The 72,089-nt window shown below is 35.9% G+C and overlaps 3 protein-coding genes and 2 long non-coding RNA genes across 6 annotated transcripts; 2 read left to right on the plus strand and 3 right to left on the minus strand.

Moving 5' to 3' along the window:
• Positions 1 to 12,649: 12,649 nt before the first annotated feature.
• On the plus strand, positions 12,650 to 16,555 carry LOC146929771 (uncharacterized). The gene has a single exon (XM_085708255.1). It carries the CDS (start codon positions 12,879 to 12,881, stop codon positions 13,488 to 13,490), a length of 612 nt encoding a protein of 203 aa, XP_085564381.1. The 5' UTR covers positions 12,650 to 12,878; the 3' UTR covers positions 13,491 to 16,555.
• A 3,767-nt stretch (positions 16,556 to 20,322) lies between these two features.
• Positions 20,323 to 22,208, minus strand: LOC146929772 (membrane metalloprotease ARASP, chloroplastic-like). Its single transcript, XM_085701523.1, has one exon. The coding sequence runs from the start codon at positions 22,001 to 22,003 to the stop codon at positions 20,657 to 20,659; it is 1,347 nt and encodes a 448-aa protein (XP_085557649.1). The 5' UTR covers positions 22,004 to 22,208; the 3' UTR covers positions 20,323 to 20,656.
• An 11,807-nt stretch (positions 22,209 to 34,015) lies between these two features.
• LOC146929773 (uncharacterized) lies at positions 34,016 to 36,594 on the minus strand. Its single transcript, XR_015006146.1, has 2 exons — positions 35,399 to 36,594; positions 34,016 to 35,123 (listed from the first exon to the last, which is right to left on the minus strand). It is a non-coding gene; the product is annotated as an uncharacterized LOC146929773 (long non-coding RNA).
• Positions 36,595 to 54,957: 18,363 nt separating this feature from the next.
• On the minus strand, positions 54,958 to 55,816 carry LOC146929774 (uncharacterized). Of its 2 annotated transcripts, none has more exons than XR_015006148.1 (2): positions 55,726 to 55,816; positions 54,958 to 55,518 (listed from the first exon to the last, which is right to left on the minus strand). It is a non-coding gene; the product is annotated as an uncharacterized LOC146929774 (long non-coding RNA). The 2 variants fall into 2 exon arrangements; XR_015006147.1 differs by having other exon boundaries at positions 54,958 to 55,548.
• Positions 55,817 to 63,339: 7,523 nt separating this feature from the next.
• On the plus strand, positions 63,340 to 64,307 carry LOC146929775 (uncharacterized). Its single transcript, XM_085701525.1, has 2 exons — positions 63,340 to 64,171; positions 64,279 to 64,307. The coding sequence occupies exons 1-2, from the start codon at positions 63,340 to 63,342 to the stop codon at positions 64,305 to 64,307; spliced, it is 861 nt and encodes a 286-aa protein (XP_085557651.1).
• Positions 64,308 to 72,089: the final 7,782 nt, after the last annotated feature.

Genomic DNA, 72,089 nt, shown 5'->3' on the forward strand with positions numbered 1-72,089 from the left:
TATACGATATTGGGCCTAAGTTAATGGGCCAAAGCTCTTTTGGGTCGGTCCAGAACAGTAGCCCCCAAGTCGTTGCTCTTGACTAAGAGTGGTGACTTAAGTGCGGGCATTTGATCATTGACGATCGACTGCTTGGAGGATATATTTTTTTTTGCCGAGCATCTTTCCCGTTGAAGGGTAAAGAGAGTCTTGCTCGCCAGACTTGGAGACTTTTTTGATTTAGAGTGTAGTTTGCGCGGGTGGTCCAGAGCGTTAGTAGGGTTAGACGAGCGGACTCGTTTTTCCCTAGCCCTGTTCGCCCCGTGTTTGAATGAGTTCGCCAGTTTTGATGAGTCGTGCTCGACATCCTGATGTTCGGAACGGAGGATCGGACAGAAAGATTCCCTCGCTAGAGAGTTTGGTTGAATGTCATTCCGCAATTAATGCTCCCGTTTTGAGGGAAAAATTGAAGAGACATGACTTTTGGCTTCTGTATGACACGTGTAAAGGCTATTGTAGTACTTGAGTACCTATAGTCTGTAGACTGTTCTCGGCTTGTGTTTCCGAGGTGTCATCATAACCGTTGATTCAATCCTGACGTTCCATGAACAGCTACCAACAATAAAGGCCCTTGGATGAATGGTTTGACCAGATCTGGACCGTAGGAATGCTACAGGGAAGTAGAGTTGTATGTGAAGGGTTGTATTGGATAGAAAGTCGCAACTTTTGAGTGGTTTATGAAACAAGTATAAATAGCCCAAACGTTGTTTGGAATGTTACTTCGTTTCATTTTCTCAGAGAGTTAGAAGTTTTCTCCGGAGTTTCTCAAAGGCAAAATCTTTCCAGTCTTTCAACTTTCTGCTTCAAGTCCAAACCATCCATCGTAACAGGTAACATTCCGATGTCTTCACCTCTTTGCTTTTGTGTTTGTAATTTCTTTAGTTTCTGTTCTTTCTTAGAACCCGTAGGAATGTGTGTTCTTATGGCAAAAAGTGTTTCCGACTCGGTGGTTACCGTCATCGTTTACGGTGGTTTCCAGCGTGCATCAGAAAGACTTCGAAAATATTTGCTGTCTGTTTTCTATTAGTGTTTAGAAGAACATTGGCGACAGGCTTAGGCTTCATCCACAAGCTTCGAGTTTGTTCACCGAGAGTTGGTCTCCCTGATGTGTGAGTCGAGCCTATAGTTCCTCTTGTTTTCTAGTGGTAGCATTTTGATCCCTTCCTTGTCGTGGCTGACCTGATGGGTGAAGGAAGGGTGGATCTGAGTGTTGGATTCACTTTTTCCCTTGCTTTTTCAGGTCTATCATGGCAAGTGAGGGAGTTGTCGCGTTTGCTGTCTTGCGGCCCGGAGAGGAGCCCTTAGAAACGGAGTCTGTTTTTGCTACTGATGGCGTGGGGGAAGCCCCCTTTGGTACCATCGGAGAAGTGGGAGATTGGGAGCTGGTTCTGCCGAGCACGTCTGACAGGGTGTGTTCGGAGTATGAAAACTATGTCTTTCCCATGTATGAAGTGGTTTTCAAAGACATGGGTTTCCGACTCCCTTTCTCTAACTTCCAGCGAGACGTGCTTCGTTGGACCACACTATCTGCCACCCAGATCCATCCCAACTTCTACGCCTTTATGAGGAACTTTGAGTTGTTATGCGATTATCTTCGCATCCCTGCCTCCAAAAATGTCTTCTTCTCCTTCTTCACCGTGCAACGGGGCGCGGATTGGGTTTCTTTCCATCAGACCCAGAAGATGTTTGTGATCTTTGCCGGAAAGGTTCGTAGTTTCAAAGAACGCTTCTTTCTGGTTCGACCAAAAAGTGTGACTGCTCTGGATAACCTTTTGGAGATTGCAGAGGATGGCGTTCACGAGCGTCGTCCTTTCTTTCATTTATGCTGGTCTCAGGACCATTTTGTCTACGAACTGGGGGATTTCGGTCGTACTGTTGCCAATTTGACTGATGAAGAGAAGAGCATGCGTCAACAACTCTGGGCTTTTATTGAGTCTCTTTCGCAGAGGGTTAAGACTGATAGATGGGGGACCCCTTTGATGAGTGCGGATGGAACCCCAGTAACAGAGCCCCGCCTCATCAACACCCATGAGTTGTTGACTTCTGAGGATTTCGAAGTCTGTCTTGGTAGTTTACTTTCTTTCTGTCTTTCTGCTGACTGCCTTTTTGCCAAACTCTTGTCTTGTTCTGCCAAACTGACAACATTCTCTTTTCTTTGTGTTGCAGGAAAAATGAAGGATCTGGGAGCCCTCGTGAATGCGGCGAGCAAGAAGATCTTGACAAAGAAGAAACGGAAAAATGTTCAATCTCTGGAGCATCTTATTGCTGGTTCTGCTCCTGGCTCGTCCTCTGGCCCTGTGGTGGACTTGGAAGGTGAGGAGCCTTCTGAGGAGTTGGTGTAGGATTCTGCAAAGAGGCAGAGGGTGAGGGTGCCCTCCGAGGATCCGCTCACGCCGATCAAGGTCGTCCCTGTCCTCTCTAAAAGAGGGTACTTCCTCCAGCTTCCAAAAGTATGGTCCGAGCCGGAGTTGTGCGGTCCTCAGTCGACTCTTTTCTTGGATGACTCCGAGCTGAAGATCATTCAGGACCTGGGTCCAGCTGGCCGGAGTAAGGCGATAACCGATGGGGTTATTGCTACTATGAAGGCTTTGGAGGTCATTGCCGCCCTGAACAACGCTTCGCTGGAGAGTGAAGTCCGGGTTGATGCTTTGCTGCGGGAGAGGGATGCTTTGACCGCCAAGGTTGCTGCTCTCTAGGAGGATCAAAGGAGCAAGAGGTCTGTCGCGGAAGAGCGTGACCGTCAACTGGCTTCTTTGAAGGAGCAGTTATCTGGGGCTCAAGCTGCTCTTGAGCAAGCAACCGATTCCTCCCGGAAGCTGGCTGAGGAGAAGGCGTCTTTGGAGGAAGCTCTAAAGAAGGCGGACCTCCCTGGGGAGGATGAGGCGGATGACCTTGCTGTCCTGCGGCGTGCTGGCCTTGTGGACAGGATTGGTGAGCTGGAAGGAAGCTTGGTGGACGCCGTCAAGCTTGGTTTTGATCGGGCGGTGGCTCAGCTGAAGGTGGTGAACCCGGGTATCAAGCTGAACGTCGAAGGAATTCATCCCCTCGGTGAAGTGGAAGATGGGGTGATCACGCCTCCCCCCGATCCCGAGGAAGATAATGGGCATGTTGATGAAGCCCAGGCCCGATGAGGCCTTGTAATTAATTTCTTCAACAATTATGCTTGTAATGACATTGTGCGCCCTTCGTGGTTTTAGCACTTTTATAATATAATTGCCTCGTTCTCAATTACACTTGTCTGAAACGTATATTTTACATTCAAGTATAATGTTTTGAATTTGATTGCTCGTTGTGTGAGGCTTTTTAATACCGTTTGAAGTATTTGTTGAGAGCGAACCATCTGTCTTGTGTGTTTCACATACTGCAATAATCCGTATGCTCTTTAACTGTTCCACTTATATTGTTGTTCGCTCTTGAAGTGTGAAGCTTTTTAAGTCGAAGTGTGTTTTGCTGCGGTGGGATGGACTAACCCCCGCAGTCATTATATCGACGAAGTGATTTAATGACTGGAGAGTTTAGCATGCCCGCCAGGCTTTTTGTTACTTTGACTTGATGAAATCAAAGTTTTGCCCTTTTCTTCCCAGGTAACTTTGTTTGTAAAGTTTTTACCTTTGCGTTGTTTTGCAAGGAAGAGTTTGGGCAGGAGGTTTCCAACTGTTTACGCGGAGTATTAGTTAGAATTATTGCACATCCAAGAGATCGTTTATCTGAATGTGTGTCCAAAGCTGTGGACGTGTAACAGCGGGTGAACGAAGAAACCTTTCTAAGTTCAACGCACTGAGGCGTGAATCACCCATCGCGAGCTGGGGTTCTACCTAACATGCCGAGCAGTGATGTCGCAGCAGTAAGCGTACATACTGAGGAGTAAGAGGATTTGTTGTGTAAATTTCTCTCATCCTTCTTCTTTTTGGATTTGGAGCGGCACGACTTTCCTCCTCCGTTTATTTGCTCGTTTGAGAGCGACGAGTTCGTTGTATAGAACTGAGAATGTACACTAGAGTAAATTGGCGTTGTTTGCCATCTAAGTGTAATACCTTTTGAGTTTTTTTGCATTCCAAGTCCTTGGAATTGCGTTTTGGTGGAGATCTTCGAGTTCGTAAACCCCCGTCCCGGTCTTCATCCAGATCCTGTAAGGGCCGTCCCAGTTGGCGGGGAGTTTCCCTTCTTCGGAATCCTTCTGGTTTCGTCGGAGGACGAGGTTGCCCACTTCGAATTCTCTTTTTATGACCTTCTTGCTGTGGTGAGCGCCTATCTTTTATTTCAGCGCTGCCTCACACAAGGTCGCTCCGATCCTGACTTCATCAACAAATTCGAGCTCCTCACGTAGATTTGCCGTGTTGGCAGGGAAGTCAGCGTTGGCGTCGGTACGCCATGTGAGTTCGGTTAGCTCAATGGGTAAGACTGCCTTTGTCCCGTACGTGAGTCGAAAAGGTGACTCGCCAGTCGTGGAATGGTGAGTAGTTTTGTAGGCCCAAAGGACCGCGTGTAACTATTCAGCCCACTGAGTTTTGGCCATGTCTAGCCTTCTTCGTATCCCCCGTAAAATGACCATGTTTGCAGCCTCGGCGAGACCGTTGGCTTGAGGGTGTTCGACGGAGGTGAAGCTTTGTTTGATGCCGATATTCCTTAGGTAGTCCTGGAACCTTTGGTCCATGAACTGTGTACCATTGTCGGATATGACTAGAGCAGGTACTCAAAACCTTGCTAGGATGTTTCTCTTGAAGAAACGGAGTACGTTTTTAGCTGTGATTTTAGCCAGTGGTTCGGCTTCGATCCACTTTGTTGAGTAGTCGATGGCGACTACGAGGTATTTCAGCTGTCCAGCGGCTTTAGGGAACGGTCCCAGAAGGTCGATGCCCCACCATGCAGGAGAAACCAAAGATGTTAGCTCAGCGGGGGGTGCTAGATGCATGTCCCCATGTTGCTGGCATTTATCGCAGAGGTTTACATAATCTTGGGCGTCTTTTAACATGGTGGGCCAATAGTACCCTGCTCGTAGGACCTTTTTTATGAGAGCTTTGGCACCAAGGTGTTGTCCGCATATGCCGTCATGAACGTCAGCAAGGACTTCTTGGGTCTCGTTGGGTCCTAAACACTTGATTAGGGGAATGATGAAGCCTCTTTTGTATAGAGTTCCGTCCACCAAAGTGAATGAACAGGCCCTTCGCTTCAACCTTGTCCTTTCTTGCGGGTCAGAAGGGAGTTCCCCGTTCTCTATGTATCGAGAGATGGTTCCCCTCCAGTCTTCCATTCCGATGATCGTATTGATCTCTTGAGGGAGAGTTCCTCTATCCTGGATGCTTGGTTCGCTGAGAACCTCTTGTATGACTGTTTTGTTTCTGTTCGCAGTTCGTGTACTTGCGAGTTTTGAAAGAATGTCCGCCCGAGTATTCTGTTCGCGAGGAACGTGGGTTACTTCGACGGTTTCAAACTCTTTCATTTTCTCTAGTACCAACTGGACGTACTTTTGGAGGTGGTCCTCTTTTACCTGGAGCTCTCCGGTGACTTGGGAAGCTACGAGTTGTGAGTCGGTAAAGATTTTCACCTTTCGGGCTCCCATGTCTTTGGCGGTTCGCAAGCCAGCTAAGAAGGCCTCATACTCTGCAGTGTTATTGGTAACAGGAAAAGACAAAGCGAGGGAAATTTCGACAATGATACCTTTGTTATCTTCTACGATTATCCCGGCTTCGCTTCCCTTGGAGTTGGATGATCCGTCTACGAAGACGGTCCAATCCTCAGGGCTATCCTCTGCTGGGAAAGTCATCTCGACGAGGAAGTCCGCTAACACTTGTGCCTTCAGTGCCTTTCTGGATTCGTAATGTATGTCGAACTCGGATAATTCGAGTGACCATTTCATCATCTGACCGGCTACGTCTGGGCGGCCCAAGATTTGTCTGATGGGTTGGTCCGTCTGGACCACCACAGTTTGAGCTAAGAATTACTGCCTTAGCCTTCAGGCCGATGTGAGGAGTGCGAGAGCTACCTTTTTGATCCTCTGGTACCTCGTCTCTGGACCCAGTAGGGCTTTGCTGGTGAAGTAGACTGGCTTTTATCCTTCCGTCGTTTCTCTGATGAGCACGGCGCTTACCGCGTCAGAAGAGACGGATAGGTACAAGTACAGTGTTTCACCCTGGTCGGGTCAACAGAGTACGGGCGGCGCTGATAGGATGTCCTTGAGGTGCCTCAGAGCATTCTCACATTCCTCTGTCCAATCGAACTTCGTTTCCTTCCTCAAGAGTTTGAAGAAGGGGAATGCGTGTTGTGCGGACTTAGCCACGAATCTGGAGAGGGCAGTCAGCATTCCGTTGAGTGTTTGGATGCACTTCTTGGAATGGGGTGTTGGAAGCTCAGTAAATGTGCGGCATTTTTCTGGATTCGCCTCGATTCCTCTTTATGTCAGATAGAAACCAAGGAATTTACCCCCTTGGACTCCAAAGGTGCATTTTTCTGGGTTGAGTCGCATGTTGTTTTTCCGAGTTTGCTTGAACACTCTTTTGAGATGGTGGCATGATCTACCTCTTGTTGGGATTTTACGATCATGTCATCCATGTAAAGCTCGAGAATGTCGCCCAGAAGTGTCTTGTCATAAACTTTGTTCCTCATACGTTGATAAGTAGCCCCCGCGTTTCGTAGACCGAAGGGCATTACGTTGTAGTAGTAGTTCCCTGATTCGGTCATGAAAGCTATTTTCATTTTATCTTCTTCAGCCATGGGTATCTAGTTGTACCCAGAATAGGCGTCCATGAAGGATAAGAGTTTGTAGCCGGAGGAATTATCCACGAGTTTATCAATGTTAGGAAGGGGATATGCGTCTTTAGGGCAGGCCCTGTTAAGATCGGTATAGTCAACGCACATAAGCCATTTTCCATTAGATTTCTCGACAAGTACAACATTGGAGAGCCATGTAGTGTATTTAACCTCAGAAATAAAGTTTGCCTCTAGGAGGTCTTTTACAGCTTTTTCAGCAGCGTCTGATTTTTCAGGAGACTGTTTCCTACGTCGCTGGGCTACAGCGCTAACTCCGAGATCTACTGTCAACTGGTGACAGGCGACGCTAGGGTCGATTTCGGGCATGTCAGCAGCGCTCCATGTGAATTGATCGGCGTTCTCCCTGAGGCAGTCGATCAGCTGGTTCTTGACAAGTTCGGGGAGATCCTTGCCGATTTTGAAATTTTTCAAAGGATCGCTTCCGAAAGGGACCAGCTCGAACTCACCATCAGGAATAGGTCTAAGAAGTTTCGCGTTGAGCATATCCTTCTTCTTCAGGTTTTGTTCCTTCAGGTCCTCCTTGGTGAACCTGGGGTCAAGTTCGACCAAGTTGGCATCCAGAGTGCTCGCGACAGCTTTCCCTTTGTCATCAGCAGGTTTACTGGATTGGGAAACCGAGTTCTGGGATTTGTTGGCTTGGAGGAAACATCTCCTTGCAGCTTCGATGTCTCCGTTGAGAGAGGCGATGATGCCCTCCTTTGCATGGTACTTCAACTTCAGGTGAGCGGTTGAACATGCAGCCCCTAGCTGGGCAAGCCCGGTTCTCCCTATAATGCAATTGTAGAGAGACGGGCAGTCGATCACCAAGAATGGGACTTTATTGTTTTCTTGGCCTCCTTTTCGCCGAAGGTGACCAATAGTTCCACGTATCCCCAGGGATGAGTGGATGAGCCGTTGAAGCTATAGAGTTTGTCCCCAACGTAGGGAGAAAGGTTTTTCTCCGTTAGTTGAAGAGTTTTGAACAGGCTGGTGTACATGATGTCGCACGAGGCCCCTGTGTCGATCAGGACTCGTCGAACGTCTGCGTTGGCCATTGATGCTTGTACGAGCAAATGATTGGTGGAATTTGAAGCCCCACCAGGTAGTTCAGAATCATAGAACGCCAAAGGTGGCCTTCCCCGCGATAGGAGGGAGCCATGGTATTGACGCTCATGAGCTCCTCGAATTTCCTCTTCATGCTTCCCATTGAAATGTTCAACGCCCCTCTAGTAATGACGTTGGCGGTGGGAAACTATTCCCATGTGCATGAATAGGGGGTGATTTCCACGTTGTTAGGGAAATCTCCGAGGTGTTCCACGGACATGGCGATGGTTTTACCCGATTCAGATCCGTCACCGTTGAGTTTGACGGTCCTTCTTTCTGCCTCCGGGTTCTTGATGAACTATTTGAGCCTGCCTCTCTGACTGAGTAGCTCAATGGCATCCTTCAGATGGATGCATTCATCGGTGGTGTGGCCGTGGCACTTGTGGAATCGACAGTACTTTGTTTTGTCGATCCCCTTCCTCTCCTGAGATGGAGCCTTTGGTGGCTTGATGCTAACTTCTGTCAGATCGGCTATTGTGATCTCAGCGAGGATTTTCTCCCTTGACATGGCCAACGGAGTGTACTCGGTGAAGTGACCGTTGGGTCTTTTGCTTTCCCGAGAAGCTTTGCCTTCCTTCTTTTTCTCGGGGAAGGGCTTTTTGGAGGATTCAGCAGCAGGCTCCTCCTTCCTGTATTTATTGAGGCGGTCCGCGTACAGCTCATCTTCATAAGCAATGTAGATCTTGGCGATCGCTAGGAACTCGTTGAGAGTCCTTGGGCGATCCAAGCGACAGCCTTCTTGACGTCGGTGTCTTCGCGCAGACCTTTGGCGATGAGGTACATTTTCATTGTTTCATTGGCACCTCGTACCTGGACTGCTTCATTGTAGAACCTCTCGATGTAGTCTTGGAGGGGTTCGCTCCTTTCTTGAACAATGGCTTCGAGGGATGCGACCGTTTTTGGTTGCGTCCTTGAAGCTGTGAAGTGGGTCGTGAACTCGTTGCAGAGGTCGCTCCATGAGTCGATGGAGTTTCTCCTTAAGTTCTTGAACCAGGTGACCGCTCCTCGTCTCAGAGTAGTGACGAAGAGCTTACATTTGACGGCGCCTCGCACCGACCTGTAAGTGAGAACTGCCTCGATGTTCTCGATGTGCTCGTCTGGATCAGTCGTCCCATCGTACGAGTCCATTTACGGAGGTTTCTCCAGCCCGCGAGGGATAGGAGCTTCTCGGATGCATCGTGTGAATGGGCCGTAAGCGTTACGGTCGTAACGAGCATCGCGAGTGTCCTCAGACCGGGAGGGAGACCAAGAGCGTCCGCTTCGTCTAGGCAGGGATCTTCTTGGAGGAGATCGTCTTGGTGACCTCCTTGATGACCTCCTGGTGTAGCTCAGAGATCTGATGCTTACGGAACGCTGAGGGGATCTAGAACGGGGCCTGTGAGGGCTCGTTCCCCTTCTGCTACGTGTTGGGGAAGGAGTTCGCCTAGTTGAGACGACGAGACCCGCTTGCTCTAGATCCATCAAGCGTCGGTTATGTTCCTCGATTAACGACGTCTTCCGTTGAACCGTGCGGATCGGGTTACTGACAAGGACACTGGTTGGTGTGGCATCCTCGGGTGTCTCCGTAGGTCGTGGGGAACCTTGTAAAGGTCTTTGTTGGAGAGGAACAATGTGAGTTGGTTCTTCCCTGTTTGTTTCCACAGGTGAAGGCGTAGATGTCATGCCATCCTGTTGGAGGACGTGCACCTCACTTCGTAACTGGGAATGGGCACCATTGGTAGTCATGGTAGTTTTTTGGAAAGCTTTGGTTTTTAGGAGTATAAAAATGGGGGAGCTTATATATTTCCCACAGATGGCGCCACTGTTCGTACCTGATTAGAAGGTGACTACCGGTGCTTTGAATGCGGTGGTTGCTACGGTGGTAGAATGTGTTGGGATGCTTCCTGGAGCGGATGGGGGGTGTGTACCTGCAGGCACTCCGACGCTCAAGTCAGTAGAGATTCAGAGAGTGAGGGTTTTAGAGGAGGAAAGAGTTCTACCTTGGGGACTGCATTGAGTCCCCTATTTATAGAGGTGGAGGGGTGCAGAGCCGTTGTGGTGGCACACCTGGCCCTGGCGGTTACGAAATCGTGGGAAGTATAACCGCCAGGTAGTTTATTGCGAGAACGTGCAAAATGTGCAAGGAGACGTTGGAGTTCTTTTGTACCGGTCTAGTTTGCTTCGTGCACCCCCTCGTGGGGAGGAGGTATGTTGCGAGCAATGTTACCAAACATGGAGTTTGGGCTTTAGACTATATTGGGCCTAAGTTAATGGGCCAAAGATCTTTTGGGTCGGTTCAGAACAAATATGAAGAATGAATATGAATGGTTCTTATAGGGTTTCAAGACTGCATTCTAAAAACTGCAAGTTTGGGGTTATCAGAAGAACATGTGAAGTGGATGGGGTCATATGCCAAAAACTAAAGGAACATATATCCTCAAGAATAGCCGAAGTATTACCATAATCCCTGGGAAAACCATGCATATGACAACTTCATCAAGGCTACAACTCCATCACAGACGATTAGGCCATGAAAGCACAGATTCACTTAATCCCTCCACCACAGACCATTAGGTTGTAGTAGTACAGAGACTGGAAAACCATGAGTCAAAGCAGATGGTAACCCCCATCCTCAATCAAGTCTGAGGCATCCCGGATAGGGAACACGAAAAGGGTGACTGAGTGTATCCTCAAAGGATTAAGGCCAGATCAAGTCTGAGAGAAAGATAAGCTTACAAGTCACGTAGAAAGTGAGAGAGAGCAGCACTACCAAAATAAGACAAGACAAGGCACCAACAGCATGGCCCAATAAACGTAAAGAAAGGCAAAGTCATTTCACACATTACATCAAAAAGAGCCGGATAAAAACATCACAACCCAAACAAAATACATGCAGTCCAAGTTCCTAAAAAGGAGCAACAAGGAATTTTAGATTCCCTCAACACGGCCTAGACCAACCTTCCTTCTGTTGTCAAAGACAAGGGCCCCAAAGGTCGTATACACAACGAGCCTAAACTCCAAAGGCTTGGCCATACTACAACCCATTAGTCAACTCCTCCAAATTTTGAAAATATAGTGAAGACGGTCTCAAAGACCATAAAGGTGCATCATACCCTTGGTCCGGCGACTAGGATCCTACACTGCCCATCTCCTTCATCTATCAACAGAAAACTTGGGAGAACAATTACAAATCATACACTCTAAGCGCCTCAAAGTCCTTTGCCTGGAACAATGATCGTTGGACCATCACATCATAGGGACAAGTTCGACATATCAATGCCCGAGCATATAAAAATAGGGGGTAGCACACAAAATGGAAGTACAAATTAGTTATCTCCTTTATATATTGACAGTTTCAGTTTCAGTTAACCCTACAAGCCGATTCTCCATTGACGATTGTGCTCAAAGTCAACTCCTTCTCTCCTCTTAGCCATCAACTTGGTGATGAGGGCATAATTGTCTATGACGCAAGTGCTTCAATTCAAGGGCAAGTGCTTCAGTTGTACTTGGTGATGAGTGGCAAAAGTCTTGGAGTTCAAACCTACACTAGGAAGCATGGAGGGTAAAATTGTCATGTGCATCAAACCATTAGAGGAGGGCTGGGGCGCATCTCTTGCTGCCCATTTTATTTAGTTGTTTTTGTTATGTTGTAATAAAAAGTGTAAGGGACCAATTTTGGCCCAAAAACACTAAGTATGGTTATTTTGTGTGTTTAATCCATTTTAAAGCTTCCAAAGCATTAAATGTAATGTTTTGTGTGTTTATTTCGTGCAAAGGAGTGTTGAAGACAAAAGAAAAACAAAGCATTAAAGAGCATTTAATCTGACGGAGGAAAGAAGGCAGAATTAGACAAGATTTCAATAAGACAATGAAGGCACTTCATTTTAGCATGTGAAACCACCACCATCATCAAAATCACGTCCTAACATCACCATCATCATGATCATCAAGACCAGCCACCATCATTCATTGATTTGTCTTGTAACCATTTCTTGTATTCATGTTAATTTACTTCAGCCATAAGAAATAATGATAGATTAATTTGGCTGAAGGAATCTTAAGAGTTATTTGCCTTTTCCTTTGTAATTCAGCAAGTGTCCATCCTACCTATATATAGGACACGAAAATTGAATAAAAAGACAAGTTGAATTTTGTTAAAAAAAGTGAGTAATTGCTTTTTAGGTTTTGGATTGGACCTTGTATTGATCATATCAAGAATCCTTTCTTGTGGTGATCTTCACTTTCATAGACTTATCATTTTCTAGGATTAGAAAGTGTGGCGTCCCTAAACTCTCCATTCCATTTCTTGTTTGAAACCATAATTCAGCCTAAACACCAATTCAAAGCCAAATTCTCGTTTTCAACTCAAATCACTGTCAAAATCAATCCCAATACATAATTTTTGTTTCCTATTGGCACATCATTTCATTAACAATATTTTCATTCTATTTCTTGTGTTTTGTGCCTATAATTAATCTTTCAGCAAGCAATTTTTATCAATTCATAATCAAAAGTCAAATATGAACATTTTCCACCAAATATTGTTCATCAAGTGGTAATCAGAGCAAGGTTCCTTTTAAAAGGGCCAAACGTTCAAAGGTATCAAATTCTTCTTGTTCATCATTCTGATTTTCATCTTACAAAAAAAAAATCGAAAAAAAATATATATATTAAAAAAAAAATCAGAATTGTTGCTTGTGTTCATCAATTTCATTTTTGTGTTTTAATTGCCACACTTTCCTTGTTTTCCATTTATCTTGTCATTTCAGAATTTGAATTAGTTTCCTTGATCACATCATTTCCAAACCTTTGTTTTTTTTTCATTCCTTGAATTGTGTTAAGTTTGTGTTTTGATTTTCACCATTTTGAAAGTTTTCTTACCTTGATTTACTTGGTTTCTCTAAAGAACTCAAAAGAGCAATTGAGTGGAAAAAGGAAAGAGTGATACATTAAAAAAAAAGCCAATTTGAGTGAGTGTAAACACTTGTGAGGATTAGTTTTAGGGAATCATGACTGAGGAAGGTCCAAATAAGTTACTAATAGATGCACTCACAGCAAGGTTTCAAGCCATGTTGCAGGTGCAAGCTGAACAATTTCAAGAACAAATTGATGATTTAAAAGCTAGTTTAACTAATGATGGAAGTGGTGGGGAGGATGATGGAAGTAGGCCTAGAAGGAGGGATGAGAGGCCAAGGGAGGATAGGCTGAGGAGTATTAAGATCAAAGTTCCATCCTTTGTGGGAGCGAATGATCCGGAGGCATATCTAGAGTGGGAGACCAAAATGGAACAAATTTTTAATTGTCATGATTATTCTGATGTTGAAAAAATGCAGGTGGCAACCATTGAATTTAAGGAGTATGCTCTAATATGGTGGGATCAAATGGTCAAAGAGAAGGTGAGGTATAATGAACCACCCATTGCAACTTGGGAGGAGATGAAGAGAATCATGAGGAGGAGATTTGTGCCATCCTATTACCATAGGGATTTGCACAACAAATTACAAAGACTCACTCAAGGTTCTAAAAGTGTTGAAGAATATTCCAAGGAGATGGAGGTGGCGAAGATTAGAGCCAATGTGGTGGAAGATCATGAAGCAACCATGGCTAGGTTCATTTATTGACTTAACCGTGACATTAGTGACATTGTGGAGCTGCATCATTACATGTCTTTCGAGGAATTAGTCCATCAAGCCATCAAGGTTGAACAACAACTCAAAAGGAAGGGTCAATTGAGAAGAAGCTCAAATTATTCTTTCAATTCTTCAAGTTGGAAGGACAAGCAAAAGAAGGAGGGTACCTCTTCACCTAAGGAGGCCATGAGTGATCCTAAAGGTAAAAACATTACTTCATCCCAAAATGTTTCTACTAACAAAATTGTTAAGTGTTTCAAGTGCCAAGGTCAAGGACACATAGCCTCTCAATGTCCAACAAAGAGAACTATGTGAATTGAAGAAAATGATGACCTTGTGGAGGAGGAGGGTGTCGTGAATGATGAAGGAGGAGAAGAAGAGGAGGATGGTGAAAATGGTGAATTTCTCATGATTAGGAGGATGTTGGGAAACCAAGCCAAGGAGGAAGAATCAAATCAGAGGGAAAACCTTTTCCATACAAGATGCTTAGTGCAAGGAAAGGTATGTTCTCTAATTATTGATGGAGGAAAGAAGTTTCCATGGTTTAGCAAGTTTCTATAGGAGGTTTGTGAAAGATTTTAGCACCATTGTTGCACCTCTTAATGAGATTGTTAAGAAAAATGTTGTTTTTAAATGGGGTGAGAAACAAGAGCAAGCTTTTGCTGCACTTAAAGAAAAACTCACCAAAGCACCAATTTTAGCATTGCCGAATTTTTCCAAATCTTTTGAAATTGAATGTGATGCTTCTAATGTTGGAATTGGGGCTGTTTTGATGCAAGAAGGACATCCAATTGCTTATTTTAGTGAGAAGATAAAGGGTGCTTCCCTTAATTACTCTACTTATGATAAGGAATTGTATGCTTTGTTTAGAGCATTACAAACTTGGCAACATTACCTACTGCCTAAAGAATTTGTCATTCATAGTGACCATGAATCTTTGAAACATTTAAAAGGGCAAGGTAAGTTGAACAAGAGACATGCCAAATGGGTTGAATTTCTTGAACAATTTCCATATGTGATTAAACACAAAAAAGGTAAAGCTAATGTGGTTGCAGATGCACTTTCAAGAAGGTATGCCTTACTCTCCACTCTTGAAACTAAAGTTTTTGGATTTGAGCATATTAAGAGTTTATATGAGAGTGATACTGATTTTTCATCAAAGTTTTTTGCTTGTGAACATGCTGCCATTAATGGATATTTTAGGCACATTGGTTATTAGTTTAAAGAAAAAAGATTGTGTGTGCCAAAATGTTCCATAAGAACTTTGCTTTTAAAAGAGGCGCATGAGGGGGGATTAATGGGACACTTTGGGGTTATTAAAACTTTAGAGTTGCTGCAAGAACATTTTTATTGGCCCTATATGAAAATTGATGTCCAAAAGTTGTGTGAAAGATTCATAATGTGTAAAAAGGCCAAATCAAAAGTTTTGCCTCATGGTCTTTATACACCGTTACCAGCTCCTGAAATTCCTTGGGTTGACATTTCCATGGATTTTGTTTTGGGTTTACCTAGAACAAAGAATGGGAAAGATTCTATTTTTGTTGTTGTTGACAGGTTTTCCAAGATGGCACATTTCATTGCATGCAAAAAGGTAGATGATGCAAGCCACGCGGCTGATTTGTTTTTCAAGGAGTTTGTGCGCATTCATGGAGTTCCAAGAAGCATAGTTTCAGATCGTGACACAAAATTTTTAAGTCACTTTTGGAGGACCTTGTGGGGTAAGATTGGAACAAAGTTACTTTTCTCAACAACTTGTCACCCTCAAACAGATGGTCAAACTGAGGTAGTAAATAGAACTCTCTCTACTCTTCTTAGAAGTGTTCTTACAAGAAATTTGAGAATGTGGGAAGAATGTTTACCCCACGTGGAATTTGTTTACAATCGTGTGGTGCATAGTACTACAAAAATGTCACCTTTTGAAGTTGTTTATGGTTTTAACCCACTAACTCCACTTGATTTGTTACCTATGCCTAACAATTCTCTTTTGAAGCATAAAGATGGAAAGGAGAAAGTTAAGTTTGTGAAGAAAATGCATGAGCAAGTGAAGTTGCAAATTGAAAAGAAAAATGAAGGGTATGCTAAACATGCAAACTAAGGAAGGAAGAGGGTGATTTTTGAACCCGGTGATTGGGTTTGGGTGCATATGAGGAAAGAAAGGTTTCCCAACCAAAGGAAGTCAAAACTTCAACCAAGGGGTGATGGACCATTTCAAGTACTAGAAAGGATCAATGACAATGCTTACAAGCTTGAGTTACCCGGTGAGTACGATATAAGTGCTACTTTTAATGTTGTTGACTTAGCTCCTTTTGATGTAGGTGATCGTGATTTCAATTCGTGGACGAATTCTTTTCAAGAGGGAGGGGATGAGGGCATAATTGTCCATGATGCAAGTGCTTCAATTCAAGGGCTAGGAGGACCAATGACAAGGGCAAGGGCCAAGAAAGCTAAGGAGGCGCTAACTCAATTGGTGGCAAAAGTCTTGGAGTTCAAACCTACACTAGGAAGCATGGAGGGTAAAATGGTCATGTGCATCAAACCATTGGAGGAGGGCTGGGACGCATCTCTTGCTGCCCATTTTATTTAGTTATTTTTGTTATGTTGTAATAAAAAGTGTAAGGGACCAATTTTGGCCCAAAAAAACTAAGTATGGTTATTTTGTGTGTTTAATCCATTTTAAAGCTTCCAAAGCTTTAAATGGAATGTTTTGTGTGTTTATTTCGTGCAAAGGAGTGCTATAGACAAAATAAAAACAAAGCATTAAAGAGCATTTAATCTGATGGAGGAAAGAAGGCAGAATCAGACAAGATTTCAATGAGACAATGAAGGCACTTCATTTCAGCATATGAAACCACCACCATCATCAAAATCACGTCCTAGCATCACCATCATCATGATCATCAAGACCAGCCACCATCATTCATTGATTTGTCTTGTAACCATTTCTTGTATTCATGTTAATTTACTTCAGCCATAAGAAATAATGATAGATTAATTTGGCTGAAGGAATCTTAAGAGTTATTTGCCTTTTCCTTTGTAATTCAGCAAGTGTCCCTCCTACCTATAGATAGGACACGAAAATTGAATAAAAAGACAAGTTGAATTTTGTTAAAAAAATGAGTAATTGCTCTTTAGGTTTTGGATTGGACCTTGTATTGATCATATGAAGAATCCTTTCTTGTGGTGATCTTCACTTTCATAGACTTATCATTTTCTAGGATTAGAAAGTGTGGCGTCCCTAAACTCTCCATTCCATTTCTTGTTTGAAACCATAATTCAGCCTAAACACCAATTCAAAGCCAAATTCTCGTTTTCAACTCAAATCACTGTCAAAATCAATCCCAATACATAATTTTTGTTTCCTATTGGCACATCATTTCATTAACAATATTTTCATTCTATTTCTTGTGTTTTGTGCCTATAATTAATCTTTCAGCAAGCAATTTTTATCAATTCATAATCAAAAGTCAAATATGAACATTTTCCACCAAATAGTGTTCATCAAGTGGTAATCAGAGCAAGGTTCCTTTTAAAAGGGCCAAAAGTTCAAAGGTATCAAATTCTTCTTGTTCATCATTCTGATTTTCATCTTACAAAAAAAAATCGAAAAAAAATATATATATTAAAAAAAATCAGAATTGTTGCTTGTGTTCATCAATTTCGTTTTTGTGTTTTAATTGCCACACTTTCCTTGTTTTCCATTTATCTTGTCATTTCAAAATTTGAATTAGTTTCCTTGATCACATCATTTCCAAACCTTTGTTTTTTTTTCATTCCTTGAATTGTGTTAAGTTTGTGTTTTGATTTTCACCATTTTGAAAGTTTTCTTACCTTGATTTACTTGGTTTCTCTAAAGAACTCAAAAGAGCAATTGAGTGGAAAAAGGAAAGAGTGATACATTAAAAAAAAAAGCCAATTTGAGTGAGTGTAAACACTTGTGAGGATTAATTTTAGGGAATCATGACTGAGGAAGGTCCAAATAAGTTACTAATAGATGCACTCACAGCAAGGTTTCAAGCCATGTTGCAGGTGCAAGCTGAACAATTTCAAGAACAAATTGATGATTTAAAAGCTAGTTTAACTAATGATGGAAGTGGTGGGGAGGATGATGGAAGTAGGCCTAGAAGGAGGGATGATAGGCCAAGGGAGGATAGGCTGAGGAGTATTAAGATCAAAGTTCCATCCTTTGTGGGAGCGAATGATCCGGAGGCATATCTAGAGTGGGAGACCAAAATGGAACAAATTTTTAATTGTCATGCTTATTCTGATGTTGAAAAAGTGCAGGTGGCAGCCATTGAATTTAAGGAGTATGCTCTAATATGGTGGGATCAAATGGTCAAGGAGAAGGTGAGGTATAATGAACCACCCATTGCAACTTGGGAGGAGATGAAGAGAATCATGAGGAGGAGATTTGTGCCATCCTATTACCATAGGGATTTGCACAACAAATTACAAAGACTCACTCAAGGTTCTAAAAGTGTTGAAGAATATTCCAAGGAGATGGAGGTGGCGAAGATTAGAGCCAATGTGGTGGAAGATCATGAAGCAACCATGGCTAGGTTCATTTATTGACTTAACCGTGACATTAGTGACATTGTGGAGCTGCATCATTACATGTCTTTGGAGGAATTAGTCCATCAAGCCATCAAGGTTGAACAACAACTCAAAAGGAAGGGTCAATTGAGAAGAAGCTCAAATTATTCTTTCAATTCTTCAAGTTAGAAGGACAAGCAAAAGAAGGAGGGTACCTCTTCACCTAAGGAGGCCATGAGTGATCCTAAAGGTAAAAACATTACTTCATCCCAAAATGTTTCTACCAACAAAATTGTTAAGTGTTTCAAGTGCCAAGGTCAAGGACACATAACCTCTCAATGTTAACAAAGAGAACTATGCAGGTGCACGACCCACCCCCCCCCCCCCCCCCCCCCCCCCCCCCCCCCCCCCGTTCAACCGGGGCCGGTAGTCAACCACCATGAAGATAGTCATCTCTCCTAAACGGTTCGTCGTCATGAACTTCATGCCTTATACCCAATAAGAAGAAAGGGAAAGTTTCCTTTTATATTAGAGTAAAATACACTCCCCCTCCCTTGAATGATTGTGATATTACACTCCCCTTCCCTCTAGTTTTAAAACTCACATTTCCCTCCCTTGAGAGATAATAATATAATATATCTAATACACTTTAAATTTTTCAATTAAGTATAAAGCAAATTCTATTGAATTTTTTTGTTAATTACTTTAATATCCTTTTGCCTACTGCTGTCGACATCCCTGCACATACTTATCTAAAAAATTCATTAGTCATCACAAGCTACAAAAATTGAAGGCAATTGCTAATTATGCCATTTAGGGTCTATTTAGATTGGCTTATTTTATAGCTTATGCAATGCAGCTTATTAAAATAAATTAGCATTGATGTATTATTTATAAACTTGTTAAGGTAGTTTACGAAAAAAAAACAACTTATAAATATACAATTTTTGCTAGTAAAATCTTATGAATTAACATAAAAGCTTATTTATTTGCATAAGCTCTTTTTCATAAGCTCAAAATAAACTCAATCCAAACAGGCCCTTATACTCTTCAATTTACTTAGACATTCGTTGAAATTGGGATACGTGTGCCTTTCTTCGCTGATCCCACCTCATATATTGACAACCATCATCATTGCAATCAGCTATCCTTTAGAGATCAATTGAAGGTAAATGCTTTGAAATTTATAATCTCAACAATGGTGATTATGGATTTATGGTGATGTAAACGAATGAAAGATGAAAACATATAAGGAAAAGGGTATTATAGTAATAAACTTGGTGTCTAATGGAGATTGACTATCGAATTTAATTGAAAATTTTAAAATGGTTTAAATATATCATATTATTATCTCTAAAGGGAGGGAAGTGTGTGTTTCAAAACAAGAGGGGAGGGAAGTGTAATATCACAATCACTCAAGGGAAGGGAGTGTATTTTACTCTTTATATTAATTAGCATTGTACTAATACATAGAAAAATATTTTATGCTTTCATTTATCAAAACTCGTGTTGATTTTAACTTGTAATAAAAAAATTCGAGACTCATAAAGGGGACCATTGAGATGGAGATAAGATAAAATAACAGCTATGATAACTCATCTGAGTTGGCTTTGTGGTGTTGGTTTTGAGATCCTGAATATGCTCCTCTCCAGGTTCCACGTTCGATTCCCTTGTGCCAAATTCAGTAAAATAGTCTATATAGAACTTTGTTTGAGGAGAAGTCAGACACTAATTATACCAAACATTACTATGTTCTGAAAACTATAACATCCATTATAGGTCAGTGCTTAAGATGTCAATAAAAAAATGTTGGTTTCAATTCAACATAATGGTAAAATATGCACACAAATGGTAATCCTAGTTTCAATTCTTATATTTCACTTTCACTCTCACCCAACATTTAATCTCCATTCTCCGATGTTTCATACAAGGGTCCTGTAATTGGCTAGCTATCTAGATAACATTGACATATGAAGGAAACTTGACTTGATGTTTGTTCCACATTTTGTTTCATGTAGGGAAGAAAATAGACTAAAAGATAATGCATTCTGTCAAACAACTAAGTTTTCTACAGAGATTAAACTCTGATTTTAACAGCTGACACATTATAAAAAGAAAGAAAAAAAGTGAACTTCAATTTGACACGATCACGAAATTAAGAAAAGAATTCATAATGATTTTTGAAACACAAACAAGTCGATCATATTTCAAGAGGCAGGGAATGCAGATCACCAAAATTCAATGCAGAACCATATTTATACGCGTAAAGGATAACTAAATGAATGCCACAAAGTACAGAGGACAATGTATTAAAATTCACAGATAAAACTAGTATTTCTGTATGTTTTGAGCAGAGAAATTAAAAAAAAAAAAAAAAAACTAGTATTTGTAACTTGTAAATTGATATTCCATGACCACAAATACGACCATGATGAGATCAATGAATTAGTAACAAAGATATGTCTCTCACATAACATCCCTAGAGGAAGAAACTTGCCTCAATCATTTACAATGATCTTGTCTCCTCTACTGATAACATCATCGGCAACGAACCAGGTGCAACGGCCTTGCAGGTAAGAATCATGAAATATAATTTGAATCCCATTGCGAATCAGACTTCACAACAATTACAAGATTTCCTTGAAAAAATCAAGGTTAAGAGTATCGCGAATAATAAGGTATAACCCAAGAAGCAAAACAAGCATAATTCCTGATGACATGATCCGTTGCTCCACCTCCATAGGTAGCTTTCTCCCGCCCCTAGCAGCCTCAACGAGAATCAACGCCAATGTTCCTCCATCCAAAGCCGGCAAAGGTAGAAGGTTTATAATCGCAAGGTTAATATTCAGTATGGCTGCAAATTGGTAGAGACCATCGATGTTCGACCGCGCAACTTCTGCACCAACAGCAATAATCGCTACAGGACCTGAAACCTTACTAGCTGTCTGAGAAAAGTTCAAAAATGTCTGCTTTAACCCATCAAAAACATTCGACGATAAACCCCAAAACTCTTTCGCAGTAAAGGTCACAGCTTCCACTACATTTTTCGGCCTAACCTTCGACAACTTGATATTTGGAGCTAACTGAACTCCAATTTTACCAGTTCCATCAAAATTCTCATCCGGTGTTACCCTAATTTGGAAGTCTTGTCCCCCCCTCTTAACCTTAAGCAAAACATATTTCTTAGGGCTACTCTTAATGACATCAACAACTTCAGAAACAGAATTAGACCCCGGTTTAAGAAACTGATTTCCATTAACTTCAAGGATCACATCCCCCGAAAGCAATCCATCTCGCGAAGCAGCCGAAAAAGGTCGAACCTCCGGCACATTCACACCAGGAAATATTTCTTGAACAGGCAAACCAACAGCAAGGATTTGAACAAATATAATAACTATTGCAAAAATAACATTTGCAATAACACCGGCCGAAACCACAATAATCCTATCTAATATTGGTCTATTCTTAAGCAAATTTACATCATCAACAGGAATATCACTATCTGGATCATTATCAGGAAACCCTACAAACCCACCAAGAGGAAAAGCTCTAATTGAATATTCAACATTTTTTGCATTAAACTTAGCTAAAATTGGACCAAACCCAACAGCAAATTTACTCACATGAATCCCTTGAAGAGAAGCAGCAAGAAAATGACCACTTTCATGAACAACAATGATAGCTGTCAATACAGCAGCAGCTTCAAGCACAGACTGAGGACCTTCAAAGCTTCCATAATCAAATCCACCAATTGCTCTACATGTCCTAAAACCAACCCTATTTCTTTTACTATGCAAAAACTGCTTCTTGGTGGTGAGTTTCACGTTAGAGGAAGTGAATGAAGAAGAAAAAAGTGATTTTGAGAAATGGGTTTTGAAGCTTAAGGAAGAATCTGAAATGGGTCTCTTTGAATTGGATAATCTGATGATGGAAGTGGAGTGTGAGGGTGGAGAAGGAGAGAGGTATATGACCATGGTTTCTGAGAAATTGAAGTGGTAGTATTAAGGTGGAAAAAACTTGGTTGTGGTTTAAGAAGTGTAACACAACATAGAAAGGGGGAATGGATAATTTGATTTTGTTGTTTTATTTTCTCTAAATTGTTTTTTCTTGTTTTAGAATTGTGGAGGAGAAGTGAGGAACATGTTTTGCTCTTATTTTTCCACACAAGTTGGTTTTGTTTGTCACGTTTGGATAATCGTTTTCTTGGGGTCCAAACTAAAAAATTATTGGATTTTACTCATAGGGAGTTTACTCATCTCACATAAAAAATTGCTCTTTAACACCCCAAAATTACTTTAATACTCCCAGTTGATTGTCGTTCGCTTCAACCAATAGTTAACTGTCGCTCGCTAAATGAACCAATGACTGTCAACTGTCGTTGCGTTCTTGTTTAATACAACCAGCAACCCCCATTTTTTCCGTTACATTCAAAACACAAAAATCAAATTCTAAAACTATCTCAAATCAACAAACATCCAATTTTTTCAAATTCAAATCACCCATCACTCCAATAACAAGTTTTCATAATCACTTGGCATTGATATTTTATGTTTTATATGTTACATTTTTCCCCTTAAATTGGTAATATTTTAGGGTTTAGGGTTTATGTTAATTTTGATATTTTTTGAGGTAGTAAGTAATTAAATGTTTGCTTGTTTGCATTATGAATGCTTTTTAGATTAGGTTGAATAACCCAATGAACCAAGTATGTATATTTTGCACTCTAAGTGTTCGATGAAATGTTTGAATGTGTTTTTCATTGATTATTTTTCATTTCGTATGTTGTAGATTTGAACACTTATCCAGTAGATGTAAACACCAAGTTAGCTGCATTCTACTACAACGCTGGAAAACCCAATCTGTTCAGGGTTCGGGTCGATGTCACACTGTTCGATCTGAAGGATCAACTAGATCAAATCAACTATGAACTTAATCACAACGACATAAGGAGGGTGGACTGTGCTGAGTATCGTCATCCACTGACCGAATCATATGGAAACATCCATTTAACCAAGATGAAGCTCAGGAATGACGAAACATAAGAACCATGTTCTCGATATTTTGTCAGCACAGTACTAAAGGACCGGTCGAGTTGGATGCTTTGTTGGTCAAATCTTTCGAAAATATTCGACAAAGTTTGATTTGGCCCTGAAAAAACGAAGAATTCAAGGCTCTCACGGAGGAACTAAATGAAGATGTCAGGTTGTCTGATCCATGATATATTATGTTGTGTTTTATTATGTTGTATCTTTTTTTAGAGGATGTTATATCGTTATTTCGTTGGATTTAAGTTTAATTCATGATAATTTCTAAAAATGTTGGCATTGAAGTGTTTTATACTTAGTGTAATGATTTTCAAGTCTTTACCGAAACTCAAAAGAATGAAGAGAACATGTTTTCTATTCTACCTAATGAGCTACATAGGTTCTCACATCAAATTAATTCATATAAGATGAGCGTGACAAAAGAAAATGAATTTTCAAGATGTTGTTTTGAGCTTAATCTTGCTCCTCTATCAATTGCAACATGTGAGTTGGCAGGGTAGTAGGATGAAGTTCAAAATAATATATTGAAATGCATTATTTTTTGTCATTACTCATCTTATATAAAAGAATTTAATTTGAGGACATATATAGCTTATTAGGTAGTATACAAAACATGTTCTCTCCATTCTTTTGAGTTTTCGAAGAGACCGACAAATCATTAAACTAAGTATATGACACTTCAATGCCAACATTTTCAGAAAACTTCCATGAATTAAACAAAATTCTACACGATAATGATACAATATCCTTAGGGATAATGTCATGTATGGTTTCCTTAATTATATTGATGTACTAAAATTGCCCGATTCAAACGAAGATGAAATAAAACAATAAATTATAATTTGTGGTTTTCTATTATTTTACATCCATGCATTTTTTTTCTTGTCCTAAGAGAATTACATGTTAATGAAAAGAGGTTTGGTTTGTATTTTGGAGTAGTGTGGAGGTGTTGTTACTATTATGGTGCAAACCAGAATGCAACAACTGTTAATTGCCACAGGGAGCGAGCGATAGTTAACTTCTGTGGATGGCATTAAGGTAATTTTTGTGTGTTAATGAGCAAAAATTGAGGTGAAATGAGCAAAATCCTACACATAGAATCGGGCTCATACCCATATAATCCAAAAAATGTAGAATTTAATTTTTAATCATACTCATTTCTCGTGCGCCCTTCAAAATTATCATTTAACCTCGTTTAGATTAATCTGAAGTGTATTTGTGATATATTGAATTATATAATCTGAATCATGTAAAAAAAAACCAGAAATGGATTATCAAAAGTCTTTTTTGACTATCATACCATCTATACGAAAATCGCACAACAGTTTTGGAGATGATATGAATGGTCAACAGTGACCATGACATCATATCCCAACCCAAAGGAAAAGTAAGAAAAAAAATTAGAACTAAAGAATATGGGAATTGCAATGAAACTGGACAATAATGCAAAGCTTTCTATAGCCACAACATCACCCTATATTGTAACTATAGTAAAAAGAAACGTGTAAATTGACTCAAACACACCAAAAACCGTCCAAACCTTACTTGTAATGCCATAACCCCAATTCTGAACTGTTTCCCATTATATAATATGAACCCATGCCCGATTTTGGTGTAAATTCTCTAATCCAAAATGTTCATAGGCTATGTTAAAAGTTATGATTTGAGGTGTTTGACATGTTTTAGATTATATAATTCCAACTGTGTTTAGAACTCACAAAATAGAAAAAAACTGCCATTATATAATTCTACAACAACATCAGTAACATAAATTAAACATAACAATTTTAACAACATAATTTCAACAAGATAATTTAACAACATAATACAACAATGTAAAATGACATAATTAAACACAAACAAGATCATTGATCATCCAAACTAAATTCTTCATCTGATATATCCATGTAAGCCCTGATTTCTTCTTAAGTCCTGAGTCGAATCAAACTTTTTTTAAAATCATGAAATGATCTAACCAAGGAAGTGTCTAACTCAGTCAATCCCTTTGAACTACACTGACCAAATATAGAGAACATGGTTCTCACATTGTCATCATCATGGTGTTTCATCTGGATGAACCTAACACGTTTGTCTGAGTCAACTGTTAATATGGTCTAGATAATCCTTTAAGCCAAACACTTTGACATCAATGTGGACCTTAAACAAAACATGTTTCTACCTGTTGTCGTAAGGTGCAACTAGCTTAGTGTTTGTATCTAGTGGATAAGTGTTCATGATTTTGTGGTGTGATTTGAAAATGAATTAAACACAACATATTATATAAGTTTCTGCATGTCGTGGGACACTTAAATTGTCGGTGCAATGTGGACCACAGAAAATTCTTTTATTTGACTGGTTCATATTATATAATCTGAAATGTGTCAAACTCTCCATAACATAAGTATTTACATAGTCTGATCACATTTCATATTATAAAATCTGAACTAATCTGGGAATAATTTTTAATTATATACTTTGAAATGTGCTCAAACTGTGGAGAGTTACTTGATCAACAAGGTTGGTTGGTTTCATGCATGTTTCATGTGTTTTTTGACTGTTTGACCGTGTTTTTTTAATTTATTTGACCATGTCTTTTTACTATTTGACCGAGGTTGAAGGATCATTCCTATAAATAACTCGTTTTCTTCATAAGTTTTCATTTCAGCTCACATTCTCTCATTTTCTTTCTTACTTTTATTTTGTAGCGGTTATGTTGCTGTTTGTCATTCTTGTTTATATGAGGATCAACTAAGGTCTTGTGTCATCTTGTGGGGTTAGTATGATTGATTAAAGGGGGTTCTTTTTCTACATCTTGTATTCTAGATCTGTCTGGATTTTGGTTTGTTCAGAGAAGTTTCCACTTTCTCCTTCTCCTTTATCTTGTGTTCACATATTTATCAGAGGGTGAATGAGAGAGATGGCAAGCCTTCTCCCTCTTCCTCCCTCCATCTTCTTGTGCTACATATTTAGTTTTAGTTGCCAACTTTTTGTAATACGTAGTGTTATGTTAATGTAAATGAATTATGTTCAATTAATAAAATATGATGAATTAATAAATTTTATTGTGAATTTTAAATTATGTAATTTTAATTTTTTTTAAATTATGTCATTTTAATAAATTGAGTTGAATCTAAAAAAAAGGGTAAACACGGTTCGAGTTTTATAATCTAAAAACGTAAAATACACTTCAGATTATCAAATTAAAACGGAGTAAAATTGTTAGTTTGGAGTGTTGGCTGACATGATAGTGACAAGATGAAGCTAGCGGGAGTGAATAGATTTTCCGATTAAAAGTTTACGAGTGATTTTTAAAATTTCTTGGAAAAAGTGTATGACTATTGAATTTATGCACATAATACGAATGATAAGAAATAAACAATGTGACCACAACAATTCAATATGAATAAAAAATCTAACTATGAATTGTAATATGATCAATCAAAAGTTGATACACTTAATCAAAAAACAAAAATTATGACTATTTCAAACCAAACCTATTGTTAAACAAAATACATTACTTAAGAGATTAACAACTTGATTTATGAAAGAATTATTGACAAGTTAATTGTCAAGATCAAATGTGATTGAATTGAGTTTTTAAAGATCTAAATCAATGAAAAATTAAGATTAGGTTTATAAAAAATAATCAATCACTATCATATGGTAACTAAGTCAATCAATAACTTCATGTATCAAAGTAAAATGTTGAAATTAAAAGGATATGGGAAAGAAGAACACTAGATTTATAAAGGTTCACTCTTTTCATCTTCGCTAGGGGTACGTCCTCTCTTCGTAGAAGAAACGCCTCTTCTACGGCCTTCCACTCTTATGTTGAAAGTGTTTAGAAGTGTAAGATTACAAATATTTCTTCGATCTAAACCTTGAATGCGCGAGAACAAAGTACAAATTCTTGTAAACAAGTTTGATTTGATTTCGCAAAGAAGTTTAGTTGATTGTTGAAAAGTAAAGGTTTGATTGCAAATTTTAGCGGCGATTAGAATTCTTCGAATCCCCTCTATTTCCTTGTTGGATTAATCAAAACAATTATCAGTTATAAGATAAGGTTTCTATTTAAGTGGCTAGTTTGGTAGGATTTGACGTCCCTCCAGATGTCAAGTTACTTCTCAATCACCCTAAAGGTCATACATGTTATACAAGGTATATGGTTGTTAATCCTACATGGATTCGTATGCGTTCAAATAGTTATTATAGCAGGGACTTACTCTCTAAAGGTTAGTTGAAACATAGGCATGGTAGAAATTCCTAAATTGTCATCGAAAGGAACCACTTTTACCTAGGAATTTTAGAATTTCATCACATACCCTTACTAGTCCTTAGTAGATTAAATGGATAGGCCTAAACCTATCTTACTAGGGGAGAAATAATAAAGTTTATATGCAATGTTGAGAAAGTAGATCAGAATAACTTTTGTAGCCTATTCCTATGTTCGGTCAAAATAACTATGTCACACTCCCTAGAATTCGTGAAAGCATTAAGCCATTTGCATATAAAAACTAAATAGATCTAAAAACATATCTGAATAAAAGACTTAAATTTGATCCAATAATAAAATAGAGTTTTATCTTAGAACCCTAATCAATGGGAACCGCTTGTGTGACATTACGGTGGAAATGTCTCATGACATTGCCCAACCACAATAAAAAAACTATGTGTCACATTGTGGTTGGGCAATGTCATGTGACATTCCCACCACAATGTCACACAATTGGTTCCCCTAATCAATAGGTGTTTAGTTACTCATGGTAACCAAAGACAAATTACAAAAGAAATAAAACATACTATAAGAACAAAGGTTGAGGATAAACTCCTTCGTTGAAGCTCATAGCTCTTGCCTTCCTCTTGAACCATCAAATTCGGAATGAGAACCCTTGTATTTATATGTAAGTTTCCATCTTTTTTCCCCAAACACACAGAGAAAAAACAAGAAAACACTGCTTTTTCTCGGCCTCGCAAGCGCCACATGCCAAGGGCTACGCGCGCCATGCATTGGTGCTAAAAATAGTGCTTTTCAACATTGTTTCACACACTCGAGGTGCATGGCAGCACACTTAGGGTGTGTGGCTTCAACTTTTAGTGCATTTTTTCCTTTTACTTTGTCTTTTTGAGTGTTTTCTTCCTCCAAAATTGTCTATGCCTTGGGACAGAGTTTCCCCAACTTGTAATGTCTTCAGAGGCCTCTTGAATCTTCATTTCATGTCTTCCCAATTATTTATCAGGTGTCTTGCTTTGCTGAATTACATGGTTTTTAACATAATACATACAAAACACCGAAGAATTGCTTGGTTTAGGTAAAAAAAAATAGAATTACATGACTTGATATGAAAACATTAAAAAATATCCCTTAAAGCATGAACAACTTCTCTAAAAATTCCCTTTATTGACTCAAATCACTACCAAAATGACATAATAATATGTTGAAAATTACATAAGATGACCTGTCATTCAAATACATCTCCACGGGCGAATTAATGAGCCTGTTCCATAAAACAGCGACATACTCGAACAGATTGGAAGCCATCCAAACACAAATGTGTTTCAAAGGCTCAAACAGAAAAAAGACTGCAACAAATATGCATAACCAGATCCAACAACGCTCACTGTAACAGCCCGTTTTTCGCTAGATTTATTTTATTTATTATTTATGTGTGTTATGTGTGGTCATGTGTGATTATTTGCATCTGTGTGTATTTTTGGTTGGGAATTGTAGAATTAGGTGTAGAAGGGTATTTTAGTCATTTTGGACTTAGGGGCATTTTGGTCATTTTGAGAGCAGGGGTAATTTTGTAATTTTGCAGAAAGTTATTTTTTTTTAGTGTTTAGTGAGAGTTACTATTTTACCAAGTTACTAGAGGGTGTAGTAATTATTTTATTTACCGATAAGTGACCGTTAGTGTTGTAATTTACCATTAAGTGAGTAGTGACATTTTGGGTGTTAGAATAGAAATGGGTTAGGCCCATTAAGGTTGAGAGATAAGCCCAATTGAATAGAGCACATATATAAACTCTAGTTGTTGGTGAAAATTAGGTTTTCACAACATTTTCACATTTCATTTCATTTGGAGAAGAGTAGAGATAGAAGCTAGAGAGTAGAACAAGATCAAGGGCTAGAGCTTGAGGAGGGGATTCATCATCTAGGAGCTAAATTGAAGCTTGAATTAAGGATTCTTGGTGTTAGAGGTAAGGGGGTTAGTATTTACTCATAATCACTTAGTTGTAGCTTCTACCCTAATTCTTTACTTAAGTGCTTATTTGAATAATTGATTATGGTGGAATTAATTGGTAAATTCGTGCTTATGTTGTGATGAAATGTTTGGGTATGTAAATTGTATGTTAATTGAGTTGTTGATGATGAAATTGCAAGCTTAAATCATGTACATATGTATGCTTTGTGTTTTGCCCAAAAATTGATGACATGAGATGTTGTTGTTGATGAATTATTGATGAACCCATGATTGATTGTTATTGTTGTTGTTGTTGTTGTTGAGAGATGTTGTTGTTGATGAATTATTGATGAATTATGATTGGTTTTGTTGAATGATGGTGAGATCATGATTATATGATGTAGTTGTTGTTGTGCTATGAAGTTCTCATCAATTTATGCTTTGGGTGTTGGTGAAAGTATTGTTGTGATTGAATTGTAGTGATTTTACAACTTTTGTGAAAATGGGTTGAAAATGAAGAAGTTTGATTTTGATGATGTTGAATGAGTTAAGGAGATTGTTAGAATGAATTAGGATGATATGATTTTCTGTTTTAATCACTTGGTTTTGGAGAGAAATCATTTTGGGAAGAAAATGGGTTTTTGAGTAAAAGTCATTTTAAGAGCTTTTACAAAATAAGTCATTTTGGGATGAGTTGATTTAGTTGTTTTAATGTTGAAATGTCAAGTTTTCAAGTGTGGTTTGTATGGTCTAAGTGTTAGGAATGCATTGGCAAAAACGGAAATGAAATCGGATTCGAAAACAAGATTTTATGCCCGAAAACGTAAAATTGCATTTTGCTGTACTGGTGGAATGACACGACCGTGTGTCTGGATGACACGACCGTGTCAGAGTCCCCTGTAAGGGATCACACGACCGTGTGTCCTGACCACGCGACCGTATCAGTTCTGCAGAATCCTAAAACCTTGTTTTTTTTTGTATTTTTATGTACTTTTAAGCATACCAATGGATTCCAAACGCCTAACCTTATTCAATCAGTTTATAATTAAGCTTCTAAGAGTATCATAGCTTGGGTCTAACTTGGTTTTATTTTGGGAATTGAATTGGTTTTGCAAAATGATGCTAAGAGACGATTCGTGATTTTTGGGAATTCTTCATGTGTGGCCGATGAAATGCTTTTGTAACCTCCACTGCACACATAAGTGACTTATGAGAATACATGGCATAGGCAATTGAGCTTGTAGAATTGGTTTTGGTTCATAACTTCTATTATTTTTAAATGGTGACTTTTGGAGACGAACTTAGTAGAAATGAACCTTGATGAACTAAAGTCTTATGAATCTTTTGTGAATGGTCACATATGACTAGATAATTGTGTTTGAATGATTGTGGAAGGATGAGAATGATGTTTATCATAAACTGTTGTGTTATTCCATTTTACTTGATTTATGTGATGTAAATGGAAATGAATTGTGAGCCGATGTTGATGTTGTTGGTTGTTGATGTATATAATGATGATTAAGTTGATGATGTTGATGTATGTTGATGACTCTTATTTGATTGTGATTGTTGAATGTGTGGACACGTATACTTGATAATGCAGTTGTTGTTGAGGTAGTCAATGTAATTGGAGGTGTACTTTTACATTGTCGTTGTTATGTTGAAGTTGTGCATTATCGGGTCGTTGTTGTATGTCCATGCATCATGATCATGTTGAGTCATATGTTGAAATGTAAAAGGAGGTGTACTTTTACATAGTTGTTGTAAGAGGAGGTGTACTCTTACATGTAAGAGGAGGTGTACTCTTACATAGATGTTCAGTTGGCATCTAATGACTGTTGGTGATTTGGTACCACATGCATCTAGAGAAGAGTCTAGAACATTGCATGCATTTGAATAATTGATGAGTTGTGTCATAATTGAATATATGACTTGGTGAATATGTGTATTGGTGAAATTTGGAGAATGTTGTGATTACGTGGATTGGTGTATATGCACATTGGTGAATTTTGTGGATGGTTGTGACTAATTGTATTATGCTCTAATTGCATGTCTTAATTGTTTGTGCTTATACATTTGGTGAATCAATTGATGATGGTTATTTTAATAATAATGATGTGGTGATTTCTTTGATGATGATGATTGATTGCTTGTAACCTGAAATGATGAATTGTACTTGTTGAATTAAGCATGCTAAATGAGTAATGAGGTAAGTGATGTGATCATTGATTGATGTTGATAAATGATGAGCTTTTATTGATGACTTGATTAGAGGTTGATTATGCATGCTATGCTATGATAATAATGTGATAGCTTGAGATGCAAGTAATGGGGGATGTTAATCATATGATGCTAGTATTCTAGGAGGGGTGGTTATGTATATGTGATATGTATAAATTCTTGAATACCATGTTTTTATATGTGGATTATGATTAATGTAATGCTTACCCCCAGTGGTTTCGACCGCCTACCTGTCTGTATGGATGGGTAGACGTTGTGCAGGACTAGACGCTTGGTGAGTTTGCTTGTTGGATGTTTGGACGACGGGAGATTTCTCCGTTGTCGTGTCAGTGTCATAGTATATAGGCTCTGATTAGGGTTAGCGTCTGTTTGTTGTTTTGGATTCTGTTGCTATGTTGTTGTTATTGTCCACTTGTCGGACTTGGAGTATTTTCATATGAGGATTTATTTGACCATGGCATGTATATGTTGAAGTTTATGATTTGAATTCCGCTGTGACCGTTGAAATATTATATATATGCATGATATTGTTTGGTTTGTTTTGAGACGTAGCATCTATTTCTAGAATATTTCTGATGTATTCGCGCGTTTTACCGCTTAATAGAAATAGGGTGTTACACTCACAATGACCATAACTACCAAAAAAAGTTGACCTGATGCCGACAATTCAGTTTTAGCCATGAACTCAACAACAACCAGTGTCATGTAAGTTACCAGATCTAGAGAAAAAAATCCACTCACCACCAACAAAAAGTCATGGAGTGAATAAAGGATGCCAACCCTAATGGGGTTCCAAAACAAAAGGTGACGTCGATGCGACAGAGTACCAACATCAACCCAAAACGGAGAATAGGGTGATGCATCCGTAAGAACGGCAAACCCACCACCATGGAAACCACGATTGGTCGATATGACGATTAAACAAGGAATCTAAAGGGGGTGAATAAATTCTTTTTAAATAAAGCGTTTGCGAAAAGCGTAATTTAGAAGACCTTTGAAAATTATCGTGACTATTGGATTTATGCTAACGATTCAAATGATAAGACTAAATCAATGTGTAAAAATAATAATTCAACAAAGAATTTTATTTCCTAAATCAATAATCAATACACAATCTAAATCACAAAACTAAATTATCTCAAACCAAAACAACTGATGATAAAACACACTATCTAAGAATATGAACACTTGATATATGAATGAACTATTTAACAGTTAATTTCCAAGTTTGATTGTCAATGAGATGAAAGTTTATACCTCAATCAAGGAGATTGAGATTAGGTTAATGTAAAATTAACACTCACAATTAAATGGTAACTAATTCATTCAATATATTCATATATCAAAATTAAATTGCTGAAAGTAAAAGGATAAGGGAGAGAAGAACACTGAGATTTATAGAGGTACCCCCTTTTCGTCCTCGCTAGGGGTACATTCTCTCTTTGTAGAGGAATAAGTATCTTCTATGGGCTTCCAATATCATGAAAATGCTTACAAGTGTATGATTACAAATATTCCTCTGATTCCTAATCTTCTATGTTAAGTGATGGTCATATTAGGTAAGTACCAAATTGTTCACCAAGTAATTAAGTGATATGTAGAGTATTGTATTCACGGGGATTGTCGTTTTGTCCAAGCAATTCACTTTACTTATTTTTAAACAGTAAAATAAAATAAAAGAGTTGAAGGATAGAGATTGCAATTTTTATTTGTTTGCAACAAAGCGAATTACCAATTTTGGTTGCAGAAAATTAAGCAGCGGTTAGAATTCTTTGAATCCCCACTATTTATTTGTTGGATTTAAATAACATTCATGTCACATTTATTTATCTTAAGTAGACTATACAAGTGATGTGGTCGTTAGGACGTTCTAACCTAATCAGTTGTCAAGTTGCACCTGATGATCGCATGGTGATCCTTACGTGCGGGGTTTATTCTATCTCGGTCGATTTAGGTTTATCCCTACGATGTTGAGTTGCACCTACTGGTCACATGGTGATCCTTACGTGTGGGGTCTTAATCCCTCAAAGGTAATTGAAACATAGACTTTATATTGGCATTCTTAAATTTCCAAAGGCAATGAAGGTCAATGTTCCTAAAGGGGTTTCCCATATATGAATCTTAGGTATCTCATAGCACACTCTCCCTCTCTCGTAGTAGTTCTACAAAAGGGAATTCTTATCAGTGTCTACCTTACCAAGTGTTTAGTAGAATGGTTCTAATAGGTTCGGTCTAGATCTTATAGTACTTGTTTCCTCAATTAAGAATTACTAGTTACATTCTAGGTTCAACAGATTTTACTCAATATTAGTAATGTCAACTCCTAAGTACTTACTACTAGGGTCTATGTGCTTTCGGTATCTTTCGTCTAGTTTCTTAACTAATTAATTCCTAGATAGGTAGATATAAATATCAAGATATAAGTATCAATATTAGGCCCTGTCACAACTTAAGTACCTAAGCTAGGGTTGCACTACAATACAAATAAACTAAACCTAATAAAACTTAATAGCGAACGGAAAATAAATAAATAATCGACATTAAATTAAATAATTATCCAACAAAATAAACTGAGGTTCATCTTAGAACCATAACCTAATAAGATTTAGTTACACATGGTAACTAAAGACAAATTACTAAAAGATAAAAACATACCCTAGAAAACAAGGTAAGATAGAAAAAACTACTCATGAAGCTCCTAGAATGGCCTTCCTCTTGAACTACTCCAGTTCTGAACAAGAAATTATGAATGAGGAAGGCGGTATTTATAGGAAGAGTTTCCACCTGGGTTTGGGCTGAAAACGCGGGCCCTACCCACAAAAAGAAGGAAAGATGTTTTCGCTCCGCACTTTTTTAGTGCACGGGGAGCACACCACATGCCCTAGGCGCATGTGAGTGTGAAACTCACCATGCCCAAGGCGCATGGCATGCCCTAGGGGCATGGAATGTACCCTAGGCGCATGTGAGTGCGTCCCGACCACTTTTTCTCCGTTTTTCCATCGTTTTGGCGTTTGCTTCCATATAAGTTGTCTTTGGACCTGGGAACAAAATTCCTCCTTCTATAAAGTATTTTCAGGCCTCTTGAATCTTCATTCTTGATCTTCCCAAGGTTTTCAAATCTTCGGATGTTCTTGCTTTTTCGATTTGCATGATTTCTTTGTGAATTACATCAAAAACACCTTAAAATTGCTATGTTTCGGGAAGAACAAAATTACAGACTCAAATATAGAAAACATTACAAATGTTCCGAAATCATAGGCAATCGTTCTAATACTCCTTCGTTTTGCTGGTAAAACCTACTGAAAATGACTGGAAAACATGCTAAGAATAACGTAAGATGACTTGTCATCACTAAGCAATCACACAAGATCCATTCTTCAAGACTTCTTGAAATTGGACTGCCACAAGATCTTCGAATTTCAAGCTTGCATAATTTCAAGCTTGCATGCAATACTTTGATCTCTACTCCTAGAAATCATCTTTGCTATTCCTCTACTTTGATCCCTTGAACCTTGAATCGATGAGAAACAACCCCCACAATTACCTTTGGAGGTGAAAAGTGCCCTTTTTTCCTTCAAATCCTTTATGCTCGACCAAGATCCTTGAGAAACAAATCCTACAATATCCTATAGCACCCCATCAATCTAAACCTCAAAATCTACAAAAGTTCTTAGAAAAAGTGTTTAATGTGAATATGTTGGAAAGAGAGAGGGTTTGGAGACTTTAAAGTGTATTTACAAATTGATTCTATGAATTAGAAAGTCTGTGTATAAGGGTATATATAGGTGAGTGAAAAGAGTTAATTTCAACTATAAATTGATTCTACAAATCATGATTTTCAGATAAAGGTTGATACAATTCAACGAACATTAATACGAATCAAAGAGCTAAGATTAGATACCTGAATGCTCTAATGGTTCGATTCAAATTCTCCAAGGATTTTTTTAATCGAATCAAACCTTTAGAAAAACAAGGATTCCTGAGACAAATGATGATTCAATTCAGAAGTGCTTGGTAACATATTTGAATCGAATCAAATACCCATAAAAACACAATTGTGAGAAATCTTGACTACCAAGAAACTTCTAAACTCAATACTAATTCTTATTAACATAGGATACTATTGTAGATGACTTGAGATCTTGGATTAAAGTGCTTTCACATCTAAGCTATTTTAACAAGAGCAAGAAACCACAGAACATCATCTTAACAAAATATCATCAAAACTTAAACTAAGTAATTGATGGAGCAGCATCTTGAATCCGGAGATTTGGATTGAAAGGAGAAATGAGCAGCGATGTATGTGACTAGAGAGAAGTCAGAGAAGAGTTGTGTATTGGTACTGTAAAAAAGGAATAATATAATTGCTTGTAATAATCTATACATATATCTACTAAAAAAAATATACATACATACATACATACATACATACATATATATATATATATATATATATATATATATATATATATATATATATATTAGTTAAATAAATAAAAATTTATAAAACGAAGGCTTTGTTGGCCTAATAGTGTAGACGTCCCTCAGTTTGGTCATGATATTTGGTTTAGATCTTTCTGTGGTATGTAATTTGTTTTAATGGGGATTTTATCAGAGTTTATAAAATAATAATCATCCTGGTGTTTTGTATATTTGGAACGCCAAGAAGTAATGCCAAATCTAAACGTATCTAGTTGGTGCCGGCGACCTGATTATGATTGGTTGGGAGTAATGACAAAAATTAGAGAGCTTTTAAACTTTTTTTTTTTTTTACCAAAACGAGCTTTTATACCTTTTGAATAGATTTTGTTGCACTTATATATATTTGACCTAAGGAAAAAAATCTCATACAATATGATAAATGGTCAATTTTCTTCCAAGTTGCATAAATGGTTAATTTACTTAAAAGTTCCAAATATGACGAGTCTATGATGCTCCTCTCACGTCACTAATTGCATTTGGAAATTGATGGGTATTATCATCTTCTTTCCTTTTTAATTATTTCATTTACAGAAAAATTTTGTTGCAGTTTATTTTTCGCTTTCAAAGCTTAGTTCAAAATAAATTTTTGATTAATTGACAATACTCTTAGTTTTTTTTTAAAGACGATAATACTCTTAATTATTTATTGTAAAGAGAGAATATGAATAATAGTTTCAAAAGTAACATAATTTATTGATTAATAGTATTGTTATAATCAAAAACTTTTTTTTTTGCCGTACAAAAAAAACTATTTTTTTTAACAAGTTAAAATGAAACAATATACTCATAGAAAGGTTCTCCCAACACAAGAAGTGCAGGGAAGAACTGAGAGAACAAAATGTGTCTTACAAAATCACCAAAAAAACAAACACGAAAAACATCAACACCTAAGTTATCTTATATACAATAAAGGAGTAACCCACCATTGATTAATATCAATAAATAAAATCGTATTTTTTTTTTTGCTTTCAGCCACCATAAAGGTAGTAACTTAACTCTAGCAAGCAATTGAGTGACCGTCTCTTCTTTTTGTTGGAAACAACTAAAGTTCCTTTCCTTTCAAATTACTCAAACAACGACAAACAAAACAATTTAACTAGAGTGCCTTGTTTTCTTAGAAAATTCGCCCAAAGAACTAAATTGCAAAACATGATCAGACAAATGAAGAGGGTCCACTAAATAGCCCCATCCATTGCCTAATTTGAAATCAAATATTGCCAAAATTAATACTCCCTCCGTTTCAAAATGAGTGTCGCTTTAGCAAAAATAATTTGTTTCAAAATGAATGTCACTCTCACTTTTCAATGTACTATTTATTACTTTTTTCCAATAGTACCCTTAATTATTACTATCCGCACAACTTCTAAAGTATCATTTTGTACTTTAATTTATAATGGTGACAAATGCATCAATAACTAGCGAGGCTATTTTAGTAAAAGTATCATATCTTTGGACAACATTATTGCATTCCTTAATCTGTGTGCAATTGGCTAAAGCGACACTCATTTTGAAACGGAGGGAGTACATCCCAAAAACAAGTAATCTATATTTCCCTCTGTACCGCATCCACTAGCATAAATATTCATATTTTGTTGAATAATTTCACACCTAACCAAATTGTCCATTGTAGGTAGACGGCTCTGAAAAAGACGCCGCGTAAAAATAGGCACTTTAAGCAGAACTGTTTTATTCCAAATAATTTTCTGAAGTTCATATCGATTACTTGACTCCGCCGCCATCAACAACTGATACACTATGCCGACAGTATAACCTTTGTCAGGCGTGAGCAGCCATCTCCATGAATCTTTCACACCACCCTAGAAAAGAAAGTTAGATAAAAAGGCGTTGCACTCCACCTACATCTTCTCCTCCAAAGCAAATAACATACACCGCCAACTTCCAACTAGCTCACCCTAAACTCCAACCTAAAGCACAAGAGCAATTGAAACGTCCTTATTTTCTGCTAACTCATACAACCGTTTAAACATGTCACTCAATGCCCCTCCCACAAACCACATGTCCGACCAAAAGAGCGTTTTGTTCCCATCACCAACCACCCTCTCTAAATTATTATCAAACCATCTCCCCACCGTTAATCAATCCCCTCGCTAAATGGAATGTAATTGATTCAACTATAACCTTTTGTACCATATTCGTTGCTAAAACCTTATACCGCAAACTATCCTTCTCTAAATTCAACCTCCAAGACTATTTTTCTAACAACGCCAAATTTAACTCCTGAATCCTCCGCCCCCCCCCCCCCCCCCCCCCCCCCCCCCCCCCCCGCACCACTGTTGTCTTTCTCTAACCAAATTGTATCCAAACTAATTCAAGGGGTTTTTCTAATTTCCTCCTAATCTATGAAACATCGGTTACATATGATAACAATAATAAATAACATACTTCAAAAGGTGAAAGAGAAATGCATAAACAATGATCGGGACCTTCAAACTTGTTTCCAAACCTTCAAAAAAGCCACTTTAGGGTTGCTGGGTCGCACCTTACACCTCATAGCCGTCAAAATTTGGATTCCCATATTCTGACTAAAATTGCAAAATTTAGGTGAGGCGGTATCATCATTAATGCACTGTGATATGTATGTCTATCATGTGCCTCACGCTATGGGCCTACGCACCTCGCGCCCCTTGACTTAAGTGTTGAGAGTTTTGCAGCTGCCATGCGCCTCACCCAACGTGACGAGAAATTCTCCATTTCTCTCTTAATTTTAAGTTTTCTAAGCATTTCTCCCTTTGTTAAGTCTTGTAACTTGGGGCAAAAGTTCTTCAAGTATAGTCTAGTCTTCGATCTTCATTGGAGAAAGGTTGATAGTACAAGAAATTCATAATTGACCTAGGTTTTTCATATTTACAAAAATTTAGGGGTTTTCTTTAGGTTTCTTGCTAAACAAGTTGATAAGTTCCCTAAAATATATATGTAAATTCACATAATTTAAGCACTTATCAGGTTGCAAGCTTTTCATACAGTAATCTCCATGCAAACACCCTTACTTTGACAGTTAAATGTTGCACCAAATATTTGTTAGTGTTCGTCCCATCTCATTTTTGAATGATGGATTATTATTATCATGTTGCAAAATTGTGTAAACGGACCTGGAAGAGTATCCAGTAGCTACGTCTAGTTTCCACGCCAATCTATCATGCTCCCCTGACTTGTGATATATATATATATATATATATATATATATATATATATATATATATATATATATATATATATCCTGCAACAAATCAATGAGTTATTTGCAAAATATATCCCAATCAAATAAATGTCGACACCTTAGCTACTTCCAAGACCATAAATATCCTTTCACCTGCTCCACCTATTATATAGTTGTATGCTTATTCACAGCAGTTGAGTACATTCTCAGATATGAATACATTAATATTTATATCAACAAGCGGTCTGGTTGGACCTAAGAAAATGGTTGGTCAACTGAGATCCATTGTGCAGAGGGATCGAACTTTGATCTATCTGTTGCGAGTCAAGTTCTGTTGAGTCGTCTGTTGATAGTTATTTTCCATCGGAGGGGGGTGGTGAACTTGCATGCGCTCTGACGCTCAAGTCGGTAGGGGTTCAAGAGTTATGCGGCTAAGTATGGGTAAGAAGTGTCACACATGACCCATAGGTAAGCCTGTGTATAATAGTGGCAAAGTATGGTTTGGTTGTCAACCCTTATCTTGCCAGCTGTGTCTGGAAGTACGGACGTGAGCAACTACTAGCCATGATGGTGAGTAAACATAGGCGTGAGCTACCCTCAAACTGGTGAGTGACTCTCGACTCACACCATAATCTAGTGGATTTCAGGACGTGTCCATCGTCTAGTATCGTCTGCTTAGTGGACTCGGGTCAGATTAGAGTAGAGCCGGATTGGACCTTGGACTTGTCTGAAACAACAAGCATCTCTATCTCCACTTTTATAACTAATAGATATTGAAAACCACAATTTTCTTTATTCCCAGTCCACCTCTTCTCTTAGGTAAACATACCTTATCACATCCCATCAACACACGTTTTGGGATTCCATACCACCGCTCTAGAAAATCCTCGTTTTAATCGACACCAATTTATTTATAACTTTTTTGGTGCTTAGACAAAAGAGAAGTACAATGGGAGACTCACCAACACAAAAGTTTATTAATACCACCCGTCCTCCAAAAGAGAGGTGTTTCCACCGCGTAAACAAGTTTCTCAACACGTTCACCACCGGTTTCCAGGAAAGGATTTTCCATGATTTGCCTTAATGGAAATGTCCAAAAATTTGAAAGGCATCAGCCCAATGTTACAAAAAAAAAAAAAAAAAATCGAAGTTTCACGTTGTTATAGTTTTCAGACTATTAAATGTATACACACTTCTTTTAGGCTTTGTTTGGAAGTTTGGAGGGGAAGGGAGGGGAGGGCTTTGGGGGGTTGGAAATATATAGAAAAATGGACAAAAAATTCACATTTTTTGAAAGAACAGTTTTTTAGAGAATGATAAACTAATACTTATGATTAATATACTTTTAATTTTAAGAATATAATAACAACATAAATTGGATTTGAAAAATTCATATAAACCCTCCATAACCCCCCAAAACCCTCCCCCAATACAATTTTTGAGTTCCCCCAAATGAGGGGGATTTTTTATTATGAGTAAAAAATTAACCTCCAAAGCCCACTCCTACCAATGTCTTCTATTTCTTCCACTTGCTTCTTCCTTTTTTCCAAAACCCTCCCATCCCCTCCCCTCCAAACTCCCAAACAAAGCCTAAAGTCATATTAAGTCTTGCTGCCCTAATTGCATTAATTAACCCAAAGAGAATCTAACCAAGTAAAACTTAGTGACATTTCTATGTACTACCGTTTCACCACTAATGTTTATGATGTCTAATTGTTTGTTTTTCATGTAGATATACAATGAAAGCGAAGTCTTTTTGGTACCGTTGCCCACTTTCCACCTCTAAGCTTTTTTTTTTGGACAAACCACTAAGCTACTTAATATGTAGTTTAATTACACCAATATGCAGTATACCAATATGCAGTTTATTCATGCCAACATGTAAATAACTCTTCCATATACGGTTAATTTTTTCCATGTCTTTAACACATAAATACTCCATCACTTTAGGCACTATTTTGCGATTCTTTTACTATTTTTTTTGTGTTTATTTGGTGTTTATTTTATGTGCTATTTTTCTCTCTTTGGGTTGAGAAATAAATCTATTATCTATATACTATAATCCTATCCTATAATCCTATTAAGTCCTCCCATAATTCCTTCCTTAAAACTCTAATTTTTTTCCCTCCTAAACCAAATTAGTGGGTTCTTAAGTATGCAATTATCTCATAACAATAAAATTGCACCTTATAATTTATACGCATTGTTTGTCTCAAAAAAAAGGTTTAATATATGTTTACCCCCTTGTGATATTAGTGAATTCCGGTTTACCTTTTCTAAAAAAAAAATTTAGATTCCAACCCTGTACTTTGAAGCTTTTTGGTTTTTAGAAATAGTCACATACATTTTAGATAAATTTATCGTTCCAACAATTTTTCTTATTACCCTTAATTTTTACTACATAATTTTACAAAAAGGGACGAAAGGAATATAAGGATCACAATGCTAGTGCCTGTGTTTTAAAATATTTACCGCAAATCATTTGGAGAGAAACATCACCATTCAAGGAGCCTGGGCAAACGCATGCTATTTTGGTATAGAATTCAATGCAAACTAAAGAAAGCCCCCACTTGAGTTTGAACCTTTAAGAGCTACTAGATAGCTCTCTGATGAATACCTCAACAATGAAGGATTCCCTTCATTAATTATTTCTGCCCATGACCCCCTTCCTGTAACCGATCCTTAACACTATTCTCAAATAGATTCTTCTAACGCTTAAGCATCATGAGTATCCTTCAGTAGCAGTACAAATCCACCACCACAATAAACACAGAATTTATTGTTCTGTGTACTGTATAGTGCATGCTTATTAATTGATACAACTCATGGACAAGGACATTAATATTTATAGGTGCATATATTTATTAACTGATACAACTCATGGATATGGAGGACATTAATCAATATTCAATTCAGATCAAGGACTATAGCCCTAGTTCTATTATGTTACTGTAAGTCTCTTATCATAGTATAGTATCATATGTCTCCATAAAGTGGAAATATTGCAATGATAAGAAAATGTAATTTTTTATTTGTCATTTTTGATTGATTAGAACTCAAATGATTTTGTTTATTAAGTAGCTCAAATGGTAAATAACAGCAAGGACATTTGATATATTGAGACACGTATTTGGATCCACAGTTTTAAATTTCTCAACATTTAGTATGTGAGTTTAGACTGTTTTAAACTCTTTAAAACAAAAACAAAACAAATATTAAATGATTTCAATTTGTCTTAAATGATTAGCTATTGAGTTATGGAAAATTCTATGGTGAAGTCATGAGAATGACTTTTCTGGTGAAGTTAACACTATAACATCAAAAATGTAGTGAGTAACACCCCACTGTTTGTACAATGACATCAAAAGTTCAGTCCTCATAGTATCATCAATTCATCAGATTAACAAGACTACACTTAATCTAATTTTATCCTACCTTGTTTTAAACGTAACACCCCACAAAGTGTAACACTTTAGACTATCACATAATATCATCAACTCTGTTTGCATGTTAAAGATTCCAACGATAAAATAGTACCTATAAGTCCAAGATGTTGCAAACATTACTAGATGAATTACTATTGATCATTAATCAGTAATCAACAATTTTTAAAATGAATTTAAAAATGAACCAAACATTAAGATCAAAATTAACTTTTTCAAAAAAGTCAGTTTTATGACTGCACCGTAGAAGCTCCCTTGAGTTATGTTATCAATGACCTAACAAATTGTGGCAGGTATATGATCTAAATTATTCTCAAAATTGTTAGCTAGCATATTAAGATTAGCTTCATATCTTGGTATATTTTTTTTATTTTTGTTTATCTAAATTCATATATCCGAAACCTGAATGATATTTGAACAAAAAAGGTAAATACTTCGATATCTTGGAATTTGATTGAATACTGATATTCATATCTAAAATTTGTTTAATATTTGAATTTATTTTAAAATAAATTAATATAAGATTATGATATGACATTGAATGATTGGATAAAATGCATATACCCAATCAAACTTCATGAATATAATTGTGTTAAAGAAAAACACATTGGAATATTATTTTGTTTAGAAAAGGCAAAAAAAAATTTTGAAACGGCGAAATTTTTCAATACAAAAACTCTAATTATAAAGGCAAAGATCTTTTAATAGTTTTTTGATAGATAAACGAAATGATAAATAACCATTTAAATTCAAATATAAATGGAGGGGCCGAGATTCTTATCTCGGTCACGTGGCATCAGGCCTAAGGAGTTTAAATAATGATCAATAGTTTTTTTTTCATGAATTATATTTTAATATATTTTTCTCAGCTATTTTTTCTTTCTAGAAATTTTTTCAATTTTATGCAATAGATAATGAATAGAATAATGGTTAGTGCAAGCTCTGATGGCCGACCTGATACGCCAATATTTCACCTACTCCTGCTGACGTTAATATGCATTTTCTTCATATAATTGTTCAACTATCTATATAACAAGCAATGTACAAATTTTTGAAATATTCGTTGAGATCGATGTTGTGGGGTTCTCAGGATTATTATTAATAAGCATTATTATTATTATAGAAATAGAGGTTAAAAGGGTATACCAATCTAAGTTAGTGGTAACAAACAAAGCAGGCCACAATGAAGATTTTGTGATAAGAAGATCAAATATTTTTGCACATCCTACTCCTACCTAACACAAGACTCTAATGTCTTAATTTTATTCTTATATTAGTAAATATATCTTCCCTGATTAAAGTGATTACTATAGTTTTAAATTGCAATTTGCAACTGCAATCAACATATCAATATTTTAGAGGTCTTTACATTGCTATCACAACCGTAATTTTGGCTGCATCTACCGTATTTTTCAGCAAATAATATCAAACTTCCAAACATAACTGGACCACAACTATAATTTAGAACCCTCCTTATCACATTTTATGTCATTTAGCTCACATATTAATGACAAATTCTCAATGAAAATGTTTCTATGTCTAGCTTTATTTTAATTATGGTAAGTTTAATTAATTGACAAAATATACACAAAGTTCACATGGTTATGGGCATGGGTAACAAGTAGAGAAGAAACGTTCTTCCCAAGTTCTACGCATTAAGGAAAAAAAAAAAAAAAACCAACGCCATAAAGAAAAAAGGATAGAGATATGTGTGAAGGAAATTTTGAGAGCAAAGAAAACGAACATAAAGAGAAAATGGAACAAATAAAATTAAGAAATAATAATATGGATGAAGACATGCATATACATACCGGAAATTTGAGATTGAGAAGGGTACATGGAGATGAAAAGAAGTGGATCATGATCGAGATATTGACGCGGCTCAATCAAACGACATGGTTAGTAATTTCATGTTAACCATGTCTTCAAATTGAGGCGCGCCAATACCTTAGTGATTTGTGCCCTTTCATCATGTAGCTCACACTTCTCTCCATCACCATAATTCTTACCCTAATATCTTGAGATCGAAGAAGCAAAGAGACTAAGAGCATCATAGTTTGGGCAGTTTGGTTTGGTAAACTTCCATAGCATCATAGCATCATGTTATATGTGTGATGTGATCTGCTTTGTATATATACTTGGCAGGGTTTGGTGTCGATGGAGAAGTGAAAGAAATGGCATATATATATAATAAATTGTGAACCGACTGGTTTAGATAATTAGATTGTGGTTATGTACGTACGTGTGCACAGTTGACTACCTATTTTCCATCTTCCAGGAATTAGATTGTGGTTATGTACGTACGTGTGCACAGTTGACTACCTATTTTCCATCTTCCAGGAAGCCACCACAACAAGGACTCGTATATGTTTGCATTTAATGTTCTTTTCTTCAGGAATTCGGTTTCGTGAATTCACATTTTCCACAAAAAAGACAAAAATTGCACATATATATTTGCATATTTAAAATCATTATATTTTTTTTAGGGCATAAATCATTAGATTTTTTGTTAGGAAGAGAAGTTAACAAGAAGAAAAGAAACAAAAAACAGCTAAAAACTAGTCTATGTGATAAATCTCTCGTCGGAAGCAAACCCTATGGTAGCTCCAAAAATTCACGCCAAATCTAATAACTTGCAGCTCCTAGTTTAGTTGTGAAATCAACGGACGAATTCGCCTCCCTCACAAAATGCTTTAACTGGACGCTCCAACTCCTTCATAATAAATCGTTCACATTACTGATAATTTCCGAATAATGATGGCAAGGATTCATCAGTATGGTTGAAACTAACTGAACAACCACAGTCGATTCAGAGTAGCAAATCACATCCCTATATCCTATTTCCCAAGCTGCTTTAAAGCCATGATAAAGAGCTAACAACTCTACATGTATGATTGTAGAAATACCAACATTTCCTGCTAACCCATATAGCCAACTTTCATCATTCCTACGAAGAACGCCACCAAAACAAGATATTTCGGAATTTCCAAAACTGATGCCATCAACATCAAGGCAACGGCCATACTCTCCTCCGGATGCCAAGTCACATAACGACCTCCTATATTAGTGGTTAAAGCTGGAGAGAAAACAGAAAGAAGAAGGGCAACGTTAACCTAATTGTAAATTTTTACCTTCAAGGAGAAAATAGAAATTATTTCATTCTAATACAAAGTGAGTTTTGAGCGCACCAAATCCACCAAAGAGAAACAGAGAATAAGTGATTATTTGCGCTAAACGTGCCTTGTCTGAGCCAGTTGCGGAAGTATGTGTATGATGCGTTTCACGTTATTCAAGTGGATGATTTGGAAGTAAGGGATAATTTGACCGTTGCGACTTGGCCAGTTAGGATGGAGGATCGCGAGGTGAAGCGTTTCCGAGGCAAGGAGATCATTTTGGTGAAGGTGATTAGGGTTGGACCAACTGGTGAGAGTGCTACTTGGGAATCAGAGAGTAGGATGAAGGTTTCATATCCAGAGTTGTTTCCTTCAAGTAATTTTCAAGGGCGGAAATTCTTTTTAGGGGGGGAGAGTTGTAACAGTCCGATTTTCGTTAGATTTATTTTAATTAATTTTATATGTGTTTATGTGTGCTTGTATGTGATTATTTGCCTCTGTGTGTATTTTGGTTGGGATTAATGGAATTTGGTGTTAGAAGGGTATTTTAGTCATTTTGGACTCAGGGGGTATTTTGGTCATTTTGCGATAACGGGTAAATTAGTAATTTCACTATGAGGATTATTTTTAGTGTTTTAAGTGGGAATCATATTTTTACTAAGATACTAGTGGGTTGTGGTAATTAGTTAAGAGCCGGTAACTATTCGTTATTTTTAACCGTAAGTGAGTAAAAACTTTGTGAATTAGTTAATAAGAACTTTGTGCCCATTAAGACATTTTGAGGGTTAAGCACATTAGTGTAGAGCCTATATAAACATATGTCATAAGAGGAATTAGGGTTTTACATTCATTTCACAAACTTTTGAGAGAGGTAGAGAAATAAAGAGTTAGAGAAGGAGAAAAAGGGTTTTAGAAGAGAAGAGCTTGGAGAGCAAGAAGAGGGTAGAGATTCAAGGAGCAAAGGTGAAGCTAAGGCTAGGTTTGTGCTCAATTGAGGTAAGGGGGATAGTGCTTAATTGTGAAAAGTAATTATTGTGAATTTAAGTAGTGAAATTCGTGCTCTTATTTTGATGTTATGTTTAGGTTTGTGAATTTGATGATAATTAAGTTGTTGATGTTGAATTTGCAGGCCTAAGTTATATAGAAATCGGTACTTTGTTGATTTTGGTTCAAAGTGATAAATTGTGACATTGTGTTGTTGAATTGTGAATGAATTTATGATTGTGAGTTATGATTGTAATTAAGTGGTGTTGATAATGTCATTTCATGAATTGGGTGTTGACAAGTTGAGTTGTTGTTGTTGATTGTGTTGTTTTTGAAAGAGGTGGATTCTTGTTGTTGAAAACTTTGGTGTTTTATGAAAATCATTTTCAATTGTTTTCATAAGTTGTTTCAAGTGTTGAGAAATGAGCGAATTCAATGTGTTTGAGCCTTGGGTTAAGCCTCTAATCATGTTGGGTGAATGGGGGATCTAACTAAGCGTTTTTGGGCGAAAAATGGCAAGAACACGCGGCTGAAACACACAAGAACGCGCGTTTCGCGGTGCTGCGTCTGAGGTAGGGCGCTAGGCGCCCACTTCCAGGAGGCAAGCGCTGGGTGCTGCACTCCAGGCGCCAGGCGCCCTGACAGGAACAATATTCATGTTGTTTCGCATTCGGGTGCTTGGGGGCCGACGTGTAAGGGTCCTATGCACTTGTTGAATGTGTTCTTTTGCTGTTTTCATTGATATAACTATTGGAACATGTTTTGCCTGCTCAAACTTTAGATTTCTTAAATGGTAGGAAACTTGAATTTGAGACATTTTCGGTTTTCGAAAATAATCGGAAAATGAACTTTTGGTGAAAAAAGGTGATTACATGGTTGGTCTACAGTTCTAATGGACTTAGATGAAGCATGTAAGCTTGGTGCAAAGCCATAATTGCATGATACTTGATTTTTGGAAAAATGTTGGAATATACAAACTTAGGATTTTCTCATATGAACTTGGGTGAAACGTTGAACTAAGACTTGATAGTTTGTAAGTGACCTATGTTCATGATTATATGATTGTTTAGGATTGAATTGTAGGTTCCCATGCTTGGAATAAGCCGTCTTGTTTTAAAAGTGTCAAAATGATCATTTTGTAAAATGATACGAACTTAGCATGAATTTGTGATTTCTTGGAATTGGTCTAGGATATACTCATATGCCTAAGCTATTATGAACATATGTGAGTGGTGCATGTGTTTTGTTGAGGACTTTGAATGTGTTTGCTTAGTCTTGGTTGAATGTCTTGAATGGTGATTTTCTTTGAAAGTGTTAACTTGATGACGATGCTAATGATGTTGAACTTAATGACGGTGTTTGTGTCTTTGTTTATGTCAATGAATTGTGGCATGATAATCATGTTTTTGGTTGTTGGTGTGAATCATACATGCTAAATGTAGATTGTTGAAGGTGAATTTGTAAGTTGATAATGGTATTTGGTGATTGCATGTATTGAATTAAGTTGTTGAATTATTACATATAATGAAAGTGAAAATGATGGTGAGTAATTGTTGAATATGTGCATAGTGTGTCATATGTTCATGCATTAATAAGTCATGGGATGTTTATATCCAGTTGAGGTGATTATGATCTTCTGTTGGCATCATGGGGTGATGGCCTAGACGTTGTTGGTATCGGTACCGCATGCATATAGGAGTCGTGTCTAGGTGCATAACATGTTTTGGCATGAGTCCTAATTGCTTTTGTACTCTGTGTTTGATGTGATTGGTGATTTGCATAATCGTGATGTTGTGAATTGTTGATGTTTATGAATAACATTGAAGTTGAATTATCTCTTGTTTTAAATTATTTGAAGTTTAATTCGATGAATATATTTTCAATTGTTCATTGATTGATTATGTTGATGTGAAGCTAACTCCTAGTGGTCTTTGGTGGACCGTCTACCTATTTGTATGAATGTGTAGACGGCGTGCAGGAGTAGTTTGTGCTTGCTTAGTGAGTGCTCGAGGATAGCGGGAGCTACCTCCGTTGTCTGTTTTTGGAGTCTTTAGTATAGGGCTCTGATTTAGGATGTCAGTCTTTTATTTTATTTATTATGTTGTTGAGACTGTAGACTTATTTTATGATGTATGTATTATGCTTATGACTTGGATATTTGGAGATGTATGCTATTTATCCGCTGCGACATTTTGAGAAATTTTTAGTATGCATGTTTTGAGAATTATTGGAGACGTGACGTCTATTTCTTGAATATTTGTATTATTCGCGTGTTTTATCGCTTTAATAGAAGTAGGGCGTTACATAAAATACCAGGTCAGAATCTGAGGTAAGCAGATTCTAACTCAGAGTCTGAATGCAGAGGATAAATACAGAACATAAAGATAGAGAGAGAGAGAGAGAGAGAGAGAGAGAGAGAGAGAGAGAGAGAGAGAGAGAGAGAGAAGCAGACACAAAGCAATTTTATACTAGTTCCTGCCACAACCACAGGAGTAGTCCAGTCCCCTCTCTCTTCCAAGGGATTTCACTATAATCACATAAGATTACAAATTGCTCTAAGACTCTTCCAAGAGACTTCCTTGCTCAAGCACAACTTCTAAAGACTTCCTTGCTCTTGGACACTACCTAAATACTTCCTTGCTCTATGACACTACCTAAAGACTTCGTTGCTCTAGGACAACTCCAAGAGACTTCCCCTTGCTCAATCACAACTGATTGATACTTCATAAGTGCTCAAGGTTTCACCAAGAGAATTGTATGCTGAAGCACATGAGCAAGAGACTTTCTAAATGTTTACAACAGTAAACAAGTTAATTTGTTCTTGCATTTAACAATGGTAGCGTAAACTGAACAAATGAACAGACTCTTTAGAATTTCTTAGATATAAACTTGAATACAAAAATCCTAAGTGTTTTACACTATTTGATTTGGCAGAGTAATGGCACGGTAAAATAGCAGAGTCTTGTGAATCTTCTTCACGTCTTCAGCTCCTTATATAGGCAATCATTTGAGAGACGTTGGAGAACAGTGTCATCACAAATAGAGTCATTGAGAAGATTCAATCAAGAACGATGTCCCTTTGCCTGATATGGATAATTTCGTTGAATAATCCTTTGAATTTCCTTTGCTGAAAGTAGAATTATATGTTGCATTCATTTTATTCTTGAGGTCCTTTGTTTGTTTGCACACATAGACAGAAGAAAACAAAATAATTGCTTTAACAGATACTAGGATAGGGACAGTTCACAGAAGACGACAAAACCTACGTGGATTCTGGGTCCCTTAGTATTTTCTCAAATCTGAGGGTCATCCAAGTCTGGTCGTCAGCTTCTAAGTCTGATGACCTTCACATAATCTATTGAGGTAACACTCCAGCTTCTGTGAAGGATCCTTCTTCTAAGGAAGTTGACGTCTGATTGACTTTCCTTCAGATATTCTATCATAGTCTTCTAACCTTCTCTTGATCCTTCTGATGCTCTTCACATGTTCATACTTCAATGATAGATTCATTCTTTGATTCTGCACACTTGAACATATGTTAGTATTTCAATTGTTCTTCAATACTTTGTTATCATCAAAATCCTAAAGGAGTTGTATGAACCATTCTTGTTCCAACAATCTCCCCATTTTTTATGATGATAAACACAAGTATTTTGAACAATTATTGTTAATCTAATTAACAGTTAGACTTCATGGTCTGAGATTTGCAAGCTCCACCTGAGTCTGACAGTCTCAGGTTCTGACGTTTGCAAGCTCCAACTGAGTCTGTGATAGTCCATTAAGGTGAGGTTTGCAAGCTCCCTCTAAGTCATATCCCAGTTAATTAAATTCATTCTTAATCACTCTTGAGTGCATCAGAACAAATAACAATAGCATATCAGAACATCGACAGGGTATCAGATTTTTTGTCACATAGAGGTTTGCAATCTCCGAGTAAGTCTAATCTGATCTTTCATTGATTCCTAAGTTATGTTGTCTTATTGTTGTAAGGTCTTCTGCATCTTCTTGTTCTTAAAGTATTCCCAGGAACCTTCACAATTTGGAAGCTGGAGATATCACTAAAAAAGACATTTTCGTCCAAATCCAGCAATCAAGACTTCATCTCCATCTTCGATGTAGTTTAAGCAACCATCTTGTAGTGCCAAGGTTTTTCTTCCCGTTTTTGATGAGTTAAACCCTAGCACATTATCGATTGGCAGAGTTGGGTTGCTTAGACTTAATCCCATAATATATGACATAATCTTTGTTTCTTGATGTTCAGATACATTCTATATATCATCCAACACATCTTGCTTTGTGAAATGGTCTTCTATATCACAATCACCCACAATGAATATCATGTTGGGGTCTATGCTGACAACATCCATAACTTCTCTTTTGATCGAACAAATGCATATGAGTTCATGTTTTAGGACTTTGGCTTTTCTTACGATCATAGGGAAAACAAAAAGATTTTTGAAAGACATAGCGAAGAGTGTGGAAAATGAATGGAGTGATTTTCAATATAAATAGAGTGTCACACCTTTTCAACTTCAGGTGGTTTTCTAAAAACATAAATATGCAGTAAAGGAGGCTAAAGGTATTAATGACAAAACGGGGTGCGAGAATACAATCAACAGAGCATAAACATCATTGCCTACAAGTTATTACCCAACACTTACAAACCACGTCAGAAACTTAGTCAAAGATGTGATACGTAGGTGGACATGTGTATGAAAAGACAATAGAGATAAACCTTTTCACTTACGTGTGCTGTCAGAGTCAGAGATAAAGATAGAATTTTCGTTAGTAATATCTTATAAATTAATATAGAAGTTTAATTATTCGCTTAATAGCAGTTTTAGCCCTCTAACTTTCCCAAAGTTGCGATTTTGGCCCCCTAAGAAAAAAACTACAAAACCGCCCCTAAGTTTTGCACATGTGGCAGTTTTGGCCGCCAAGGCCAATTTTGACTCGGTCTACGCTGACGTGGCACCCTAAGTGAGGTGCCACGTGTTATTATTATTTTTTTTTTTTTGCCTTGGAGAGCCAAAACTGCTACAGTTGCAAAACTTAGGGGACGATTTTGTAGTTTTTTTAAGGAGTCAAAATCGTAACTTCGTGAAAGTTAGGGGGCGAAAACTGTTATTAAACCTTAATTATTTACATAAGCTTTTTTTTTATAAGCTTAAAATAAGCTCAAACCAAGTAGACCCGGGTGTGGTTATGGTGCATAAGGAGATCCTTATGCACCGTGCATAATTGTTTTCTACACCCAACATAATTGCTTTCTACACCTCAAGTGAAAGCTTAATTCTAATAAGTAGAGGTGTCAATAGAGCCCCAAATTTCAAAGCCCACTTAAAAAAGCTCCCACCAAGCCCACTAAATTAAAGCCCCATATTATAATTTTTTTCTTAACAATTTATTTATGCAAAATAGTTTATTCGAAATAGTTTATTTATGCAAAACAACTTATTAGAATGATTTTTTAAAAACCGCTTATTCAAAACAACTTATTTATGCAAAACAGCTTATTCCGATCTCATTTTAAAAAGCAACTTATTCAAAACAGCTTATTTATGCAAAACAGCTTATTCGAAACAACTTATTAGGATCACTTTTTTTAAAACCGCTTATTCAAAACAACTTATTTATGCAAAACAACTTATTTGTGCAAAACAGCTTGTTTATACAAAACAGCTTATTCCGATTTCATTTTAAAAAACAACTTATACAAAACAACTTATTTATGCAAAACAACATATTTATGCAAAACAACTTATTCAAAACAGCTTATTTATGCAAAACAGCTTATTCGAAACAACTTATTTATACAAAACAGCTTATTTGTGCAAAACAGCTTATTCAAAACAGCTTATTCCGATTTCATTTTAAAAAACAACTTATTCAAAACAACTTATTTATGCAAAACAACATATTTATGCAAAACAACTTATTCAAAACAGCTTATTTATGCAAAACAGCTTATTCGAAACAACTTATTTACACAAAATAGCTTATTTGTGCAAAACAGCTTATTCAAAACAACTTATTTATACAAAACAACTTATTTGTGCGAAACAGCTTATTCAAAACAGCTTATTTATACAAAACAACTTATTCTGATTTCATTTTAAAAAACAACTTATTCAAAACAACTTATTTATGCAAAACAACATATTTATGCAAAACAACTTATTCAAAACAGCTTATTTATGCAAAACATCTTATTCGAAACAACTTATTTATACAAAATAGCTTATTTGTGCAAAACAGCTTATTCAAAACAACTTATTTATACAAAACAGCTTATTTATACAAAACAGCTTATTCCGATTTCATTTTAAAAAAACAACTTATTCAAAACAACTTATATATGCAAAACAACATATTTATGCAAAACAACTTATTCAAAACAGCTTATTTATGCAAAACAGCTTATTCGAAACAACTTATTTATACAAAATAGCTTATTTGTGCAAAACAGCTTATTCAAAACAACTTATTTATACAAAACAACTTATTTGTGCAAAACAGCTTATTCAAAACAGCTTATTTATACAAAACAACTTATTCCGATTTCATTTTAAAAAATAACTTATTCAAAACAACTTATTTATGCAAAACAACATATTTATGCAAAAACAACTTATTCAAAACAGCTTATTTATGCAAAACAGCATATTCGAACCAACTTATTTATACAAAATAGCTTATTTGTGCAAAACAGCTTAATCAAAACAACTTATTTATACAAAACAGCTTATTTGTGCAAAACAGCTTATTTATACAAAACAGCTTATTCCGATTTCATTTTAAAAAACAACTTATTCAAAACAACTTATATATGCAAAACAACATATTTACGCAAAACAACTTATTCAAAACAACTTATTTATGCAAAACAACTTATTCGAAACAACTTATTTATACAAAATAGCTTATTTGTGCAAAACAGCTTATTCAAAACAACTTATTTATACAAAACAGCTTATTTGTTCAAAACAGCTTATTTATACAAAACAGCTTATTCCGATTTCATTTTAAAAAACAACTTATTCAAAACAACTTATATATGCAAAACAACATATTTATGCAAAACAACTTATTCAAAACAGCTTATTTATGCAAAACAGCTTATTCGAAACAACTTATTTATACAAAATAGCTTATTTGTGCAAAACAGCTTATTCAAAACAACTTATTTATACAAAACAGCTTATTTGTGCAAAACAGCTTATTCAAAACAACTTATTTATACAAAACAGCTTATTCGAAACAACTTATTTATATAAAATAGCTTATTTGTGCAAAACAGCTTATTCAAAACAACTTATTTATACAAAACAGCTTGTTTGTGCAAAACAACTATTTTGCACAAAATAAGCTGTTTTGAATAAGCTTTTTATGAGTTAGAGAGAGAAATGAGTATGGATTATGAGTTTCTTTACTGGAACGTTGTTTAACATGTTATACACTGAAATTATTACTGAAACCATAATTATGGTTTAATGGTTTTGATAATCATGTATGTGAAACCAAGATAAATGTGTAATGATTTTTAATGAAATTATTATTGTTAGATGGTTTTGAATAATGATTAAGATGTTATACACTGAAATTATTACTGAAACCATAATTATGGTTTAATGGTTTTGATATTCTTCTATGAGAAACCAAAATAATTGTCTAATGGTTTTGCTATGGCTATGGTTTCTGTGAGTTGGTTTCAAAACCATTTTGCTGTGGAAATGGTTTCCGTGAGTTGTACTCCAAAACCATTTTGCAGTGAAAATGGTTTCCGTGAGTTGTACTCCAAAACCATTTTGCAGTGAAAATGGTTTCCGTGAGTTAGACTCCAAAACCATTTTGCAGTGAAAATGGTTTCCGTGAGTAATGCTAACACCAGATCCGAACCGGATTGATCACAAACAACACAATTCATCACAACATTCTCAATAATTCATCAAATCCGAATTCCAGCTTATACCAACAGATTTCACATCGAATCATTTCCCAATTCCAGTGAAAATGGTTTTGTAATAAAAAAATTGTGATAAACAATTAAATCATTATTAAGTAACCACTTAATAGTACACACTTATAACCTAATGTGAATTAATCAATAAGTAACCACTTTTTTGTAAAGCCTCGTCATCTCTCTTTTATTTCTTACGTTGTAAAACGAATTTCTGACTTTGTCTAAATATAATCGCGCTTTAATGGTTTTAATAGACTTGTATGTGAAAGAAAAATAATTGTCAAATGCTAAATAAAATAAAAGAATAGTGAAAATTATTATTGACAAATGATTTTAAATAAAAACTATTACTGAAACCATAAGTGTGGTTTAATGGTTTTGATAGTGTTCTACACGAAACCAAACTAATTGTTTAATGGTTTTGCTATGGGTATGGTTTCTGTGAGTTGTACTCCAAAACCATTTTGCTGTGGAAATGGTTTATGTGAGTTGTACTCCAAAACCATTAGATGTACTTAATGGTTTTCTTTGATCCAACATGGTGCATATCACAATCAAAAATAAAAAACATATGGAATTTTCTAACCATAACAGAACATTTTCAAAACCATCAGATTCAGGCACCAACTTTGAATTCTTAGCAACAGAATCACAATTCTCAGAAAAATTCCCAATTTGATTTCGACAATTTCTCAAACCAAGTCCATCATCAATTTTCCCAAATTCAAATCAATCCCTAATCCCTCCAACTCATTACTCCCAATTCTCCTCCTCTTCAACGTCGTCCTTTCACAATCAACGTCGTCCTTTTTCTTCCAAAAATCAAGAATGCAAAGGAACTTGAAAATCTCCAGCAAACTTCATCACCAAACCAATCAAACCCATCATCTATATGTAACCAAAATTGAAAATCATAGCAAGATTTGAATTCAAACACAAAATCATCGGTAGTAACAGTAGACAAATTCCTGAAAGGATGGGACCTGAGAATTGAACCAAAACAAGTGAATGAAATAAAAGTGAAGAAAATATGAATTTCAATCAAAACAGAACACAGTAACATACCTTTGATTTTCTCAATGCGTCTCTTGATTTCTTGTGAACAAGCTTCACAATACATGTGAACTTTCAGAATCACTATCATAACCTTAGGCTGCACCATATAATAAAATAAAAATGAAAATGATCCATCACAGATTCAGATAAATTTAAAAAGAAAAAAAATAATTAATTACCCTCTTCAGCTTTCTTTTCTTCCTCTGGCTTAGGTTTCTCTTTCTCTTCAATTTTTTTCTCTTGTTCTGAAGGTGGTTTTGGGATCGGAGAAAGAAGCTCAACTTGTCTATGACTCTTCCTCTGAACTCTTTCAAGAACCTTCAATGGATCCGCTTTTTCTCCTTTAACAACAACCTTGTGAGATTTGCAATCAGTAACCACATCTTCATAATTATAAATCTACACGATTTCACGCATAGCGTTCCGCAATTCAAAATTGAAATCTCTACAAATTCACAATCACGCAAACTTGTCACGAATTACAATACACACATACCTCAGAAGAATAGGGATGATCTGCAATTCCGTTTGGGATCGGCGACCTAGGAATCGAATAAGCTGTTTGTGCAAAATAGCTTATTTTGTGCAAAATAGCTGTTTTGCACAAATAAGCTGTTTTGTATAAATAAGTTGTTTTGAATAAGCTGTTTTGCACAAATAAGCTATTTTGTATAAATAAGTTGTTTCGAATAAGCAGTTTTGTATAAATAAGCTGTTTTGAATAAGCTGTTTTGCACAAATACGCTGTTTTGTATAAATAAGTTGTTTCGAATAAGCTGTTTTGCATAAATAAACTGTTTTGAATAAGTTGTTTTGCATAAATATGTTGTTTTGCATAAATAAGTTGTTTTGAATAAGTTGTTTTTAAAATGAAATTGGAATAAGCTGTTTTGTATAAATAAGCTGTTTTGAATAAGCTGTTTTGCACAAATAAGCTGTTTTGTATAAATAAGTTGTTTTGAATAAGCTGTTTTGCACAAATAAGCTCTTTTGTATAAATAAGTTGTTTCGAATAAGCTGTTTTGCATAAATAAGCTGTTTTGAATAAGTTGTTTTGCATAAATATGTTGTTTTGCATAAATAAGTTGTTTTGAATAAGTTGTTTTTTAAAATGAAATCGGAATAAGTTGTTTTGTATAAATAAGCTGTTTTGAATAAGCTGTTTTGCACAAATAAGCTATTTTGTATAAATAAGTTGTTTTGAATAAGTTGTTTTGCACAAATAAGCTATTTTGTATAAATAAGTTGTTTCGAATAAGCTGTTTTGCATAAATAAGCTGTTTTGAATAAGTTGTTTTGCATAAATATGTTGTTTTGCATAAATAAGTTGTTTTGAATAAGTTGTTTTTTAAAATGAAATCGGAATAAGCTGTTTTGTATAAATAAGTTGTTTTGAACAAATAAGCTGTTTTGCATAAATAAGCTGTTTTGAATAAGCGGTTTTAAAAAAAGTGATCCTAATAAGTTGTTTCGAATAAGCTGTTTTGCATAAATAAGCTATTTTGAATAAGTTGGTTTTTAAAATTAATCGGAATAAGCTGTTTTGTATAAATAAGTTGTTTTGAATAATCTGTTTTGCACAAATAAGCTGTTTTGTTTAAATAAGTTGTTTTGAATAAGCTGTTTTGCACAAATAAGCTCTTTTGTATAAATAAGTTGTTTCAAATAAGCTGTTTTGCATAAATAAGCTGTTTTGAATAAGTTGTTTTGCATAAATATGTTGTTTTGCATAAATAAGTTGTTTTGAATAAGTTGTTTTTTAAAATGAAATCGGAATAAGTTGTTTTGTATAAATAAGCTGTTTTGAATAAGCTGTTTTGCACAAATAAGCTATTTTGTATAAATAAGTTGTTTTGAATAAGTTGTTTTGCACAAATAAGCTGTTTTGTATAAATAAGTTGTTTTGAATAAGCTGTTTTGCACGAATAAGCTGTTTTGCATAAATAAGCTGTTTTGAATAAGTTGTTTTGAATAAGTTGTTTTGCATAAATATGTTGTTTTGCATAAATAAGTTGTTTTGAATAAGTTGTTTTTTAAAATGAAATCGGAATAAGTTGTTTTGTATAAATAAGCTGTTTTGAATAAGCTGTTTTGCACAAATAAGCTATTTTGTATAAATAAGTTGTTTTGAATAAGTTGTTTTGCACAAGTAAGCTATTTTGTATAAATAAGTTGTTTCGAATAAGCTGTTTTGCATAAATAAGCTGTTTTGAATAAGTTGTTTTGCATAAATATGTTGTTTTGCATAAATAAGTTGTTTTGAATAAGTTGTTTTTTAAAATGAAATCGGAATAAGCTGTTTTGTATAAATAAGTTGTTTTGAACAAATAAGCTGTTTTGCATAAATAAGCTGTTTTGAATAAGCGGTTTTAAAAAAAGTGATCCTAATAAGTTGTTTCGAATAAGCTGTTTTGCATAAATAAGCTATTTTGAATAAGTTGGTTTTTAAAATTAATCGGAATAAGCTGTTTTGTATAAATAAGTTGTTTTGAATAAGCTGTTTTGCACAAATAAGCTGTTTTGTTTAAATAAGTTGTTTTGAATAAGCTGTTTTGCACAAATAAGATCTTTTGTATAAATAAGTTGTTTCAAATAAGCTGTTTTGCATAAATAAGCTGTTTTGAATAAGTTGTTTTGCATAAATATGTTGTTTTGCATAAATAAGTTGTTTTGAATAAGTTGTTTTTTAAAATGAAATCGGAATAAGTTGTTTTGTATAAATAAGCTGTTTTGAATAAGCTGTTTTGCACAAATAAGCTATTTTGTATAAATAAGTTGTTTTGAATAAGTTGTTTTGCACAAATAAGCTATTTTGTATAAATAAGTTGTTTCGAATAAGCTGTTTTGCATAAATAAGCTGTTTTGAATAAGTTGTTTTGCATAAATATGTTGTTTTGCATAAATAAGTTGTTTTGAATAAGTTGTTTTTTAAAATGAAATCGGAATAAGCTGTTTTGTATAAATAAGCTGTTTTGAATAAGCTGTTTTGAACAAATAAGCTGTTTTGCATAAATAAGCTGTTTTGAATAAGCGGTTTTAAAAAAAGTGATCCTAATAAGTTGTTTCGAATAAGCTGTTTTGCATAAATAAGCTATTTTGAATAAGTTGGTTTTTAAAATTAATCGGAATAAGCTGTTTTGCATAAATAAGTTGTTTTGAATAAGCGGTTTTTAAAAAATCATTCTAATAAGTTGTTTTGCATAAATAAACTATTTCGAATAAGCTATTTTGCATAAATAAATTGTTAAGAAAAAAATTATAATATGGGGCTTTATTAGGCCCACAAATAAATAGATTTTATAGTGGACCCAAATAATTCTTTTCACTTGGGGTGTAGAAAGAAATTATGTTGGATGTAGAAAGCAATTATGCACGGTGCATAAGGATCTTCTTATGCATAATAACTTTTGCCAGTAGACCCTTTAACCGTGTTTATATTAGTAACCTCGTGTGTGTATAGCTGCGTAATTAAGTAAACTATTTCGCAGTCTGTCATTTGTTTTGATTTTTCAGATTTTGCCCATGTATTCATATATTAATTTAATTTGTTATGAACTGCACCAACCACTCTGGACCACTGACAACGGCACAATGCTTTTAAACAATTGGGGAAGATAAATGACTACCCATTTCAAAGGATGAAATAAGGTATATATCCTCTGAAGCCCCGATACTTCAAAATGGATGATGTATCGTATCCCCTGCGTATCCTGCACCGATACCTGCCCGATACTTCCCGATACGTATCCGGAGAGTATCCAAATATTAAATTTTATTTTTTTAAAAAATAATTATCCGATACTTTCCGATACGTCCCGATACTCACGGATACTTGTGTTTTTTATATTATTTTGATTTATGTTTTTTTTTATAAAAAATAAGAATAAAAACATTATATTGTACAAATTAGTTACATGTTAGTGTTAACTCTTAGTACTGATGTGTTCTTTTTTGGATATAGTGCTTCTTTTTTGGATCGATATAGTATAGCACTAACAATGTTCCTTTTGGATATAGTGTAGCATTGATGTATAGCACTGATGGTGCTCTTTTTGGTATATATTGCGTATGTAATTGACTAATGACCACTCTCTTAATCGTCAATATTATTTATATTTATGTTAATGTGCTACGAGCTTGGTTTCTTGTGTTTGTTAATATATTTGCATATTAAAAAAATAGTTATAATTATATTGTACTTTTTTATTAACGTATCCCAGCCGTATCGTATCTTGATTTTTGAAATTTTCCCGTATCGACGTATCGGTGCAGTATCGTATCCGTATCGTATCTCGTATCCGGGCTTCACAGTATATATCTTATATATTCTCGAAAAATTATTAGATAATATTTTAATAAGAGTTAAAATATCTTTATACAATACGGTCAGTAAAAAAAGTTTTGATGTTGTCCCCACACCCATCATCGTCAGCTCTATAGAATTGATTATTTGCAGATCCTACATAAACTTTGGTAAACTTTGGTGATCATGATCACAGCATGCATCACGAGGTTGAAATACTAAATTTAATTTAAACTATATATAAGTATATTTTTAATTTTTGTCAAAAAAAGAGTATATTTTTAATAAAAAAAAAGAATATTTTTAGTCATCAATTGTAAAATTAATCATTTAATTGAGATAATTTTTTTTTTTCAAAAAAGGTATATAAAAATAACATCATGCTAATTAATTAAAATCATATTTACTAATGTGAAAATATTCAAAATCAAAAAAAATAATTAATTATTTAATGGAAAATATAGAATACATCCACGTTAAAAAATATCACAGGTGGACCACCAAAATAAACTCTAAAATTTATGTTGTAATAATTATTAACCCACTTGGGTTGGCCGGATGGTATTAGCTTGGGATTTTGGGGTATGCTCTTCCTCAAGGTTTCATGTTCCATTCTTACCGGTGTCAATTTGAGTGTGCTATTTAACTTATATGCGGATCATACAAAGAAATGTACTGTAATTTATCAACCAAAAAATTATAATTTATGTAAGCCTATAGAAATATTTTTTAAAATCATGATATTAACATTCAATTTTGTTATTGAACTTGAAAATTACCCGAGGAATCGACTAATAGCTCTCCAAAAGGATTTCCTTTCCTCAAGCGCTTACGCTGAGGCAGGAACTATATTCCTTAGTCGTGAGTTTCTTTACTACTCCAAATAGTGTTAAGTTCGGTGTTATGGGATGTTCAAGCTACTAAACTAAAAAAAGGTATAAAGTAAAGAATAAAGCAAATGATTAAGTGATAAAAATGCGTAAAAAAATAGCTTGTTTCATTGATTGTAAATGTCAAATAAAATGTATAAGTCTAAACTAGTACTCCTAGCAAAAATGACGTTGCCTAAAGTTATTAGTCTTTCTCGGCTATTTTACGCAGGTAATTCGTAATTCTTCCTGCTGGAATATTTAGTTATAATTTATTTATTTATAATATTCCAATAATTATTATGTGGGCATATATATCTATTTTAATTATATTAGCTATTTATCTTTAAGGGCCTTAATTGATTAGTGATCATATAATGAAAAAGGCTTATTAGGTTTCTATTAAAATAATAATTAATTATTTAAATGATATGGGCTTGGATCGGGTGGATGTCTGGATGGTCCATTAACGGAATAATAGGAAACCCTAATGGCCATCCGATATAAAGAGGTTATGGTCCCCAATATACCGTACACAGCAAAACCGCTCTTCTCCCCATCTGAAGCGCATTAGGGCATCAAGGTACAGGTTGAGGAAGAACCACAACAGCCGCCGCTGACTTTGTTTTTGTTTCAGATCACTGCTGCCTGAAAAACTCTTTTGTCATGGATCCAGGTATTCCTATGACCTTTGAACTTTAAATTTCAGTAAATCAAACATGTTGTATCTGATCGTAATCGTGTTCAATAACTGCTTCAGCTGTTGATTGATAAATTGAATTATATGTATTGAACTGTTTATGAAATTTGCTAACAAGTGGTATCAGAGCCACTTCATGTTTGGTTTATTGGATTTTATGCAATTTATGTGTTTCGATTGACATGTATATATCATCGATGAATGACTGTTGCCTTATTTCTTCAATCGATGACTTTGTATGGTTTGTATATTGAAGCATATTTTGTTTTCTTTTGATCGATACACTTGTGTGACCTTGTTAATCGATTATTGATATATATATACATGATATTGTTGATTCAATTATGGCACATCCAGATCAGTGCATATAGTCTTTGTTAAATAATAGTTTTCTATGCAATACTTTGTTTTTTGGTTTATTTTAATTGGCCATACCTGTACATGAAAATTCGTCATTATTGTTATACTTTGATGAATTTGTTTTAGACCTTCTGTGATTATTGCCGGAAAATTATTTTGACTCACCATTAAGTTAATCCTATTTTGTCTCTCAATTTCATAACAAATTCCTATATGAGTGGAATTGATATCTTTGATCGTGAATCATTTCCTGTTTTTTGTTTTGCTGGATCAGTTTATTTTATTTTATTTTCTATTTTGGATTTAAAAACAAATCAAATTTTATTTATTTGTTTTCTGCATTATAAATCCAGAACTTTGTTTATTAATAAAATAATTTAAAGTGTCCATGATTTTAGGATTAAGCCATGCATTTAGCAAAAATTTTTGGAACCTTATCCCTATACGACAGTTTCCATTTTTTTGTGATTGTTTATTTTTTTGTTGAAACAAATCTCTTTACGTAACAGTACTAGAGTAGCATTATTAAAATATTTTTATTAATGCACATGATTGTTTATTAATGCACATGATTGTTTCAAAATATTTTTTTTATTTTCCGTGAAACAATTTTTTTTTCGTAACAGTGTAGCAATCAAAATACGTATAATTGTTCCCAGTTTTTTTTTTTGTTTGTTTTATTTTTTGTGTGGAACAAGATAATGTCGTGACATATATATGTATGTTTGAACATATATCTTTCATTTTTTCTGCATATTAGATAGAATATATACTACTTATGTTCACTTCCCTGCAACTGCAGTGCACGCATGTGCGCTGTTCTTTGCCTAAATTCAACCTGCGAATTCCTTCTCGCATTAAGGATACCTTAATAATCATGTGATTATTAAAAGATAAATATAAACATACAATTGACATTGCATTTGTTAGTAATGTTCATGTGAATTTTAAGACTTTCCCATTCAGTTTATTAAACTAAAAATGTCTAGTAATTTTGTTTGAGTTGGTTGAAACAACAAGTTGCAAAAGTAACCCCTGTTGCGTAGATTTGATTCAATTGAAACTACAAAAAAGATGTAGTGTGCAATTATTCATGCGAACTGTTTAGTCGGCCAAAAGGAAGGCACCGTTTGGCCGAATAATTACATACCTGCGAGGGTAAATATGTGATAATTCTTCATTTTATTTTTTCCATGTGGTCAATGAGGATGTCAAAAGGCGCCCATTGTATGACAGGACTTATTATCAATATTTGATCTTTGCATTGAAAGTACCGCTTGCAATTAAATCTTAGCAGTCCAAAGATTGTGGTTTAATGATGCGTTTGGTATCTTGTATAAGTCTTATTTAATTTGCATATAAAGAAATTGTACATGTCTTTTGGTTATTTTATGACATGTCTACTAAAGTTATTGTCTGTTTGTTGTTCTCTACTTTTAGTTGCTGCTGCCACCGCTCCCAATTTTGCTGCTCAAATTAACATTATCCCTATGCTGAGTGGGATGAACTTCAAGTCATGGAAGGAATCTGCTGAGATTGTTCTTGGATGCATGGACTTGGACTTATCCTTGAGGGAGGATCGCCCTGTTGCTACTCCGGAGAATCCGAATGAAGCTAAGATAGAAAAGTGGGACCGTTCAAACCGTATGTGTCTTATGATTATTAAAAGATCCATACCAGAGATGATCAGGGGCTCGATTGCTGAGAGCGAGACTGCTAAAGGGTTCCTTAAAACCGTTGAGAAGTTCTTTGCTAAGAATGACAAAGTTGAAACTAGTAATGTCCTATCCAAACTGGTTTCAATGAGCTACAAAGGTAAAGGGAACCTAAGGGAGTACATTTTGGAAATTTCTAATCTCGCATCAAAACTCAAGGCACTAAAGTTAGAACTTCCTGAAGATTTAATTGTGCATTTGGTTTTAATTTCTCTTCCACCACACTTCGGTCAGTTCAAAGTGAGTTATAACACTCAGAAGGAAAAATGGACATTGAATGAGCTGATTTCTCACTGTGTGCAAGAAGAGGAGAGACTGAAAAGAGAGAAGACTGAAAGTGCTCACTTGGCCGCCAACTCTCAGAATAAAAGGAAAAGGACTGCTGAAAATTCTTCACAGAATAAGAAAGCAAAGGAACAACCAGCTGGGGTGAAATGTTTCTTCTGCAAGAAATATGGTCACATGAAGAATGATTGTTCCAAGTTTGCCGCATGGAAAGTAAAGAAGGGTAAGTTTCTCACTTTTGTTTGTTCTGAAATTAATTTAATTTCTGTACCTATGGACAGTTGGTGGGTAGATTCTGGTGCTACTACTCACATTAGTATGTCCTTGCAGGGTTGCCTGTGGAGCCGTCCGCCAAATGATGCTGAAAGATTCATCTATGTGGGCGATGGCAACAAGGTTGCAGTTGAGGCTATAGGAACCTTTAGATTATTGTTTAAGACTGGTTGTTATTTGAATTTGTTTGAGACTTATGTTGCACCGTCTATTAGACGGAATTTAATTTCTATTTTTGTTTTGGACAAATTTGGTTTTTCTTGTTCATTTGGAAATAATAAAGTTAGCCTCTCAAATAATTCAAATATTGTTGGTTACGGGTCTTTAATTGATAATCTATATATGCTTGATATTGAGCGTTCCTCTAGCGAAATATTGCAAATAGAGTCACGAGGTACAAAACGTAGAATTAATCATAATTCCGCCACTTTATGGCACAAGCGATTAGGTCATATCTCTAAACAGAGAATTCAGAGGCTTGTGTCAGAAGGAATTCTTGAACCCTTAGATATGTCAGACTTTGAAGTTTGCATTCAGTGTATCAAGGGTAAGCAAACAAACAAAAGGAATTTTAACGCCGAAAGAGCTAAAGACGTCTTAGAACTAATACATACTGATATATGTGGTCCTTTCCCATCAAGTTCTTGGAACGGACAAAGGTATTTTATTACGTTCATAGACGATTACTCGAGGTACGACTATCTGTATTTAATTCATGAGAAATCTCAATCCCTAGATGTGTTCAAATCATTCAAAGCTGAAGTTGAACTTCAACTTGGAAAGAAAATTAAAGCTGTCAAGTCTGACCTTGGTGGTGAATACTATGGTCGGTATGATGGATCAGGAGAACAACGTCCAGGACCCTTTGCGCTTTTCCTCAAAGAATGTGGAATTGTTCCGCAATATACAATGCCGGGAAAACCCAGCATGAATGGAGTTGCAGAACGACGAAACAGGACTCTTAAGGGTATGGTGAGAAGTATGATTAGTCATTATTCTCTTCCAGAGTCACTTTGGGGAGAGGCATTAAAGGCCGCAGTCTATATCCTAAATAGAGTGCCTAGTAAAGTAGTAGCTAAAACCCCTCATGAGCTGTGGACTGGGAAAAAGTCCAGCATTAAGCACTTGCACGTTTGGGGATGTCCAGCTGAAGCAAGGCCTTACATGCCTCATGAAAACAAGTTGGATGCAAAGACAGTTAGTTGCTATTTTGTTGGGTACGCTGAACGCTCTTACGAGTATAAGTTTTACAACCCCATTAGTAGAACAATTTTTGAAACGGGAAATGCAAGGTTTCTTGAGGATGTAGAATTTGGGGGGGAAGGAAACATAAGGAGTGTTGTCTTTGATGAAGAAACTGTTACTGAAAATGAGCAAGTTATTGTGCCTGCTTTTGTTCCAGAAACAGATTCAGAAACAAACAATGATGTTATTCATAACATACCTGAAGAACAAGACAACGCTGAGTTTCTTCCTCAAGCACCACTTGAAGTTCAAATTCAACAACCTCAAGATCCGCCATTAAGAAGATCCACTAGAGAGAGGAGAAGTGCAATTTCAGATGATTATGTTGTATTTCTTCAGAATCATGAGGATGGCATTGGGTTGACTACAGAAGATCCAATCAACTTTTGATGCCATGAAGGATGAGATAAAATCGATGGCTGACAACAATGTTTGGGATCTTGTTGAATTACCTGAAGGAAAGAAACCCATTGGTTGTAAATGGATATTTAAAACTAAACGGGATTCAAAGGGTAATGTTGAGAGATATAAAGCCCGTCTTGTCGCTAAAGGTTATACTCAAAAGGAAGGCATTGATTATAAAGAGACTTTCTCTCCAGTTTCTTCGAAAGACTCTCTTAGGATCATAATGGCATTAGTAGCTCATTTTGATTTAGAGCTGCATCAGATGGATGTAAAGACTGCTTTCTTAAATGGAAACATTGAGGAAACAATATACATGGTGCAGCCAGAAAATTTTGTGTCAGGTGACCCGAAATCTATGGTTTGCAAACTTAAGAAATCCATCTATGGCCTTAAACAGGCTTCCCGTCAATGGTACTTTAAGTTTCATCAAGTTATATCCTCGTTTGGTTTTGAGGCTAATCAAGTTGATGATTGTTTGTACCTAAAGTTCAGTGGGAGTAAATATATCTTCTTGGTATTATATGTAGATGATATCCTTTTAGCAAGCAACGATATAGGCTTACTGCACGAAACCAAGAAATTTCTCACATAGAATTTTGAGATGGAAGATCTTGGGGACGCCTCCTTTGTCTTAGGTATCCAAATACTTAGAGATCGCTCTCGAGGTGTTTTAGGGTTGTCGTAAAGGAGCTATATCGATACAGTTTTGGATAGATTCTCCATGAAAGATAGTAAACCAGGAGACACACCCGTTGCTAAAGGAGACAAATTTTGTCTTAAGCAGTGCCCCGTTACGGATCTTGAAAAGAAAGAGATGCAAAAGATTCCCTACGCTTCGGCTGTGGGAAGTCTCATGTATGCTCAAGTTTGCACCCGTCCCGACTTAGCTTTCATTATAGGAGTTCTTGGGAGATATTTAAGCAACCCTGGTATGCAGCATTGGACGGCAGTAAAGCGTGTTATGCGTTACTTGAAGAGAACAAGAGACTTTGTGCTCACTTATCAGAAGTCAGACAACTTGGAGATCGTCGGATATTCTGACTCTGATTTTGCAGGATGCCCGGATAGCAGATGTTCCACATATGTTTACATCTTCCTCTTGGCTGGAGGAGCCGTTTCCTGGAAGTCTACTAAGCAGACTTTAGTGGCTCCCTCTACCATGGCGGCGGAGTTTGTGGCTTGCTTTGAGGCATCAAATCATGGAACTTGGCTGCAGAACTTTGTCACTGGCCTACGCATCGTTGGGAGCATCCAGAGGCCCTTGAAGATTTATTGTGACAATAGTGCAGCTGTACTCTACTCCAACAACAATATGAGTGCTACGAAATCGAAATTTATCGACATCAAGTATCTTGTTGTGAAAGAAAGAGTTCAGGAGAAACAAATTTCGATAGAACAAATAGGAACAGACTTTATGCTAGCTGATCCACTAACTAAAGGCTTAGCACCTAAGGCTTTTCATGGACATGTTGCAAACATGGGTCTTGGTTTTTCGATTGTCTTAGATTAGTGGGAGTCATTTCCTATTCTTTATTTTATGTTCTATATTATTGATGTAATTTTGGTTCAAACTTTCAGTTATGTTTGATTTTCTGCAGAAATAAAACTTATGTGATATTATTGTTATAAATATCAAGTTTAATTTTATTATGTGCAACTACTTTATTTTTATTGCACCTATTGTACTACATTATGATCTCATAAAGACTTATGTAGGACCAGTTGGAAATAGACATGATTTAGAGATCACATTACATGAAATTTCCATGCCACTCACCCATATTGATCTATGTCATTGAGTACATTGTTATGGTGGTCGTCGGGGTTCCGTCACGTTATATGTCAGTGACGACAACCACGGCGGTCCCATTATTAATGTATGAGACGGACCAGATTGTAAAGTTGAAATCTAACGATATATAGCATTCAGATGTGCACCTAAAGAACCTTGATATAATTATTGCTAAGATATATTGCCCAAGTGGGAGATTGTTGGAATATTTAGTTATAATTTATTTATTTATAATATTCCAATAATTATTATGTGGGCATATATATCTATTTTAATTATATTAGCTATTTATCTTTAAGGGCCTTAATTGATTAGTGATCATATAATGAAAAAGGCTTATTAGGTTTCTATTAAAATAATAATTAATTATTTAAAGGATATGGGCTTGGATCGGGTGGATGTCTGGATGGTCCATTAACGGAATAATGGGAAACCCTAATGGCCATCTGATATAAAGAGGCTATGGTCCCCAATATACCGTACACAGCAAAACCGCTCTTCTCCCCATCTGAAGCGCATTAGGGCATCAAGGTACAGGTTGAGGAAGAACCACAACAGCCGCTGACTTTGTTTTTGTTTCAGATCACTGCTGCCGGAAAAACTCTTTTGTCATGGATCCAGGTATTCCTATGACCTTTGAACTTTAAATTTCAGTAAATCAAACATGTTGTATCTGATCGTAATCGTGTTCAATAACTGCTTCCGCTGTTGATTGATAAATTGAATTATATGTATTGAACTGTTTATGAAATTTGCTAACAAGACCGTTTAAGTTTCATATAATTTACAAATGTCAGCGCAATAAAAAGAGATGAACGACGTCTTTCCACCATGTGTTTGTCTTTCTGCTAATAATAACAATAATAATAATGATAATAATACAGGAAACAATTATTTTAAAAACTCTCCCTCAAAAAAAATATTTTAAAAACTCTAGAGCATATAGTATATCACTTCAACAAACTAAGAATAGAAAGAAAACATATAATATGGAATGAGATGAGAAGTGGGAAGAATGATTGCGTCATATACGAAAAATGATAAGATCGAATTGCGGATCTGTCACAAGAATAAGATGTTCTTGGTAAGGACCTAGATTTGGTTCATCTTAAAACTTAGAGGAACAATTTTAGATTTCTCTTCAATCAAGGATTGAATATCAAAACTTATGTATTATAGCCTCCAAATGAAAAATGATAATTAAACTTTATTTATACCTACACTTTGACCCAACACGTATAAGGCCAACTAATGGGCTACAAATTCCCAATAAAGAACTAGGAAATCAAGGAGCATTATACAACTCCAAAATAAAAAGCAATCTAAATTTAAAACTAAACATTTTACAAACAAAGGAAAATGTAAAGTAAATTTTTCTTCGAATTTAGTGTGGATACACCATGTTAGACCTTAATATGTTCCCCCTCTTCAAAAGAACTTGTCCTTAAATTATAATGCAAACATAACCTTCAAGGAGAAACCACAAATCAACCATATGAAGAACACAGTATAACTTCCATCGGGGTCAAATGGGATGTGACAAAAATAATGCATATATAAAAGCCTAAATAATAATAGATAATATGCAATCTGTTATCCAATTTTGCAATTTCTTATGTCATTTGTTATAAGGTTAAGCTTCTAAATTCTTCCTTTGGACATGGGATGCTAGTTATAATTCAATACAAGTGACAACTAATCAATGTATCAGTTCTCTCCAATTGTTTTTCCCAATTTTCTTTATCCTCATTATATTAGTAATCTGGCTTAACTCTGATGCCTTAAACTTCAATTACCTACGTTTATGCAAAGATCCATTTCTTTCAAATTTAAATAAAAACTGTTTGGCTATATAATATATCCATCACTTTTAATGTCTGATCTGAATCTGATGCCTCAAACACCATTTGCATTTGCAATGTCTCAAACTCATTATCATCACTTGCAATGTTACAGACACATTCAAAACCACTAAATCTAGATATGCTGAGATATAAAATAGAAGAAAGTAACATTAAGATGTTATGTTTGGGATGCAAACAACAAGCCATTTCGATGAGTATTTTTCTCCTTTAAAGAGAGACACAAAATTAATGGTTGAGATTTTAATAATATTAGACGCTATAAATTTAATGTAGATAGTTATGAACTGAAATACTTAATTATTGCCTAACTAATTGGAAGATTAAAGGGAAATGCTAACCGGTGCTCCCGGAGCACTGGTTAAGGATATGAAAAAGGAAATTATATAGTAGTTAATGCATTAAAATTGTTTAATTAATTTATAATAAAGTCAAAAACAATTTCCTTTTATGGTAATAATACCCTTTTATGGTATGCTTAACCAATGCTCCGGAGGCACCGGTTAGCAGGACCCTTTAAAAATTACAAAATTATGTTACTTTTAGTTAGGGGAATTTCTTTGCAAGACGATGTTACTTTTAGTTAGGGGAATTTCTTTGCAAGACGCTATAAATTTAATGTAGATAGTTATGAACTGAAATACTTAATTATTGCCTAACTAATTGGAAGATAAATGGATTTAAAAAAATATAAAATTATGTTACTTTTAGTTAGGGGAATTTCTTTGCAAAAGCTTGAGCTGAATTTCAGGTATTGCCTTTGTAGCTCTTCCTTTCTGGTCTTGAATTCGTGAAGAAAATATGGTAACTGTGTGTATATACTGACTTCTCTGTGCTTCCTTCTCTCTTCCGTTATGCCTATTCTCTCCAAAAAGAGAAAGAAGAGGCTCAGATGAAACGATACAACGTGCCTATGTGTGGATTGCTGCCGATGTTGGTAAGGATGGAGGATTGATAATGAGGAAGTTCAGAAAGCTGCGGATAAATGTGTAGGTCAAATAGAGTTTTTTTTTTTTTTTTGGATTCATATCAAATTATTTTGTTAATTATGATGAAAGTTCAAAAACATGAGAGGAAATCTTTACGCAATATAGCTTTTTTTTTTATTCATATCAAATATAGCTTTTTTTTTTCCTTGTCAAAGGCGTTAACGCAATCTATACTAAAAACTTAACACGAATCCGCAAGCGTACGGTTCTTATCGAGTAGTTAAAATATCGTTTCTCAGAGAGTTATTGTAATTACCGATTTCTTTTTCAATTATGATTAGCTAAAATGATTAAAGTTAAGAAGTTCAATAGTTTCTTGGTTTTAAAATTCAGATGATATAAAAAGCCTTAGGATTGTGGTCGATCTTAATGACAAACCAAACAAATTCCTTATATATTCCCTTATTCTATGTTAAATTCATTTTCTTAAGACAAGATTATCATTGGTAATTCATGTTTTCTTTCAGAAGTCACAAATGTATCTCTATAACAATCAAACATATTCTCATGGTTGATTGTGATCAAGATCCTTTAAGTTTTAATCTTATTGTCTCAAAGTTCACAAAACTATTCTCATGTTTTGCTTACTTTGTCTAATCTCATTTGTTCCAATAACGATCTTCATCTTTCGATCCTTTGATTGTTAATTGAAATATGACTTAAAGATGACGAGATTATATAGAAAAGAATTTAAATAGAAAGAGGTTTTAGACCTAGTTTGAATAGGATTTAGTCATTAGACCTTCCAACAATCCCAAGTCTAGAGAGTCTACTCACTCATGTTCATTGTAGACAAAGAAAATAAAATAAAATACATGGAATATAATGACATTAAAATAAATTGCTGAATATAAATTGCAAGAAAGTAAAGAGCAAGAGAAATAAATAACAAGAATGTAAAAGTGCAGAAAATATAAGCAAGAACTTAGAACACAAATGATTACTTGATTGCAAAATGTATAAGAAGTTCTCAATGATCCAAGATGATCTCTATGTCTGATTGGAGCCCTATATATAGCCTATAACCTTAGACATGGTATTAAACTGACATTACATGGTAATAATGAGCAAAAACCAAGAGTTTGTAACTGCCAAAAGTGACTAAAGGTGTGCACGGTCGTGCTTGTGAGGCACACGACCGTGCGTGATATGTGCACGGTCTGTGTGTGTCGTTCGACACTGCTACACACAACTGTGATTTTTCTACTTTTTTCATGGTTCTTTATCATGCTTTAGCTCCATAGACTTGTTCAACATCCTTTTGGTCCTGAAACATAAACACAAGCTTTTTGAAGTAAACTAGTTCTATAAAGTGAAAAAAAACACATAATTCTATTGAAATTAACACTTAGAAAGCACTTGTCACAACCATGACAACATTACCAACACAAACAAACAAATTCAAATTTTTATTTCCTCCAAGGCTTTGTTTTCAGCGTACACGTACACTTGTCACAACCTCAAGTGCTTCTCATGTCCATTTTCAACCCAACAACCAGTTTCAAGTGTGTGTGTGTGTGTGTGTGTGTGTGTGGAGTCCAGCTTTTTATTGCGCCTGTGTAAGAGGTATTATGA

Source organism: Medicago sativa, chromosome 4, assembly GCF_051527215.1.
Source record: "Medicago sativa cultivar Bolivia chromosome 4, Bolivia_mono, whole genome shotgun sequence".
Taxonomy (NCBI): domain Eukaryota; kingdom Viridiplantae; phylum Streptophyta; class Magnoliopsida; order Fabales; family Fabaceae; genus Medicago; species Medicago sativa.

Coding starts and splice junctions, on each gene's coding strand:
- LOC146929775 (XM_085701525.1), top strand. CDS start 63,340: ATGACATGTCTACTAAAGTTATTGTCTGTTTGTTGTTCTCTACTTTTA. Junction 64,172..64,278: donor CGCATGGAAAGTAAAGAAGG/GTAAGTTTCTCA, acceptor ATGTCCTTGCAG/GGTTGCCTGTGGAGCCGTCC.
- LOC146929771 (XM_085708255.1), top strand. CDS start 12,879: ATGACTGAGGAAGGTCCAAATAAGTTACTAATAGATGCACTCACAGCA.
- LOC146929772 (XM_085701523.1), bottom strand. CDS start 22,003: ATGGTCATATACCTCTCTCCTTCTCCACCCTCACACTCCACTTCCATC.